The sequence below is a fragment of the Benincasa hispida genome, chromosome 6, assembly GCF_009727055.1.
Source record: "Benincasa hispida cultivar B227 chromosome 6, ASM972705v1, whole genome shotgun sequence".
Taxonomy (NCBI): domain Eukaryota; kingdom Viridiplantae; phylum Streptophyta; class Magnoliopsida; order Cucurbitales; family Cucurbitaceae; genus Benincasa; species Benincasa hispida.
The window spans coordinates 19078945-19151033 of NC_052354.1; the positions used below are offsets into that span (position 1 = coordinate 19078945).

A 72089-nucleotide genomic window follows, 5' to 3' on the forward strand; every position below is an offset into this window, starting at 1 on the left:
AAAAAAATTCTCCATTATATCTTTGAATATATGGAACCCTAGAGCACCTGAGCTCGGGTTATGTAGTATGATCTTGATTATATATATCTTGATTAGGCTCTATTACATTTCTATGACATTCTTTTTTATTCTCTTAAGAAACACAATATCATAATCTTGGCATCATTTTTCCTTTTTATATGACTCATTTTTGCTTTCAACGCATGATTCATTACAAAATATGTTTATTCATCAAAAATAGCATCCATTTTGTTTGTCATGATCATTTATTTTTCTCAATCTTTTGATTTTTATCAATGATTTTTTATGACACATTCTCTCAAACAATGATACAAATCAATTTTAAACTTCTTAATATTTTCTAACAAAATTTGAAACTCATTTTTCAAAAGAATCTTTCTTTTCCTTTTAACTTCATAAAAAAATCGAATACTTAGTCTTTAGATTTATTTAGAATCTCAAACTCTTAGAAACATCATATCTACTTAATTTTCTTTGTCACCCCGGTAGGACAAATTTTGATCTAAGAACAACTATCTTGTTTCAGAGGAAAGTCTAGACATAGAGGAATAAAAAGGGCCTAGTGTTTTAAGTAATAAAAAAATAAAAGAAAAATTGCTAGCACAAAAAAAAAAAAAAAAAAAAGAGCAAGCTTGCTTTTGCTTATTTATCTTAATCTTCACTAATGTATGTGTATATGCATGGATAGAGGTGAAAAGAGTTGCCTCCATCGTGTTAGTTAGGATCCGTGAGAAAAAAGCGATAGGTTCCCTATGGTGTAAGTGTGAAAGCTATCCCTCTAGGTAAAAGAAATGCTAACTACATTTTGTGTGCATGAGTCTAAAAGGCACCCTTGTTCTAGAATTGTCTCTTTTTTTTGCAAGATAGGTATACTTTAGACCGATAACCGAGCCAGTGTAGGACAAAGAGAACTTGAGAGTTTGATATAGCCTTTCTATTAGTTTTAGCCTTTAAATAAATTAAAACTGAATAGTTTTTTCTTTTATGGCTTCACAAGAAAAAGAATGTTTTCTTTAAAAAAAGGCTTCAATTCTTTATTAGAAAAAATTTGAAGTTTTAAATGCCCATTTGTATCATTCATTTGCTTGATTGTTGAAAAGAGAGATATGAATCAAATTTTTGAGTTAACCACGGGAACATATTAACATTTGGATGAGTTCTCTGAATGAATGCACATTTCATATTCATGTTTTTGCTTGAATGTATGCATATTTCTAGTTTAGACTTGCTCGGGACGACCTACAGTTAAGATGGGGGTGTTTTGTTAGGTTTTTAAAGGATGTATATTTTCTATGTTAATTTTCCCAAAATAGTGTTGATTATTTGCTTTAATTGCTAATTTTGTAGGTAAAACGGTCCCTGGGGCATTTAGGAGTCATTAAGAGAAAATTGGGCCAAAAGGATAAAAAAAATAACCAAGAAAATCAACTAAGTTGAAGAGAATCAGAAAATTACCAAAATACCATAGAGTAATTACCAAAAAGGCCATCGAGTAAATACCCAGAATGCCATCGAGTTAGGCTGTCGAGTAATCAAGTATAATCGATCATCGAGTACGATCAAGTTTCTTCTTATCCTTTTTTTCATCGAGTAAATGCTATCGAGTAAGGGCCATCGTGCATCAAGTATCAAGTTAAAGACAGAACACTCGCTTATTTTGCAAAACTTGAGGCATTGCAACGCTCTAGATTTTGACGAGATTCATCCTAGGTGCCTCATGCAATGCAGAGTGAAGCACCTATGTCACGTCTCAAGCACAATGCTTCTTAGCTTTTTCTATGATTTAGCATTGCAACACTGACCCAAAGGTTGCGACATTATGCCTGCAAGTATGAATAGTTTTCTTTCATTTTTGCTAAGAAGGGGAAGCACAATTTCGGTGGAGGCTGAAATTTCCCTCAGTATCAATTAGTCTCTATGGTAATTTTGTTTCCCACCTAGGTTAGATTTTGATTTCTTTTTGAATTGTAATCAATAACTTGTAATTCTTTATGAATTTGTCTATGGATTTGGGAAATAATTCAATCTTGTTTCTATTTCTAGAGTTCTTGCAAATTCTTTTGAGTTTTCTACTTTTCTTTATTATTAGCAATCTAAATTTGAGCATTCTTGAATATGATTTTAATTCTTGAAGCATGTTGAATGATCTATATCTTGAGCATGTTTAGCCTAGATGCTTGGTTTTTGTCATGTTAACTCATGATTGAATATGTTGCTTTTAATTTGTTCGATAGAATGTCTAGCCAAGATCTCCAAGAGACAATAGTAATTGTGTGTTGAATGGCCGACTATACTAGAGCGCACTAATTACTCGATTTGGAGAAAATTTGATTAATTGAGTAAGCTATCTTAACAATTAATCGACGCAATTGAATCCTAGAACTTAATGTGCGTGTTTTCTCTTCTATATGCCCGCTAAGGAACCCTATAGAGGTAGAAACATATAGATAGATTAGGGTTACGGCTATCCTACCACAACTGAAGAAACTCTTATCAAAGCAAACCCATGAGCGGAAGCACGATCGATCCAAATTCATTGTGACGGAATTACAAGCATTCACAAACATACAAACTAGTTATGCATTTTCTAACAAATTATGACTTGCTTTAGTAACTAATAACAAAAGGAACGAGAGACATAACTTTGAAGAACTTTTCTTGTACAAACCTCTCGCTCTCGTGAAGACTTGGACTAACAACCTCTCGCTATCTCTACGATAGTCTAGTCCATCGTCTGGTCAATCACGAACAATCTTCTCCACAAACAATTAACCACTCAGACAACATCACTCAGTAACCTTGGTATTCTCGGAGTGAGAATCCATGAGGTGTGGGCTCTGTTTGATTAGGTAGAAGGAAGGAGGAAACAATGATCGAACTATACGACCAAGAAATTGGGAAAAGAATATTGTCTATCGTATAAACTTTGTGCTTGAGTGTTTAGTAAAACTCAGCAGGTACACGATCATTTAGAAAAAACAGGCATAATCGTTTACACGATTGTTTAGAGAATCTAGCTTGCTACGCGATCGTTTAGTAAAACTTTACACGATCGTTTAGTGAAAGGCGCTTACACGATCGTCTAGGTTCTCGCTTAGAAGGCTATCGTATAGTCTCTGATTAATGATTAGTTATGCGACTTATGAAGCTATACCTTTATAAAATGAAAAAATTTTCCATTTTATCCTTTAGTTATGAAAACTGAACATAACCTCCTGATAACAGGCAGAAATGCACGTTATCATAGTACTAAGTTCTTAAACAATATTGGATTGCATTGACGAAATATGTTAAATTGCGTCCATTAAGTATAAATTCTATAATATTGCGGTCGCATGCGTCCAACGCATTAGAGCAATTGATCTTTACATTTTTGTGCATAATATGCATTAATGCAATGCAGAGATTACGATCATAGGAATACATTGGTCGAGCGCAACTTCAACGCAAGACTTTGCATTGATCGTACTAGCAAAAATTCGCCCAAGAAGAATCATCGCAACTTGGTCAGTGCAACATGGTGGGCGCATCTGGGTGAAAGGACAATTAAGAGCGATGGGACAAAAAGCTGACGGCAGTCGAATCCAAATTAAGTTGACAGCCGATAACGGTCACGAAGTACGTTCAGCTTTATCGGTGTCAATTATCTGGCGCATCAGTCAGGAATTAAAGCTGTCCCATCTGTAGAACCGGGAGAGAGAAGCCACCTTTCACCATGAATACTCTATAAATATCAAGTGAATTCTTCAGAGAAGGGGTTAAGCAGTCGATTAATTCACCACTTTACAAGTTCACGCCTCTATCTATAGTTTCTTTCATTTTAAGGTGGACGCGAGGAAGAAAGTGTGCCGATAGATCGTTTCTGTAAGCTTGAGAGAGCGTCGAAAGCTTCAAAGACAGGGAAAGGGTCGACGCCTTTGGAAGCGGGAATATCTTTAGATCAGAATAGAGATTCCAATGTAAAAGGCCTCGGTCAGCAAGGAACTGCTACTAGACTCTCTACCTTAAACTTCCATTGGCATTTTGTAAACTTATTTATAAGAATAGAATTTCTTTCTCTATATCTGTTCACTCTCTGTGATTCACGCATGAGTAGCTAAATTAGTTGAATGGGTTGAGAAGCATTTAGCTAGCACAACTAGGGAATCTTCATTCTTTGCGATTATCTTTTTTATGTATGCTTCATTCGTCCCTTAGGGATACTTGGGAGGGTAGTCTAAGGACAGGATCTAGACTTGGGAAGGTCAGGTCAGAATCTAGGTTTGGAAGAACCAGATTAGAATGCATAAACGAGAGATAGGCGCATAGGAATGAGCACTATTTGTTATTAATGCATCGCATGCATCTTAGCAATAAGATATGATTGTATGCAGTCACCTTGCCTTCATGCATTTGCATCAACGCATAGGACAAGAGTAGATACTTAGGGATAAGCTCTATGGACATTTTACATTCAACACATGCGTCCTAGACTTAGGAGCATCGCATTTACATTGGAAAATGACTTGCTGTGCATGGTAGTAATATGATAGCATGGTCTGATGCATTCCCAAGTAACGCTAGCTAAAGATCTTCTCAACCCGTTCATCACATACTCATTGCATCTATCAACGCAACTTTTGTTTCTCAAATCCGCCATATTTATTTATTTCTTTTTAATCAACGCAATCAACAACCAAACACTTTATTTATTTTCCCGGTTACCACAAAGTTTTCATAAAAAATTATCAACGCAATCTATTTTCACAAGTGCCTGTGTTCGACCCTGGACTTACCAGAAAACTCAGAGGAATTTACACTTGAATTCTGCTGGGGAAACTTGAGTGCACAACACAATCCATCAACGCATATCATCTGTATTTCCACTTAATAAAATAATGCATCAATTTTTTGGCGCCTTTGTCGAGGACTTGGCAACTATATGTTAGTTAAGTTTTGTGTCTCTGCGAGCAAACTTTTTATCTTGGGTGTATTGCAGTTTCTGCGACCAGGTTGCAGACAATATTGAAGTGTAAACGATGCGCTGAAAGTCAGTATTGACCCTAAGGTAGGAGAGCAATCAATCGCGAAAGAGTTGAAGGTAATTTTAAGCACATGATGGCAGTATGTGCCCAACAATTGCCGGAAGTTCTAATGGTTAGGGCAACTTGACCCAATCAGTTGAAAGCCATCTCCTACACGAAAAACTCCTTGCGGTGACAACACTCTTATTTTTCCACGGATGTCTTCTAATTTATCTTTACTTTTCTTTCTTAGTATAGGTTATTTTTATTTTATTGTTATTTTGGATATATGGCTGCTTCTTTGGTTTTGGGTATGTTTTCTCTTATGGTGCAACAATAAGTCTCCTCGGTTCGTAATTCAACGAAAGAATTCCTTTCATCCTTCAACGCAAGTCTTCAATCGCGTGGATTCCAACGCATGAGCGCATGCGTTGCGTTGTTCTGCCTAAGGTCTTTTCTTGTTACCTTGTATGTCTTATCCTTTTGAAATTCTCTTTTTTCCCGATTGCGTTGTTTTGCGATGTTTCTATGATGGTACGTATAATTCACCGCATTTTCTAACTAATCAATGCAAGGCATTCTTTACTTTTATTAGCTTCTTCAAAATTTTAAAGTTTTAAGTTTTATGTTACGCAAACCTGTGTTCAAACATCATTCAAGCCCCAAAATCAACCCTTAAGGGAACAATCTATCTACATACCTTTGCTTCGGGGAAAGAGTGAATTAAATCTTGTGTAGCTGAGTTCCTAGCTCCTCAATGAGACGAATCCCCAAAGTGGTAGGTTTGAGTCAACAATCTGGCCACTCGTACCCATGCAAATCAAAGGACCCCCCTTATAGGCAGGAGTTCCTAACTCACTCAGGATTAAGGTCATGTTACCTATGGTCATCCTAGTGAAATAAAGTCTCTATCATAAATAACGTTATATAATGAGACTAAACACTTTGTGGTACAGTCTTATACAAACTTCTTTATATAGGACACTTCTGCTCGCATGTCTCCACATGAATGATCAAGATCAGACCATCTGTTGTACGTCACAACAGTTGTAACTATCTACAAAGCGGGTCGTATCAGTAGTGTCACTAGGATAAGGTTTTCCTCCTATATCCATATACTACAGACCATTTAGGTTATCACTTAAGACATGATTCACTTGTATGTCTCCACATACCTGCTTAAGTTACAACGACAACCAGGGATCTTAATTTATTGGTTTGTGGTAAATGCAAATAAAATATCTCATATTTCATAGACAACAGTGAAGAAAATATCTCATATTATTACATCACAAGCGTTTGTTCATATAGGTGTTTACAAACTACAGGACCCTACGAGAGTTTAAAGCATCAGCCCCAACATTAACGATACCTACTTAGCTCTGGACACCCCACCTAAATTCTATCATTTTATTGACCCCTGCCACCCAAGTCTAGAATGCATGAAGCTTATACACACATATATCTAGATAACTACCTCAAAAGTTTTCTAATCCAACAATTTAATTTTAGTTTTAAATTAATTAACTACTAGACATCGTCGAAAAGCAGATAATCAATATAAAAACTAAATATTGGTAACGTTCGAAAGAATTTTGTGGAGATAAACAATAACAAGAAAAAATTAGGTAAACTTAAGTTTGTGAACTTAACAGAAATCAATAATAAGACCTAAATTTTTTTATATCAACATGAGACAAACACAAAAGAACACAAATAAAATATTTTCAAAACCAAAATATAATCTAAGAAACTATTCTATAGACACACTAACCACCAAACAAAAAAATGAAAGCAAGACCATCAAACACAAAAGGAAGGAAACCTTAGTTTTAATTTAGTTCAACCATTATCATCCTTAAGCTTACCAAGCATGTTTGTTATTGGCAAGAAAGTAACAAAAATCTTAAGTATCATGTCTGTTATTTTTGGTTAAAGACAACAAGAAAAATGGTGTGTTCTTTAAGGTAGATTGGAAAATAAAACCCTAGTAATTTTGCACATAAGAAGGAATAAGTACAAAACAAAGAAAGAGATTATAAACTACACACTTCAAATGAAGAATGAAAACACAGTTAAAGAATTCAAAATTAGGAACGAAATGTTTTATTTATCATGATGTCAAATGCACGGTCAATACTATAAAAGAGAAAACACAATCTTAATATGACAATTAGATTAAAATTCATAAAACAGAATTGTAAATGTGGAAGAGTTAAGGTGCTCATGATGCTTACAAAAATAATGTAAGTATAATAATGAAGTGCAAAACAACTAAAAGTAAAAATCAAAAGCCTACTAATATTAATTATTTCCTTATTATAGAAGTCAAAAGAATAACTTAGGGTCAGCATGGAGCAAGCAGTAGAAGATGCTTACAAATGTACAAACAAACAAATCATAGTATCGCACAATCATACCAAAGTAGGGATGAATTTGTTCTGCTATTTTCATAGTATGTTTATTCATTCATCCAACTATTTAACTAAGCTAACAAACACACAATTATACTTAAATTCATTACCTCCAATTACTTCATTTCATCTAACCTTCCAATCCACTACTCTCATTAAATTTTCTATATTAGTATCAAACAAGGGTTAAGTATTAGTTTCAAAAATGTGGTTAGCTGAACTTAGAAATTTGGGTGAAAGTGTTGCCATAATGAACTTGTTTTCTAGAACCTACTTGTTTCCTCCAATAATGAATGGTAAGTTTGATGAGATCGGATCCCATAGCGAAAGCGTTGTGAACGCTTTGCATCCCACAAATTAATTTTATTTACACAAACAAAACAGTAAACTAAAACACAATATGCATAGAACAAACATGTAAATAGCATGCTATAGGGAAAGGTTAGAACCATTCTCACCTTTGTAGATTCTCAAGTTCTAAGAACGATCCTTTCGAAGTTCGAACAACGATCTTGAACACGAACGTTTCCTCGAACAATCTTGAACATGACCATGCTAGTAACCTTGTTATTCTCAAGGATTCCAATAGAAGGATGGTGGTATCCAACTATTGGAAAAGGGTGAGAAGAAAAAATGGATCGACTCAGCTTGCAAACTTTTTGCTCCTGGCCTTAGGATATGAACCCCTCAGGCTGAGACATAAAGATGTTCTCTTCAAGATTTCCATTAAAAAAAAATAGTCTTGACATCCATTTTCCATATCTCATAGTCATAATATGTGCTGTGGACAAGAGAATTCTTATAGACTTTAGCATAGCAACAGGAGAAAAAGTTTCCTCATAGTCAACCCCTTCCCTCTGGACCCTTTGCTACAAGTCTAGCTTCAAAGGTTTTTACATTTCCAACTACGTCTCTCTTTCTTTTATAAATCCATTTACACTTTATGGGCTTGTCCGCTTCAACTGGATCTACAAGCTCCCATACTGAATTGGAGTACATAGACTCGATTTCAAGGTCCATGGTTTTAATCCATTGGTCCTTGTCTATATCATTCATTACTTATTTATAAGACAATGGATCCTCAACAACATCATCTGGTATGACAATTTGAGTTTCAGTTAAACTCAAGTAACGATCAGGTTGTATCACAACGTTCCCACTGTGTCAATGAATTCTCAACGATTGATAAGGACGAGGCTGACCTGAAGTGCTGACTTCTTCATTAGTTCTTGATGAAGGACTAACTACATCAACAACCCTTGTTGATTCTTTAGTAGCTTCACTTAATACTATTTTTCTTTGTAGTTTATGATCTCTCATGTGGTCTTCTTCTAAAAATGTAGCGTTTGTTGATACAAACACTTTATTTTCTTGAAGGTCATAGAACATACCACCTCTCATTTCCTTAGGGTAACCAACAAATTGGCACAATCTTGAACGAGGTTCCAACTTCTTAGGATTGATCACTAACACATGTGTAGGACAACCCCAGATTCTAAAGTATCGTAAACTCAGTGTACGCCTCCTCCATAACTTGAAAAGTGTTTCAGAAACACTCTTTTAGAGAACAGTGTTCAAGATGTAAAATGTAGTCTCTACTACATATCCCCAAAACAAGTTAGGCAATAGAGCATAAGTCATCATAGAACAAACCATATCTAATAATTATTTCTCCTCTCTGATACTTGTTCTGCTAAGGTGTACCAGATGCTGAAAGTTGGGATTGAATTCCATGTTCTATCATATAGTCTTAGAATTCTAAATCCATGTACTCCCCATCCCGATCAGATCAAAGTGTTTTAATTGTTTTACCTAATAGGTTTTCAACTTTAGCCTTATACTCTTTAAACTTTTCAAAGGCTTCATACTTATGTTCCATTTGGTATAAATAACCATAACTCGAATAATCATCTATGAAAGAAATGAAGTTTTCGTACTCTCCGCTAGCTTTTACATTCATTATACCACAAAGATCGGAATGTATGAGCTCTAAGGGCTCTTTGGCTCTATAACATTTTCCACTAAAAGGTCGTTTAGTTATTTTTCCTTCGAGACAGGATTCACATGGAGATAATGAATCATCTTTTAACTTGCTTAGAAGTTCATTCTTTACCAATCTCCCGATTCTATCGAGATTTATATGGCTAATCTCAAATGCCAAAGATACGTATCATTATTACTTGGAGAAATTCTTAGCCTTTTTGTTTGGCTATTTGCAGTTTTAAACATCTCATGATTTAAAAGTGCTTTTGATTCAGTTGTTCTTCACACATATGAGTTGTCTTCTAGTTTAGCTGAACAAATAGTCACACCATTTTTCATAATGAATGCTTTATTAGAAGAAAAAATATAGAGTACGATTGTTCGATTAAATAGAAGCATTAAGTATTCTAGTTCCTCAATTTTGACATCAAAATAAGTATGTTCATGGGGTATCAAGAAGGTTTCATTACATACCTTTGGTGATCCTTTTCAAACTCGAAATTCAGCTGCAATCTTCTCCAATTCTTGTTGTGGACTACCACTAGAGCTTCCCTACTATTCTCTAGAAGCCTTAAATTGAATTGTAAGACTCAAAACAAGCTTGAACATAGGGAATCGGAGGAGAAATTTTTCTGGTTTTCAGCTTGTTGAAGAACAACTTCTTCAACCTTCAAACATTTAGCAATTCAGCAATTGCCTCAGCTTTTCTACTCAATAAGAGGTTTATTACATAACTCTCATGCAAAAATCACTTCAAGTGTCCAGCTACCCCTTCAATTTGATGGTGGAATTATGTGTAAGAAGGTGATTAACCTTCTTGCTTGAAAGTGGGAAATCCCACATTTTGATTTTTCTCATTTTTCAAATTCCCTTTTTATTTTGAAAATTAATTTTCAATAGCAAAACTTTTTCCAATTTTAATTCTTTAATTAAAATTGAAATATTATTAATTTACAAAAGTAATTCAATAATCAAATTTTCTAATAAAATTAATAATTAATAATTAATTAAACAATCTAATTAATTCTGTTAATTTAATATCAAATATTAAATTAATTTGTCACAAAATCGATGTCCATGAATCCCTATTCATGAAAATAATATTTAAATAATATTTATATATTAGCCGATTCTCCAATTACGTTTAATTCTAAAATTAAACGTGTAATTCTATCACATATAATTCTTAATTCCCTTAATTCGAATTTGAATGTTTCAAAATAACTTATCATGTTATTCTAAGGCTAATCTATTTGTGAGCTAGTAGGGGGACCTAATGGACCTACAGATCATGTGTTCCAACGATGCGAGATTAATTGGCTAAACTCTTTATACCGAATTAGCTCCCATTCGTTAACTACCAGATCACTCTACTGAAGCCTAGTAGTTGCACTCCCCTCACTGTATACATATTGTGTCCACTCGATATAACCATAATTAATAAGTTAACCCTTCACAAGTTTTTCGAAAGAACGATTGGGTCAAAAGGTTGGTTTACCCCCGAGATTACGTCTTGTTCCTTGAGTCTCACTGATTCTATAATGAACAATTGGTTTGTGATCCGATCATCAAACCGAGTCCGTCTCGGGCAAATGAGAGGGTGGGGCCCCTTGTTCAAGACCTGGAGTCAGTACTTAAGGGAACACTTCTCTACTATCTCTAAAAGCGGGTAGGAGTAAATTCCATCTTGCACCCTATGTACCCAACTATCTACTCGATCTTACCCCTGAAATGGGAGGTTTATTAAGCCAGCATATTTGAGTCAACCCTCACCTATTAAAATCTAAAGATAATCCTAGCTCAACATTAAGGTTAAGTTACTTAGGTCATCATTTTGAAATGGTCAGTCTTAAACAGTAAACAACGTTATAAAATAAGAGTGACTTATTTCTTGCTCTGATCTTATGCAAACTCATTTCACAGGACGCCCCCACTCATCATGTCACCACATGAACGAATTAGGATCACTTCGTTTGTAGCACCGTACAGCTCCTTGTAAGAACTACAAAGTAGACTACATCCGGTAGTGTTACCAAAATAAGGCACCCAACCTTATTCGTATACTATAGATCATTTTGACTATTTACTTGAACGTGATTCACTCTTTTGTCTCCATATAAAGTTCAAGTACTCATATAATAGTCATAGATCTTTGTAACGACATGAAATTAAGATATACTGTGATTCATGTTCTATGCTCGAAATGATGCGATACTACCACTACATATGCGTTAATGATGGGTGTTCATGTAGTATGTCATGCGTTGTCACAAGTTTCCTTACAATAGAACCAAGTGTAATTCCATCGCAAGTTTCTCAGTGTGATCCGAGGTCGAACACGGGAGCTGGTTTAGGTTATTGTGGTATGCTCATGATAAATGCGACCAGGTTTTCAATATTTAAAAATGTGTTTGTACAGGTATATAAATTTCGATAAAATAAAGAAAAGCGGTAAAGATGCGATAATAAAATGAAATACAATAAACCTAAGCTAGATGATACAAGATACAAGCTTCATGGACAAGATGCTGGGGTCAAGGCTGGCTGTGAAAAGTGTGCAAAGACGTGGAATGCGATGGCAAGTCTTATGAACAGGATAGAAAGAGAAAGACAATAATATAAACAACGCAATTTCTCAATTGCGTTGAAGCTACAAATGTTGTTCTGCACTTCTCTTGGCGTACACCTTTCAGTGATCGGTCGCACTCCCACATTTCTGTGGTGAAACAGAGACTAACGTAATGAACACAAGGTTGCTTCCATTGCTGGAAGTACTATTCGCTTTAGTTAACGCATTCTTCTGACCTTCTCTCAATAGATCAGAATGGCATCTTCACTTCTGCTCTCAAAGGTGAAGATGTCGTCTAGCATGCCTTAGTTAAACGCATTTTATATCTTTAACACAGATTAAGTACTTAGTTAATTCATATTTCTTATCAGGGAATTAAGAATACATCATGAAGAAAGTGATTGATGGGTGAACAAAAATAGACAGAATATGGTAAATGAAAGCTATTGAAACATTTAATACGTCTATTAAGTGTTTGATACATGGTGTGTGAATGAAAAAGATAAAGGAAACATGAAATACAATGATGAAAGAGATAGAACAGATACAAACAAGTGTCAATGTCTTGGCACTGATTCGATGGAGATCTGCTTGCCGGATAGAATGGATTTGATGGTAGGAAGAGCTTCCCTCTCAGGCTTCTCTACCGGTAGCAGGGATCTTTGCACAGAGCTTTCAATCGGGTGTTTGGCAGGTTAGATCTGAGATTCACCTCTCAGCCTTATCTCATCTTCTTCCCAGATTTCTTCACTCAAGCACTTAGCTCAGCCTTTTCTCTCAACAAGTTTGCAGCATTTACCCCGTATCCCGTAGCATACTTTTTCTCTGAAATCAATGGGGTATTTATAGGTGCAGGTCTTTGACTCCGGCCTTGTGGTCCCCACTTGATTGTCATTGTAATTCCGAAGATAGAGGGATATTATTCCTTCTGTTATGCAATCAAATCGTCAATTCTGCACAACCGTTAGTTGTATACATGTCTCAATCCTCCACTTTTGCACTGCTCAGCTACATCTTTTGATCATTGGTTCGTATGCGGTGCTATTTTTATTACCGCATGCAGTTGAAACACAGCTCTGGATCGACTATCGCATTGCGCTGCCATTGTGGTAATCGTCTCTTCATTGTTGATTGATGGGCACAATGTGACAGAGATGCGTTGATCAGTTTCTCGTGAGCCTTGAACGTAAGCGATGACTTGGTCTCCTGCAAAACAGAGTAAAATCCGGCTTGTCTTCCATCTTTATGGTGGTAATGGGTGTAATTGCAAACATTTATAATTATTGTAATACTAGGCTAATTTTCATACAATCGGTGCATATTTACTAACTTTTGGCCACAATATCTAGATAAGGTGGCATAAATAACTTGTATTTCTACAAGTTATCAATCTTTTAGTTTATTGAATTTATTTCTAAAACAAAATAAGCAATTCATATATTCAATAACAACTTTATCGATTTACAGAATGAGTTTATTGTTTACAAACCACGAGTTTTAGGACATAAAAACCAGAAAACTCCTACTTTGACTAAAACTCCAATGGTAACATATATATGAATACATTGAGTTTTGAGTTTTACAGAGAAATATAATAAACTAGGGCATCACATGCCCATTGTTTACCTTTAGGTATCACATACCCATCCTCAGGTATCGCATACCCATGGGTTTTTCTCCTACTTACCCTAGGTTATACAATCCATAGTCCTAGTCTCACTAGGTGATCCTCAAACACTTTAGCTGAGAGGATCGTTGTAAACATATTATTATACAACGTACTTCGGTTTAAAACAATATAAAGAATGCATCTTATTTCCACAACTTGTTTCTCGATACTGTCACCAAGACCTGATGACTTGAGTTTCCACTAAACCCATATTATGGCTACTTGTTATACATTCCTCCCACTACATTGAGATACTCTTAACTCTTTGAGTAAGATGCATCTGACCTGTCCAAATAACTTTTGTTACAGTGTCAGCTTTAATCAACAACGCTTTATTGATATACACTTTGCTTTTTATGGAAACTAAATAATACATGGTGATCTTGTATACTTTTCTAGAAAAAAAAATTAGCATTTGTCAACACAAACACTTGATTTTCTCTTACTTGAAAAATATACTACTTTTGGGTAACCTACAGATAGGCATGCCATTTGAACGATATTCCAATACAAGGGTTTAACACTAACACATGTGTCTATCTATTCAAGATTTCTGAACTATATAATCATCTTTTACATATCATAAACAACTTTTATGAGCTCTCCATATCTCACATGGAGTTTCAGAAACACCTTAAAATGGAATGATGTTTAAAATGATTTAAGGCAACTAGATGTAGAGAATTTCACTAGATTTCATGTTCTATCAAAATAGCCCTAGAAATCTTTGATTCTCTGTACTCGCTACTTCGATCTAATCGAAGTTTTTTGCTTATTTTACCTAACAAGTTTTATACACCTTGAACCTTTCAAGTGTTCTAAACTTACAACTTAAGTAAATACAATTGTACTTTAGAATAACTACTAAAATATTCATACCCTTCCTTATACTTTAACATTCACTAGACCACAAAGATATGAATGTATAAGCTTTTAAGGGTTCTCTGGTTCTTTTGATCATCTTATCTTCAAGATAAGACACATATATAGTTAAAAGATTTGTCTTCTAACTTATTTAGACGACCACTTTTAACCTTCTTAACCTTATTAAGACATGATGTGACAATAATCTTAATTACCAAAGATAAGTACTGGAATACATCTTTTGCCTTATTATTTTTCAGCCGTTTTATATATCTAAATATTTGAAATGGCCTTGAACTTTGGTTCGTTTTAACAAAAGTTGCTTTATAGTAGAACAAATATAAAATGAAACTTTTGCTAATGAACATTTCATTTGAAACAAAATATTATATACAACATGTCCTTTACAAAAGATAAAACAACTTTTATTACATTAATAAAAGTAACCGAATTTATCTTTTGTCAGCAACTGCAAAATATCCCACTGGTCTTTTTGAGATATTCTCCCATGTTCACAACCCAGAGCATTATCTCATTATAAGAAATCCTTAGGAACTAGTTTCTTTGTTTTTCTTTCTCCGTTTTTTTCTTTGCAAGGTATTATGGGCAGTTTCTCTTCCAGTGCCTGTCGTCGCTTGTTATTCTTCAAGGGAATACTCTTATTCTTAGAAAAAGAAGCAACATCAAGCTTTTTAGAGGACGATCCTCTTTTCTCAGCAGCGATAACATTTACCTCCGCTTCTTGTCCTTTTGTTCCCAAAATGGACTGAAAAGCTTGTAGCTCATTGAGAAGTGTAGTCAAGTTGCATTTTATCTTGTTCATTAACGCATTTGTGTGAAATTGCAAGAAGCTCTTCGGAAGAGAATCTAGAATAAAAACAACTTGACTCCTTTCATCTATGACGACTTCATTTACCTCTGCCACATTGAAATGTACCATCATGTCCAGGACATGTTCTCTAACAGAGGGCCTTTTTTTCATTCGGTTGTAAACATATTTGATAGCATCATGTCTCAGGGAGAAGGACGGTTGTTCAAACATCTCATGTAGAGATTCCATAATCTCTTTGGCAGTATACATGTTTTCGTGTTTCTTAGCTAGAACATCAAATATACTAGCAAGAATATAGGCACGACCTTTCTCATTTGCCTTCGTCCATTTGTCGTATGCTTCTCAAACCATTCGGTTTGCATTTGAGCTGGGGATAGGAGGACATTCATCTGTCAAAACGAACCTTAAATCGTCTATCACCAGTATTGTATTCAAATTTGATTTCCGTGTAACATAATTGTCCCCAGTTAATTTATCCGAAACCAACAATTGTACAAATGAACTACTCATTTTAAAAATATAAACAAATTATTTGTTAGCGAATTTTTTTTAAACCAAATCATGTTTGAGCAAAGTAATAATGCACCCAAATTTAGCTATTGTTTTCAATCAAGAAGTAACTAGCATGGTCATGTTCAAGATAAGTGCTACCGAGGGGCAGTCAAATACTCCTTCACTAGAGCAAGACATTCTTAACTAAATACTATCTCCAGAATAACTCATATTCTGATAGTCATTTAGCTACTGTTTTCAGTCAAGAACTAACTAACACTTAATAATTCTGTAAGTGTAACCCTCCATTTCCAGTCCTCAGAGGTCGACTCCAACGATGCTACCGAATTGGAAAGTCAAGGTTGGAAAATGACCTAAGAAATCCTGTCCATTTCTAGAGTTTGAGTTGTTCTGAATCCCATGTAGCAACCCTCCAAGGGGATAGCCGTCGCTAAATGACTAACAAGGCCGACTTAAAGATGACAAACAGGCGTATCATAGGAATCTCACAATCCAAACCAACGGAAGAGACCACAGGACACATTGACACATATCCTTCACCCACTTACTATGAACTACTTCTCCCATTCACCTTGATCTTGACCCATACAAACACTTTACAAATGGAGTAGTCGAGGTATAATCAATAAGAAACGTTGTATGAACCTCACGGTATGAAATTTCTAGGGACGTGAGAGTTGAAATCAATATATCATATATTTGATTTTACATTGAACAACTTACCTTCATTCACGTTGATCTTGATCCCATGCCCTTTCCAAATGGAGCAGTCGAGGTATAATCGACATGAAGTGTTGCACAGATCTCACAGTGTAAACATCTTAGGATGTGAGATTTAAAATCAAAACATCACTTTTTATTTTACTGTTAACAACTTCCTCTATTCATCATAATCTTAATTCATGTAAACACTTTCCGAATGGAGCAGTCGGGGTACAATCGACACGAAGCGAAGCATGAATCTCGATGTGAACTCTTAGGGATGCGAGAGCTAAAAATAACATATCACATATGTTAATAATCTCCCACTGAGGCATTATTAAATTCCCACTAAAGTGTTCTAATAACATATCATATATGCTATTAAACTCCCACTGAAGTGTCCTAACATTTGTTTGGGTGTATATTTACTCAAGTTTGTTCCGGCTAATTAAACAACCTAAGTCTAGGTGTTTATCCAAGTATAACGTTTATATTTGGATTTAACATACGATGTCTAGGTGATAAACCAGTTTTAAAACCTCACACCACTCACGTATTACTCATAAAACTGGTTAACAATGCTCAATTATTTGGCCATAATCACCAGGTACGAGGTCTTTCGTAGACCGTTAACTTAAATACCTCCAATCTTAGATAGAATTATATACCGGTTGAGTTTGTAACCCAAGTTTTATAAGATAACGACCTATTTTAACTACTAAAATAAGTGGTTAACCTACGTGAGCATGCAACTTCTCTTTATTATGGATTTTAATGTCTAAACCAATTTTATAATAACTTATAAAACTTTAGACATGGTGTATATCTATAACATACATCAGATATCTCATGATTTAATATAATACTTATATTAAAATATCTGAAACCCTAAACATGCATACTATATATTATAACACCTTATAACATACTTTCAATGCATGTAACATGCTTCCTATGGTGGGATTTTAAATCTACATGGCATACTATATACACATACCAGATTTATTTAATTATAACATACATCACATGCATAAATAATTAAACACAAGCTGATATGGTTGTTAGTTTTGGCATTCTCAAGCAAAGATCTAGTTATTACAATAATAACCAAAGCTAGCTCCAAAACACTTCTAGACCACTCGAACTGCTCTGAACCAGACCCGAACCTCTCAAACCGGACCTTCAATGCTCAAAATTGGGTTTAATCGGGCTTAAAGCCATTGAGTACCATCGAGAAAATACCAACAAGCATCGAGTATGCCTTCGAGCATGAGCATCAAGTATGCCATTGAGCATCGAGCATCGAGTATGGCATCGAGCATTAAGCATGTCATCGAGCATCGGGTATGGCATCGAGCAACGAGTATGACATCGTGCATCAAGTATGGCATCGAGCATCGAGTATGGCATCGAGCATGAGCATCAAGTATGCCATTGAGCATCGAGTATGCCAACGAGTAGCGAGTATGCCATCGAGTATCATCGAGTATGGTATCGTGCATCGAGTATTTACCAAAATACCATCGAGTATCATCGAGTATGGCATCGTGCATCAAATATTTACCAAAATACCATCGAGTAAATGCCATCGAGTATGGTATCGTGCACCGAGTATTTACCAAAATATTATCGAGTAAATGCCATCAGTACCAACGAGTATGGTATCGTGCATCGAGTATAGGGTAGTGGTTGAAAAAACTAGTTTCTGCTGCTCGACCTTCTTCACTTCTTTCTTCAATGTCAACCTAATTGCAACTCTAATGACTCCAACCGAATTACAGACACTTAATCACACAGCAAGACCCATCAATCAATAGCCAATTACAAGAATTACAACATAATTGAAGAGAATTCAATGCCAAAACAAAGAAGAACCATATCAGTTCACCATTTTCATACAACTTATGAAAAATACCCACCAAGCCAAAATCAACTCGAATTGAATGCTTAAATGATGCAGTGATACCAATTGTTGGAATACAGAAATATGCAATGGAAGAAAATAGGATCATTAAGTATTCTAATTCCACAATTTTGACATCAAATTAAGCATGTTCATGGGGTATCAAGAGGGTTTCATTACATACCTTTGAAGATCCTCTTCAAACTCAAAATTCAGTTGTAATCTTCTCCAATTCTTGTTGTGGACCACTATTCTGTAGGAGCCTTAGATTGAGTTGTGGGGCTCAAAACAACCTTGAACATAGGGAATTGGAGGAGAAGTTTTTTTGGTTTTTCAGCTATGTGAAGAAGAACTTCTTCAACCTTCAAACACTCAACAATTCAGCAATTGCCTTGGCTTTTCCACTCAATCAAGAATGGTTTTATAACATGACTTTCATGAAAAACTGATCACTTTAAGTGATTCTAGCTACCCTTGATTTTGGTGGTGGAATTATGTGTAAGAAGGCGACTAACTTTTTTCCTTGAAAGTGGAAAATCCTACATTGGAATTTTTCTCATTTTTCAAATTCCCTTTTGATTTTGAAAATTAATTTTCAGTATCAAAACTTTTTCCAATTTTAATTCTTTAATTAAAATTAAAATTTTATTAATTTTACAAAATTAATTCAATAATCAATTTTTTAATAAAATTAATAATTAATATTTAATTAATTTTTTTTATTAATTTTATTAATTTAATATCAAATATTAAATTAATTTGTCACCAAATCCATCACCATGTATTTCTATTCATGAAATTATTATTTAAATCATATTTATATATTAATCGATTCTCATTAAGTTTAATTCCAAAATTAAACGTGTACTTATATCACATATAATTACTAATTTCCTTAATTCGGATTTGAACGTTTCAAATAAACTTATCATGCTATTCTAAAGCCAATCCGTTTGTGAGCTAGTAAGGGGACTTAATGGGCCTACAGATAATGGGCTCCAACAATCCGAGATTAATTGGCTAAATTCTTTACACCGAATTAACCCCCATTTGTTAACTACTGGGTCACTCCACTAAAGCCCAGTAGTTGCACTTCCCACACTATAGATATATTGTGTCCACTAGATATAACCATAATTAGTAAATTAACCCTTTACAAGTTGTTCGTAATAACTGTTGGGTCAAAAGGTTGTTTTCCCCCCAAATTAATTTTTGTTCGTTAAGTCCCACTGACCCTCTAATGAACAATTGGTTTATGAACCGATCATCAAACCGAGCCCCTCTTGAGCAAATGAGAGGGTGGGGCCCCTCGTTCAAGACCCGGAGTCAGCACTTATGGGAATAACCTCTCTACTATCCCTGAAAGTGGGTAGGAGTGAATTCCATCTTGTACCTTCTGTCCCCAACTATCTACCCGGTCTTACCCCTGAAATGGAATGCTTATTGAGCCAACGTTGTTAAGCCAACCCTCAACTATGTAAATCTAGGGATAATCCCAAATAAAAAGGAGTTCATAATTAGCTCTGGATTAAGGTTAATTTACATAGGTTATTGTTTTGAAATAGTCAATATTAAACAGCACAAAAAACATTATAAAGTAAGAGTGACTTATTTCTTGTTCTCGTCTTATGCAAACTCATTGCACAGGACGCTCCTACACCTCATATCACCACATGAACTCCTTGTAACAACTACAAAGTGGGCTGCAAATGATGCGTTATTGTTATGCGATGAAATAATGGTAAGAATGCATTGGTGGAAATGCGTTGTGCATGCAAGTTTTCTCAGCAAGGTCCAAGTATAAACCCTACTGAGTTGCTTGGTAAGCCAGGGTCAAACTCAGGGACTAAGGAAAACAGTATGCGATGGTAATTTTTTAGATCACTTTGCAATGACAAATAAAATAATGTGTTGGTTGGTTGGTTGTTTGAAATATAAAAGCTATGCGGTGGATTTGAGAAAATAGTTAATAATATGGAAGATGTGGTGAGTATGTGAGGGAACGGGTTGAGAAGGGATTCAGTAACACTTCCTAGGAATGCATTCATGTTATGCGATCATGCTACATACATACAACAACAAATCATCTCTCAATGCAAATGCTACTACTTCCAGTTTTAGAACGCAAGCGATGTATGCGATGGTGTCTATAGGACCTACGTTTAAGCCTCTATTCTTGTCTATGTGATGACGAATGACACACACATACACAAGGCGACCGCATACTATCATGACCTATTTCTAGGTTACTTGCGATGCATGTTGGAAAACAGAGCTTATCTCTAAGTCTCTATCTCTTGCTTATGCAGTTCTAATCTTGCTCTCTTGAGTCTAGATTCTAACCTAGCTCTCTGAAGTCTTAGGTTCCTTCTTTAGACTCTCTCTTGAGTAGCTCTAAAGGGTGATGAGCGCAACATAAGACAAGATGATCGCATGCAATGAAGATCTTAGGTCATGTTAGCTAAGTACTTCTCAACCCATTCGACAAATTTAACTACTCATGCATATTTTACATTGAATGAATAGATGTAGAAAAGCAAGTTATATTATATATATATATAATCGAAGTACAGAATGACAATGCAAAATAAGAATAAAGAGCCTGGTAGCAATCTCTTGCTTTCAAGCCTTTTACACTGTTCTTCTCTACTTTGCTCAAAAGATGTTCTTGCTCTCTCAAGAGTCAGCCCTCTCTCGAACTGACCAGGACGATCTTCCGACGTCTTTTCCCTTATCTCGCTTCTGCCTTCTAAGTATAAGAAAGCTAAGAACAAGGCTAACGATCCGAACTGTAAAACTGGGCTAACTAACTAACCGGTCCCACTTCTTCAGTGAAGGTGGCCTTCGGTATTTATAGAGCTTCAGGGTGAAAGCTTCTTCTCTCTTATGATTGAACTGATGGGATGGCATTAATTCTCTATTTGATGCATCGAATAATTGTCACCAAAAAGTTGAGTGTACTTGCTACAGGGTCGTTAATGCCTTGTCAACCTAATTCGGAGTCGACCGTCATCAGCTTTCTATCACATCGTAATTTATTAAGCTTTCACCCAGATGCACCGACCTTGATGCATCGGCTCTAATGCGGCCACCTTCTTGAGCAGATTTTCGCGAGTGCAAATGATCGCATAGCCTTACAGTCGCAATCTTTTAATGTGCTTGGACGTTAATTTCTTCAGATCGGATTCTCGCTTTGTGCTAATGCATTTTTTGCACAAAAATACATAAGTTAGTTGTTTTAATGTGATTGACGCATGCGATTGCAATGTTGTGAACTTAATGCTTTTGGATGCAATATTGTATATTTTTACCATCGTAATCCTGTATTGTTTTATAACTTTGCACTATAATAACGTGCATTTCCGCCCATTATCACACCATCTTCGTCGAAACATTCTTTTACTCTCTGGATCGTAATTCGCCAGAGATTGAAAGATGCAAAGGAAATCAGAAAAATTACCGTTAGCACAATGTATTGCCGAAGTCTCCGGCAATGGCGCCAAAAACTTGATACGTTATTGTTATGCGATGAAATAATGGTAAGAATGCGCTAATGGAAATGCATTGTGCATGCATGTTTTCTTAGCAAGGTCCAAGTATAAACCCTACTGAATTTCCTGGTAAGCCTAGGGTCGAACTCAAAGACTAAGAAAAATAGTATGCAATGATAATTTTTTAGATCACTTTGCGTGACAAATAAAATAATGCGTTGGTTGGTTGGTTGTTTGAAATATAAAAGCTATGTGGCGGATTTGAGAAAAGAGTTAATAATACGAAAGATGCAGTGAGTATGCGAGGGAACGGGTTGAGAAGGGATTCAGCTAACACTTCCTAGGAATGCGTTCATGTTATGCGATCATGCTACATACATAAAACAACAAATCATCTCTCAATGCAAATGCTACTGCTTCCAGTTTTAGAATGAAGGCGATGTATGCGATGGTGTCTATAGGACCTACGTTTAAGCCTCTATTCTTGTCTATGCAATGACTAATGACATACACTTACACAAGGCGACCGCATACTATCATGATCTATTTCTAGGGTACTTGCGATGCATTTTGTCAAACAGAGCTTATCTCTAAGTCTCTATCTCTTGTTTATCAGATCTAATCTTGCTCTCTCGAGTCTAGATTCTAACCTAGCTCTCTTAAGTCTTAGGTTCTTTCTTTAGACTCTCTCTCAAGTAGTCTAAAGGGTGATGGGCGCAACATAAGACAAGATGATCACATGCAATGAAGATCCTAGGTCATGTTAGCTAAGTACTTCTCAACCCATTCGAAAAATTTAGCTACTCATGCATATTTTACAAAGAGTGAACAGATGTAGAAAAGCAAGTTCAATTCTATATATATTATCGAAGTACAGAATGACAATGCAAAATAAGAATAAAGAGCCTGGTAGTAATCTCTTGCTTCCCAAACTTTTACACTTTTCTTCTCTACTCTACTCAAAAGATGTTCTTGCTCTCGCAAGAGTCAGCCTTCTCTCTGCTTTCCACACTCCCTAGCACTCTCTCGAGCTGACCAGGATGATCTTCTGACGTCTTTTCTCTTCTCTCGCTTCCGCCTTCTAAGTATAAGAAAGCTGAGAACAAGGCTAACGATCCGAACTGTAAACCTGAGCTAACTAACTAACTGGTCCCACTTCTTCAGTGAAGGTGGCCTTCGGTATTTATAGAGCTTTAGGGTGAAAAGCTTCTTCTCTCTTATGATTGCACTGATGGGATGACATTAATTCTCTGTCTGATGCGCCAAATTATTGTCAGCGAAAAGTTGAGTGTACTTGCTACAATATCGTTAACGGCTTGTCAACCTAATTCGGAGTCGACCGTCATCAGCTTTCTGTCACATCGTGATTTATTAAGCTTTCACCCAGATGTGCCGACCTTGATGTGCCGACTCTATGCGGCCACCTTCTTGAGCAGATTTTCGCAAGTGCAAATGATCGCATAGCCTTACAGTCGCAATCTCTTAATGCGCTCGTAGGTTAATTTCTTCGGATCGCATTTTCGCTTTGCGCCAACACATTTTCATCACAAAAATACATAATTTAGCTGTTTTAATGTGATGGACGCATGCAATTGAAATTTTGTGAAATTAATGCTTTTGGATGCAATATTGTATATTTTTACCATCGCAATCCTACATTGTTTTATAACTTTGCACTGTAATAACGTGCATTCCTGCCCGTTATCACACCATCTTCGTCGAAACGTTCTTTCAATCTCTGGGTCGTAATTCGCCAGAGATTGAAAGATGCATAGAAAATAAAAAATATCACCGTTAGCACATGTATTGTTGAAGTCCCCGGCAACGGTGCCAAAAACTTGATGCGTTATTGTTATGCGATGAAATAAGGGTAAGAATGCACTGGTGGAAATGCATTGTGTATACAAGTTTTCTCAGCAAGGTCCAAGTATAAACCCTACTGAGTTGCCTGGTAAGCCCAGGGTCGAACTCAAGGACTAAGGAAAATAGTATGCGATGGTAATTTTTTAGATCACTTTGCGGTGATAAATAAAATAATGCGTTGGTTGGTTAGTTGTTTGAAATATAAAAGCTATGCGGCGGATTTGAGAAAAGAGTTAATAATACGGAAGATGCGGTGAGTATGCGAGGGAATGGGTTGAGAAGGGATTCAGCTAACACTTCCTAGGAATGCGTTCATATTATGCGATATTGCTACATACATACAACAACAAATCATCTCTCAATGCAAATGCTACTACTTCCAGTTTTAGAACGCAAGCGATGTATGCGATGGTGTCTATAGGACTTACGTTTAAGCCTCTATTCTTGTCTATGCGATGATGAATGACATACACATACACAAGGCGACCACATACTTTCATGTCTATTTCTAGGGTACTTGCGATGCATGTTGTCAAACAGAGCTTATCTCTAAGTCTCTATCTCTTGCTTATGCAGATCTAATCTTGCTCTCTTGAGTCTAGATTCCAACCTAGCTCTCTCAAGTCTTAGGTTCTTTCTTTAGACTCTTTCTCGAGTAGCTCTAAAGGGTGATGGGCACAACATAAGACAAGATGATCGCATGCAATGAAGATCCTAAGTCATGTTAGCTAAGTACTTCTCAACCTATTCGACAAATTTAGCTACTCATGCGTATTTTACAGAGAGTGAACAGATGTAGAAAATCATGTTCAATCAAGTTCAATTCTATATATATATAATTGAAGTACAGAATGACAATGCAGAATAAGAATAAAGAGCCTGGTAGCAATCTCTTGCTTCCCAAGCCTTTTACACTGTTCTTTTCTAATCTGCTCAAAAGATGTTCTTACTCTCGCAAGAGTCGGCCCTCTCTCTACTTTCCACACTCCTTGGCACTCTCTTGAGCTGACTAGGACGATCTTCCAGCGTCTTTTCCCTTCTCTCGCTTCCGCTTTCTAAGTATAAGAAAGCTAAAAACAAGGCTAACGATCCGAACTATAAAACTTTGCCAACTATCTGAACTGTAAAACTGGGCTAACTAACTAACTGGTCCCACTCCTTCAGTGAAGGTAGCCTTCGGTATTTATAGAGCTTTAGGGTGAAAAGCTTCTTCTTTCTTATGATTGCACTGATGGGATTGCATTAATTCTCTATCTGATGCGCCCAATAATTGTCACCGAAAAGTTGAGTGTACTTGCTACAGTGTCGTTAACCGCTTGTCAACTTAATTCAGAGTCGATCGTCATTAGCTTTCTGTCCCATCGTGATTTATTAAGCTTTCACCCAGATGTGCCGGCTCTATGCGGCCACCTTCTTGAACAGATTTTCGTGAGCACAAATGATTGCATAGCCTTGCAGTCGCAATCCCTTAATGCGCTCGGACGTTAATTTCTTCGGATCACATTTTTACTTTGCGTCAACGCATTTTCTGCACAAAAATACATAAGTTAGCTGTTTTAATGTGATGGACGCATGCGATCGCAATGTTGTGAACTTAATGCTTTTGGACGCAAAATTGTATATTTTAACCATTGCAATCCTGGATTGTTTTATAACTTTGCGCTGTAATAACATGCATTTCTACCCGTTATCACACCATCTTCATCAGAACGTTCTTTCAATCTCTTGGTCGTAATTTCGCTAGAGATTTAAAGTTGCAAAGAAAATTAGAAAAATTACCGTTAGCATAATGTATTGCCGAAGTCTCCGGCAACGGCGTCAAAAACTTGATGCGTTATTGTTATGCAATGAAATAATGGTAAGAATGCGCTTATGGAAATGCGTTGTGCATGCAAGTTTTCTCAGCAAGGTCTATATATAAACCCTACTGAGTTACCTAGTAAGCCCAGGGTCAAACTTAGGGGAAGAAAGAGAGAAAAGAGGAAGAAGAGCTCAGACATCTTTTATAGCTCTTCTTCCTCTTTTCTCTTTTTCTTCTTCGAGCTCTTAAACTTTCAGCCGATCAAGCTCTTCACCGTCCATTCAAGCTTTTTCAAGCTCTTTTAATGTCAGCTAACATGAAGTGGACAAAGCTAACATGTGTCAGCTGAGGGTGACATTCTGGCTGCTCATTTAATGCAATCAGGAAGAGACGCTTCTCACGCCACCAAAACACTTGATTGGTTCATCTCCCCAGAGAATGACCCTTCATCTTCCAACGCATGGGCATGCAGGCTTAGTTCTAATGTCACTAACTAAGCACCCTTTCCTAAATTTTGAACATTCACAAGGTTGTTTTCTAACAAGCATTTCAAAAACATGTAAGGTAAATAATCAGTCGCATGAAAGAAGAAGAAAATACAAACAAGAACCAAAGCAAGGATCAAAACAAATGCATGATATAAGAAAAAAAAAACAATAAAGCAGTAGAGAAGAAGCGTCCATAGAGTGTATTTCTTGATTCAAACACAGGGGCACTTCAACGCGAGCCTCAGATAGCTTCGCGTAGCTCGGCGGATGATTTCTAACGATCCAAGTTTTCTTCAAAGTAGGGCTTTACCCGCTTCCCATTTACTTTGATTTCGTTTGTACCATCCTCTCGTATAAGTTCCACAACTCCATAAGGAAAGATTGCTTTAATGATGAACGGTCCTGACCATCTGGATTTTAACTTTCCTAGAAACAGTCGCAAACGCGAGTTAAATAGTAGAACTTTTTGACCAATAACGAAATCTTTCTTACTGAAACATTGGTCATGCTAATGCTTGGTCTTCTCTTTGTAGTTTTCCGCATTATCATAGGCTTTGAGCCACTACTCATCAAGTTCATTGAGTTGTAGCTTACGATTTTCTCCCGCGACTTCTAAGTCCAGGTTCAGTTTCTTTACTGCATAAAACGCTCTGTGCTCCAATTCCAAAGGTAAATGACAGGCCTTTCCAAATACCAAAGAGTAAGGAGACATACCTATAGGTGTCTTATAAGAAATCTTGTATGCCCAAAAAGCCTCTTAAAGCTTCTGTGTCCAATCTTTCCTGGATGCGTCGATAATTTTTTCTAGTATCGACTTGATTTCTCTGTTAGGTATTTCAGCTTGCCCATTGGTTTGTGTATGGTATGCAATAGTTATCTTGCGCTTGACATTATATTTAGCAAGTAACTTAGAAATGATACGGTTAAGAAAATGCTTACTTCATCACTTATTAGTGCCTTTGGCGTCCCAATGCATGTGAAAATGTTTCTAGTTAGATTCTTTGAAACGACCGCCGCATCAATTTTTGCAGATGCTACTGCTTCAACCCATTGGATACATAATCCACTACTACTAAGATGTATTGTTTTCCACAAGACTGGGGAAAAGGCCTCATGAAATCAGTGCCCCAAACATCAAATAGTTCATTTTCTAGTATGTTGTTAAGCGGCATTGCGTCCCTTGAAGAGATATTACCTGTTTGTTGGCATGGATCGCACTTCAGTACATATTTCCTTGCGTTTTTTGAAAAACGTGGGCTAGAAATACCCTCACTGAAGAACTTTAGCAGCAGTCCTTTGTCCTTCGAACTGACCCCCGTAAGGAGAGTCATGACATTCAGCTACGATGCATTGCATTTAAACTTCAGCAACACATCGACGCATGATGGAATCTGAGCCTTGTTGTATAAAAATGGTTTGTCAGAAAAATAGAATTTTCCGTCATGTGCAAGTCGTTCCTTTTGTTAGGCGTTGAAGTCTTTAGGGAATTGGTTTGTGGTTGAGTAATTGACTATGTTTGTGTACCATGGCTCCTTGTCCTCAACTCTAAGTATGCGTTCATCAAGGAACGCATCTCGAATCTCAACTTATCCCAGTTGTATCTTTTTATTCTCCAGTCTTGATAGGTGATCAGCCACTTGGTCTCAGTACCTTTTGTATCTTTAATTTCTACACCAAACTCTTGTAGCAGCAGCATCTAGTGAATCAATCTGGGCTTCATGTCCATCTTACCCATTAGGGTTAATAGCGGAGTGATTTGTATAGATTGTTGTTGATGCACCAACCAGATACACTCTGATTTTTTCAATGGCAAACACTACCACTAACATTTCTTTTTTCGTAATGGTGTATTTAAAAGTGCTTATGAATGAAGACAAAATATGATAACTTAGGTGAATGGTGATGACTGGTGAATTGCTTCTCTATGTGAGAATAGGCGATGCGGTGAGGTGGTTATAATTAAAATATAATGCATACAAGCTTTCCTGAATCAAACCCAATTATAAATCTGACTCGGGCTTCTTAGTAAGTCCAGGGTCAAACACAGTAATTTTTTACAATCTAACACAGTTCTTTCGTTGTTTCAATTGTAGATGGTTCCCAGATTAATGAGGGTGAAGATTATTTATACTATCCTTAATGCACGCATGCAAGAAAACATAGGAGTTCAAGGGAAAAATGGAATATATGGGTGAATGGTGTTGAGTGTTTGGGGTTATGCATCAATTCCAAACTAGATGAACAAGTGCATGAAGGAAGAGACTGGAATGAAGATGATATGGATGCTTGTTTACAAACAAAGTGTATGTGTATGTGTTAGGTCTCTATTCTTTAAGTCCTGTTGCTCAACATTTCTCAATGTGAAAATCACATGCACTTCTATCTCTAGGGTGCATGCGTTGGAGACAGAGAATGGTAAAAGAAATCATAAGTACTTTTATCTCTAAACCTACTATGCGTTCTGACTCAATGTGCTCTTTAGTTAACCTACTCTCTCAAAAAGTTTAACTAAGTAGTAACTTCAATCAAGTGATCAAGATGATTAAATCATGAAACTCAAGTATGCAATGACTCAGAAAAATGGCAGCCACACACAAAGTTGAATATAAACAGAGGAACAAGAGTGGATGGATCAAATGTAAGATTAAATTTAAAGATAGCAAACATGTTTACAACAATCTTAACTTAATTGAATGGGCTAGTAAATGAAAGTGAGAAGTAAAAAAGGAGAAAGAAGTCAAGCTGCAGAGTTCAATCTCTTGTTCTCTTTGGCTTGATTTAAGTGCTTGTAGTAACCAACTTCGTGAAGAGGTGATGAAGAATTCTCTCACGAGCTTAGTCTCCAACAACTCTTCTTGATCAACAATGGCAATGAACCTTTTCCCCCTATCTTCTTCTTTCAACGGCAGAGTTCCTAGCTATCTGAATTCTTTAAAATTTCTAATATCTCTAACTCTTTTCTCTTGGCAGCAAGTTTTCCTATTTATAGGCATTTTCTTCAGCCACTTGTGACAAGGCTCTTAAATTCCATGCCTGTGATGCGTTTGTAACATGCGATGAAATGAGTAAGATCTATGAGGTTATAACGCTTTGTTTTATCTGGTGGAACCCAAGTGCAAATTCAACCAGAGTCCTGGTAAATCTAGGATCAAACTTAAGGATTGCTTGTAAATGTGCGATAAAACTAAAAAGTATGATATCAATGCAAATTGAAATGTTCAAACAAAGGGTTGATTGGAGGTGTTATTCTAATTTTAAGATATATGCGATAAAAATTATGCCCAAGTGAAACAGTGTGGAATATGGTTGTTGGTGATAGATATGCGATGATAAGGTTGAGAAGAATGTTCACTAGCACTCTAAGCAACTAAATGGATTAGGCGTTCAAGCGATGCACTCAATGTTACGATTATCACTTCTCAGTGTATCCGACAACATTATCTTATCTCTAAGATGCATGAGAGTGCAATGTGCAGAAGATATGCTTATTTCTAAGGAACATCTTCTCTTATTTTATGAGTTCCAAATCTAAACTCTTTCAAACTCATATTGAATTTACGTAGAACAATCTTTCAATTTATTCAAGTAACAAACATAAAGATACATAAAACAAGTTGATCGCATATTTCTCTTGTTTCTTAGTAGTGTTAGCTACATACTTCTCAACCCATTAGACAATTTAGCTACACATGATGGTGGTGGATAAGATAAACAAAGGATAGAATGAATATGTATTCATATTGTAACGTTTGAATTTGTCAAAGTCAGAATTACAATGCAAATACACTTTAAGAGAAAGAAAGGGATAGAATCAAGTTGTGGTGTGCAATGTCTTGTTCCCTTCGGCTCTACTGGCTACTGCTTCACTCAGATTATCGAACAATGATATCCCTCTTTTTCTTCCACAGGAATCCTGAGTTCTCGCTAAGGTATTTCTATGGCTTAATGAGAAGGTGTTTTTAGCAAAGTTTGTTCCTCAGAATTTCTCTCGTCTCTCCATATTCTGCATAGCGATTACATGAGTATTTATAGACGTCCAAGGATGCTTTTCTTTTCTCTTAGTCATGATTGTGCTAATGGGACGCATTAAATTCCATACCCTAACATGCCATCAACATGTCAGAACTTCATTGAATCTTCAACGAAGTTCTCTTGTCAGCCACCAACTTAATCTATGATTTGACTCCTACCGTCCATGTCATGCTTCATCGCCATAGCTAGTTATGCCATTGTATGTTTGTATCTGATAGGTTTTGCTTGATCATGTCAGTGAGTGCTTGGTTTATGCGATCATGTGTTCACTTGGTTGCGATAGTGAGTTTTCTGCATAAACATAGCAATATCAGCCCGTAATTCAAATATATCAGATGTTGAAGTTGTATGATCACATACTTTTATTTTTATATGAATTCTTTAGTACAAGTGTCATAATTTCATACCTTTTTCCTATTCTTTTAAATAAAAGAGGTACAATAACTTGTAGTTCTACAAGTTATCACCCTGGTCAGCCACCTTCCATTTCAGAGCTTTTCAGACGCTGCCAGTCAGATGCTCATACCTGCAAATAGTGATTTGACATAAAAATTACAAGCCAATGTATCTCTTATACGTCAGACATATTTGGATGCATGCCCTCGCGTTAGCTTGGTATGCAAGACTTGATAAAATTTCTTGACTTCCTACAATCAGATGCGTTAGTGAATCAGATCTAACAAGAATGCTACTTTTGTATGCGTTAGCGATGTGTTAAGGAATTTCATGCATTTTTTCTTGAGATAAATGCATTTTTATCACTAAGAATCCTAATTGTTCCAATCTTTAAAAGACACTTGTATTTCTATAAGTTATCAATGTCAATCGTGAAGATCACATGAACAGAAAAGAACAAACAATATTCGACGATGGTACATGATCGAATATGTCAAGATGGGTTTAAGACTCCCAAGGCAAAAGGGTTAATATCAACACCGTCCATATGCTTGGCTTACCTTTTCACATTGGCTTGATAGGAATCACTTTGGAAAGAAGAGACTTTGTAACTTAACTCTTGGTCGATGGTTGATTAAGTCGAGTCTTTCATCTATGTACCAGTGGATTTGATCGATAAAGGCAAGCCTCCAAAGTAGACTTGTTATCGATTGAGAACAAAAAGTAAAATCAATAAAAAAGATGAAAATTGAAAAATATGTGTTCAAAGCAACAGAAACGTCGATAAGTCGGAAGTCCTGATATTGGTTATTTTCATCCCACTTACCATTGAACAAAACTCTTAATCGTTGAACAACTATTACAAGAAAACATTCAGTACAGAGGATGAAGAAAGCTAGACTGCATATTGTATTCTAATATTTTATGTTTGAAATAAAAGAATAATAAATGTAAAGTTCAAAATAATTTAAAACCCATGAATCTTGATTAAGATTAATAGAAAGTATAATAAAAGTAACAAATCCCAGTTAGGATAATTAATATAATATGATATTTTAAATTTCAAAACAAGATTTGAAAATTAGTTGATATACACAATTCCAAAATTCACAACTATTAAATTTGATTCAAAATTTCAAAACAATTATTATATCGCGAGATTTATGGCAAATTATCTGCTTGAAATGATAATCTTAGTTGATGTTGAAAGTCTATTGCGATATTTAGTTGAACAATTAATTACAGTCTCATTAATAAAGATCTCGAATTAATTACATTAAAAAGGACAATGAGGACATTTTAGAATTTCCAAAAGTTGGACTCACTTGACATTAATGCGTTTTGCTATAATTCGAAAGGATATTGCCTTTTGCTATTTTTCCAAATGATAGTATAATTATTACTATACATAACTAATTATTCCTTCTCCAATATCTCTCCATAATCTCTTTTACCTATCCCCAAAATCTTATGAACAATTAATAGACGTGCTAAAATTTATATTTGCAATGTCTATACCTTTTTTGACCCATGAACAAAATAGTTTAATCATAGATACTACTCCAACAACTACCCTATTTTATTTAGTTAGTTTATTATCTTATATCATGTCATACTAAAACAGAACTACCCCTATTTTAGTTGGTTTATTTTATTTAACTGTCTGTTGCGTTAATATTAGCCAAAACTTCAAAAAATAAAAAATAAAAAATTATTGCCAAAGTTAGATAGTGATAAAATAGACATTCATCATTAATAAAATACAAAAGGTCATATAAATATGACAGTATTCGATTAATTAAGTCAAACGGTATTTTGATTACTATGATTTAAATATTGAATTGAAAATTTTTTTAAAAAAAATAGGTAACCAAAATAATATGGCCAAATCGAGCATAACTCAGTTGATACACGAATTATGCTTGTATCCATCAAATTTGTGGTTTGAATTTTCCTAATTTGAATTGTATTTTTTTTTTTTAAGGAAAAAAATTTGAAACTATGTTGAGATTTGGGGACTAGGAAAAGCAAAATAATATAGATGTAGTCAAAGTCAAAGAATATATGAGGTGTTCAATATAGGCAACCAATGAATTGAAGGTTAAGTAAAGGGAGACGTTAGTTGGGTTGGGTGATAAATAAACAATTATTTAAAAAAGAAAACTAATTTAAAATAATTAAATTGGCTTTGAATTTTGAATTGTCTTTCTTCCATATTTTCTAGTACCGTCTAGAGAGCGTTAGGACACCATACCCATCCACGTGTCCTTTTCTTACAGGTAGTGTAATTTTCATATTTGGATGGTCTTCGGTTCAACTTACATATGCCATGTGCACATGAGTCAAGTTAAAATTACGATGAATAGATGAAAATGTGAGGGAAATTTGTACTGATGATCCAAAAATTAGGCCCCAAATGTCAAATGACCATTTTTTAAAAAATAATGTCAATTGACCCTCTGCTGACGTCATCGCCCACTTAATTTGCCCTTACTTCGTCTTCTTATCTTTTTACTGAGAAAACCCACCAAAACTAAAATATTATTCATTCAAATTTTCCAAGGCTAATGGCTATATTGCTCATAAACGCAAAAAAACTATTTCCGGCTTGCAAACGATTCTACTTCCGGCTTTCAATCGAATCTTATTGGTAAATCTTTCTTTCAATATGGTTTTTTTTTTTTTTTTTTTTGGTTTTGGATGTGTTCTGTGGTTGAAGACGAGTAGAAAGAGTTTGTGAGCAAGATAAGTGAGAGTGAAATCGGTAGAGCGACGCACCGGAGATCGAATTTCAACAAGATAAGTGAACCTATGGTTTTTTTGTTTGTTTTTTTGGTTTTCGATGTGTTATGTGGTTGAAGACGAGTAAAAAGAGAGAATGTGAGGGAGATAAGGGAGAGCGATACCGGAGAGAGCAAGATTGTGAGAGAGAGCAACACCAAAGAGAGCGAGATTGTGAGAGAGAGCGACACCGGAGAGAGCAACACCAGCGAGAGCAATTCTAGTGAGAGCGATGCCAGCAAGAGCCATTCTAGCGAGAGCGATGCCAGCGAGATCCATTCTAGCGAGATTTAAATAGAATGTTTTTTTACATTTTTTTTTTGGAGTTTTCTGATTGCATTTTTTAATAAATGCAGGAGTGATTTAAGATAGCACGTCTCAGAATAACTGAAGGTGACAGATTTTCCGGTCAAGTAACTAGCTTGGCCCACATTGCCAATGCAAACAAGATTGTCAAAGAGAAGCTCACGCCAACGCAGTTAGCCATGTTCAAGAGAAAAGTTTTTGGGCGATTTGTTGACGTTGATATGGTGTTCAACAGTCCAATTGTCCATCACATGTTGCTCAGAGAAGTGAAGAGGACAATTGTATTTTTTATTCTTTGTAAAAACATTCATTTATTTTTTATGTATGTAAAAACATTCATTGTATAATTGAACATGTATTTTTTATGAAAATTCAAAGTTCAAAGTTCAAAGTTCAGTATCAGAATTTTATCAGAACACCTGGCTACTGCTCTTTTCGTTGTATAATTAAATTTTATCAGTATCAGAACAGAGTACATCCAAAACCAATTATACAACACATCCAATTGAAAGAACATTCATTGTATAATCTTTGTTTGTTATCCATTTTGTTTCAAGTATGTGTTCTGTAAAAACATTCGTTGTATAATTGGTTTTGGATGTGTTCTGCTACTGCTCTTATCAGTATCAGAATTTTAAGAGAGAGCGAGATGTTCAGAGAGAACGAGATTGTGAGAGAGAGCGAGATTCAAGTGAATACCCTTAGACTTTCTATTTTCTATCAGAATCAATATTCAAGGTGAAGGGAGGGTGGATAATTTTGAAATAGGAAAAGAAGAGATTGGCATTGCTCCTTCAATATTGTTCTTGTTCTACCATAAAAAATTACATGGACTGACAGTGCAATATATAAAGTTTTTAGGCATATTTTCTGTTCTTCTATACATTCAAAGCAGAAACTAAAAGCATCAAACAAGAATTTTCACGTTGTTATGAAATCTAACTCGAAAAGAGAAAAGACGAAGAATTTGTGGTTATCTATTCATAGGGAGCCTAGATGGATATCCCTTCAATGTTTTTTACACTAACAATTCAACAAAAAGAGGAACTCTAATACAAATCTGTTCAAAATTAAACCAAAATGATGGGACAACCAGCATTCCTAAACAAAGCTCACAACTTTGCCTCAGGCATTACTGCTACAATTATGATGAACTTAAAAAATTAAAAGGGTGACCTTAAAAAAAACAAGGCATAGTCTATAACTTTGTGGATCCCCACCTCACTAAAGATGCATGATGATACGTATTTTGCTATACTACCACAATCTGATTTTACATCTCACTCAAATATAAAAAGAAGAAAAAAAAAACCAAAAGATAAAATTCTAATCAAAACTCAAACTTGAACACAAAATCCCAAGTGGCTAAATACCTCTAAATATGAACATCTTGCTCTCTCTTACAGTCTCGCTCTCTCTCACAATCTCGCTCTCTCTGAACATCTCGCTCTCTTTGAACATCTCACTCTCTCAATCTCGCTCTCTCTTACAATCTCACTCTCAATCTCGCTCTCTCTCAACATCTCGCTCTCTCAATCTTTGAACTTTGAACCTTGAACCATATAATGTTCTAAGCTCAATTATGCATGTTCTGATAAAATTCTGATGTTGAACTTGGAACTTTGAACTTACATGTTCTGATAAAATTCTGATACTGATAAGAGGAGTAGCAAAACACATCCAAAACCAATTATATAATGAATTTTTTTACAGAACATATACTTGAAACAAAATGGATAACAAAAAAAGATTATACAATGAATGTTCTTTCAATTGGATGTGTTGTATAATTGGTTTTATATGTGCTCTATTCTGATACTGATAAAATTCAATTATACAATGAAAAGAGCAGTGGCCAGGTGTTCTGATAAAATTCTGATACTGAAGTATGAACTTTGAACTTTGAACTTTCATAAAAAAATATATGTTCAATTATACAATGAAAGTTTTTACATACATAAAAAATAAATGCCCATAGCTGACACGCTAATTGCATCCTATATTCACTCATCTTCTCCTGAGTGATTACGAATGGATCAGCACCAGTCACCAGGTGTAAGTTTTATTGGCGTGAGCTTCTCTTTGACAATCTTGTTTGCATTGGCAATGTGGGCCAAGCTGGTTACTTGACCGGGAAATCTGTCACCTTCAGCTATTCTGAGACGTGTAGCCATCTTAAATCACTCCTGTATTTATTAAAAAATTCAATCAGTAAACTCCTTCAGAAAAAAAATGGTAAAAAAACATTCTGTTTAAATCTCGCTAGAATGGATCTCGCTGGCATCGCTCTCGCTAGTGTCGCTCTCTCTCACAATCTCGCTCTCTCCGGTGTCACTCTCTCCGATGTCGCTCTCCCTTATCTCCCTCACGTTCTCTCTTTTTACTCGTCTTCAACCACATAAGACATCAAAAACCAGAAAAACAAACAAAAAAACCATGGGTTCACTTATCTCTCCGGTGTCGCTCTCTCTGGCGTCGCTCTACCGATTTCACTCTCACTTATCTCACTCACAAACTCTTTCTACTCGTCTTCAACCACAGAACACATCCAAAACCAAAAAAAAAAAACAAACAAAAAAAAAAACAATATTGAAAGAAAGATTTACCATTAAGATTCGATTGAAAGCCGGAAGTAGAATCGTTTGCAAGCCGGAAATAGTTTTTTTCGTTTATGAGAAATATAGCCATTAGCCTTGAAAAATTTGAATGAATAATAATTTAGTTTTAGTGGATTTTCTCAGTAAAAAGGTAAGAAGACGAAGTAAGGGCAAATTAAGTAATTTGGTAGGGCGATGACGTCAGCAGAGGGTCAATTGACATTATTTTTTAAAAAATGGTCATTTGACATTTTCGGTCCAATTTTTGGGTCATCCGTACAAATTTCCCAAATCTCGAGAGTATTAACTATTAAGGATCCAATTAGTGTTTATTTTAGGTATTAATTAGTGCTCTTTTAAAAAAATGGTAAAAATATGCACATTATTAAAATTACTGTTATGAAAATGGAGAAGCATAATAGAAATACGAATATAAAAAATATAATATAATAATATTTTTATATAATAATAAAAATAATAAAAACTAAAATTATAAAATAAAATAACCATAACATAAAATAACCAAAATCATGAAATTAGATAATATGGAAATTGGTGGAAGTGGAATTCTCACCAATATAGGTGTATACTTAAGATCCACCAAATGCCACTATTTATAGGCAAAGTGGCAAGTAAGATGTGGACATCAAGCATTAATAACTACATGGCATATGGACAACATGAACGGTGACACATGACCTTTGAGACACTAAGCAATGGGCATCTATTTTCTATTATATATTCATAATATTCCCCTTTAAATGCTCATATATATATAAAATATGCCTCGTTAAAACCTTACTAGGAAAAACCCTAGTAAAGGAAAAAGAATACATATTTCATATAATACATACTCCTAGAAAAAAATACAATATATTTACTCCATCTCATGAAAACATCACTTAAGATCTCTAAGTCTAATGCATTCCAATATTGTGCACCAATGTTTCAAAAGTTGCAGTTGGTAATGCCTTTGTAAATAAGTCTGTCAGGTTATCCTTCGAACAAATTTGCTGTAATGATGTCACCATTTTCTTCAAGATCATGAGTGTAGAAAATCTTCGGTGAAATATGTTTTGTTCTATCTCCTTTACTATATCCTACTTTGATTCTATCTCCTTTAATATTCCTACTTTGATTTGGGTTATGCAAGTTGTGTTTTCTTCGTATAATATTGTTGGAAGATTTTTATTAGGAGACAAGTCACACGTTTCACGAATGTGCTGAGTCATTGACCTTAGCCATGTACATTCTCGACTAGCCTCATGAATTTGTGGATTTTATGTCCTAAAACTCGTAGTTTGTAAATTAATAAACATATTCTGTTTTGTTTTTTGATAAAATTGTTATTGAAATTGTAATCTTGAATCCAATAAACTAAGGTTGTGAGGCTATTTAATGTAGTTTGAACTTTATGTAGTGACATAAATGTGGATCAAGTTCAAATATATAGCTAAAATGGTCTATAGTATATGAATAAGGTTGAGCGCCTTAATTTGGGGACACTATGGATGCGGACCACTTTGTAGTTAGTACAAACGATGTGATCCTGAATCATTCATATAGAGATATGTGAGTGGAGGAATCCTATGCGATGAGTTTGCATAAGACTGAACCATGAAATATTCACTTTTTACATTCTAAATGTCGTTTTATGTATAAAACTGACTATTTCGTTAATTGATGACCTAGGTAACTTAATCTTAATCCTGAACTAACTACGAACTCCTGTTTACTCGGAATTATCTTTAGATCTGCATAGGTGAGGGCAGCTCATCATCGTTGGCCCAATAAGCCTCCCATTTCAGGAGTAAGATCGGGTGGATAGCTGGGAACATAGGGTGTAAGACGGAATTCACTCCTACCCGTTATAGGGATAGTAGATAGGTTGTTCCCTTTAGTACTGAATCTAGGTCTTGAACAAGGGGCCCCATCCTCTCCTTGGCCCGAGAGGGTTTGGTTTATAGGTTGGACCTTAAACCAATTGTTCATTAGAGGATCAGTGGAACTTAAGGAACAAGATGTCGTCTTGGGGGTAAAACGGTTTTTATGATCCAGCCAAGATTACGAACAACATGTGAAGGATAGCTTACTAATCATGGTTATATCAAATGGACACAAATATATCTATAGTGAAGGGAGTGCAACTACGGGACTATAGTGGAATGACCCATTAGTTAACGAATGTTGATTAGCTCCGTCTAAAGAGTTTAGCCGGGTAATCTCAGATTTTTGGAGCCCATGATCTATAGGTCCATTAGGTTCTCCTACTAGCTCATATGGAATAAACTTAGAACAGTATGATAGAGTGATTTGAATTGTTCGAATTAGGTGAAGAGAAAGAAACCGACAAGTAAATGTGATATAGTGGTCGGGTTTTTCAGTTTAGAGATACAACTTTAATATTTAAATGGGATTTAAATATCAAGAATATGAATACGTTCATATTCAGAAGCTCGGAAATAATGGAAATGGTCAAAGATGTAAAAAGTCAAAGAGTTGACTTTTGACTTTGAAAAGTGAAACTTTGACCAACCTTATATTCAAATGTGATTTGAATTTCGAGAAAATGAATGCGGATTCAATGCTTTGGAGGTCAAATTAGTCAACACGGAAAAAAATCATAAAAAGTCAAAATGTTGACTTTTTGGTCAAAGTTTGACTTTGGCCAATGACTATTTTGCCCTCTGACTAAAGTTAGTGGGAAAATCCAAAACTTTTGTTGGATAATTCTACTAACAAAATAGTGGGATAGGTGTTGGCTTATAGTGGAGACATTAAGCCCACTAAGATAGTGGATTATAGGTGTTGGATTTTTATGGATTTGGTTCATGCAATTGTTGCATGGCTTTTTTTTATAAATTGGGCTTTTCAATTTGGTTGAAAGACTTTTGCCCAGTTTTGCCAAAATTGTTTTTCAAATTTGGGCTGAAAAAAAAACTATTTTCTTTCAGGAAAATTCATAACCCAACCCAAAGATCCATCTTATTTTCCATCTCTTTTCTCTCTCTCGTTTTCTTCATCCACCGGGTCCCAAAATCTGGTTCTGAGTCCAGAGGATAGTAGGTCAACTTTAGTAGTGGTCCGAAAGAGTTTGGATCGAGGTTTAGTGAGGAAAAGCGGTTTTCGGGAGCTACAAAGGTTGTATCCTATCCTATTAATTTACTGTTTTTCCACTTCAATTTGCATGCTTATTTCCATTTGTTTAGAAGCAATTAGAGTGTAATTAGGTCCTAATTCCACTGCATATGTCTCATGTTTCATCAGAATTGCATGAATTTCAGCATGATTTGAGGAAGTGGTCGTTATAGTCTGTTTCACCGATCGCCATGATATAGTAGTTCCTCCACATGTGAACAGATAACTCGCTTGAGATCTAGCTTTGTGTGGATCAGATAAATATCTAGAATCTGCATAATAAACTAGACCAAAATTTGATTTATTTGAGTAAAACAAACTCATATCAATTGTTCCTCAAAGATAGCGAAATATATGCTTAATTCTGTTCCAAGTCTTTTTGTAGGAGAAAAACTATATCTAGCTAATAAGTTTACTGAAAATGCAACATTTGGTTTTGTATTATTAGCAAGATACATAAATGCACCAATTGCACTAACATATGGTACTTCAAGACTGAGAAGTTCTTTATTATCTTCTCGAGGTCGAAATATATGTTTCTTTATATCCAACGAACGGACTTCCATTGGAATATTTAATGGATGTGTTTTGTCTATATAAAATCTTTTCAAAACTTTTCCTGTATAAGTTGATTGATGAATAAATATTCCATCTGCTAAATGCTCAATTTGCAAACCAAGGCAAAATTTTGTTTTTCCGAGATCTTTCATCTCAAATTCTTTCTTAAAATATTCTATTGTCTTTGAAAGTTTTTCAGGAGTTCCAATTATATTCAAGTCGTCAACATATACGGTTATAATAGAAAATCCTAATTGAGATTTCTTTATAAAAACATATGGACATATTGGATTATTTTGATATCCTTCTTTCAATAAATATCCACTCAGGTGATTTTATCATATCTGTCCTGATTTTTTCAATCCATATAGTGATCTCTGTAACTTTATTGAATACCATTTCCAAGAATTTGATGTATATGTTTTAGGCCTTAAATCCTTCTAGGATTTTCATATAAATATTATTATCAAAAGATCCATATAAATATGTTGTGACTATATCCATAAGATGCATATCAAGACTTTTATACACAGTCAAACCAATTAAATATCTTAATGTAATTGCATCCACCACCGGAAAATACGTCTCCTCAAAATCAATACCAGTTCTTTGTGAAAAACCTTGTGCAACTAGTCTTGCTTTATATCTTGTGACCTCATTATTTTCAATTCTTTTCCTCACAAATACTCATTTGTATCCCACGGGTTTAACATCTTCTGGTGTTCGAATTATAGGTCCAAAAACCTGACGTTTTGAAAGTGAGTTTAATTTTTCCTCGATTGCTTCTTTCCACTAAAGTCAATCTTTTCTATGTCGACATTTTTCAATAGATTTTGGTTCAAGATCCTCATTTTTAGATAAAATATCAAGAGCAACATTATACGTAAAAATGTTGTCAATAATTACATTAGTTCGATTTTATCTTTTTCCTGTGATGACATAGTTTATTGAAATTTCATTATTATCTTTAGGTATTTCATATTCCTCACTAGCCATATCGAGGATTTATTTATGGGTATTTACATCCTCAACCAAGTATTTTTCACTATTAATTATTTTTTGTTTTCGAGGATTTTTATCTTTTGAACCCACTGGTCAACCACACTTCTGGTGTGTTCCAGACTCATTAGTGACAACTTTTTGTGTTGGGATATCAACTTTTGATGGAATATTTGCAGGTGGTGTATGTGACTTAGTTACTTTATTTGCATCTATAAATAAATTTGGTAATTGATTTTCTATATTTTGCAAATGAATTATTTTCTGAACTTCAAGTTCACATTGATCTGTACGGGGATCTAAATGAGACAATAACAATGCATTTCATGTAATTTCTTTATCCAACTTCTTAATTCCGCCCCCTAATGTTGGAAAATTTGTCTCATTAAAATGACAACCAACAAATCGTGCAGTAAATACATCACTTATCAGGAGCTCAAGAATTTAATAATTGATGGGGAATCATATCCAACATATATTCCCAATCTTTTTTTAGGACCTATCTTAGTGTGTTGTGGTGGAGCAATTGGAACATATACTGCACATCCAAAAATTCTCAAATGGGAAATATTTGGCTCATGACCATGAAGCTAATTGTAATGTCGAATACTTATGATAAGCTACTGGCCTAATGCGTATAAGTGGCACTGCATGCAAAATAGCATGTCCCCATACAGATGAAGGAAACTTAACTCTCATAAGTAATGGTCTTGCAATCAATTGCAAATATTTTATAAATGATTATGCTAAACTATTTTGTGTATGAACATGAGCTACAGAATGTTCAACACTTATCCCAATTGACATACAATAATTATTAAAAGCTTGGGATGTAAATTCACCAACATTATCAAGATGACTGCTCTTAATTGTATAATCAGGAAATTGTGCTCTTAACTAAATTATTTGAGCAAGTAATGTTGCAAATGCAAGATTTAGACTTGATAATAAGCACACGTGTGACCATCTGTTGGATGCATCTATTAATACCATAAAATATATAAATGCTCCACTTGGATGGTTAATGGGTCCACATATATTACCATGAATTCGTTCTAAAAATGTAGGTGATTCAGTCCCCACTTTAACTGGTAATGGTCTAATTATCAATTTTTCTTGAGAGCAAGCATCACATGATAAGTCATTAGATTGAAGAATCTTCTAGTTCTTCAACAGGTGTCCATTCAAATTCTCAATAATTGTCCTCATCATTATAGATCCTGGATGACCCAACGGTCATGCCAAATTGTAAATATGTCTGGATTCATGAACTTCAGGTTCATTGTTGCATATGTTTCAGTTACTCAAATATGAGTATAATACAATCCAGAAGATAAAGCAGGCAACTCTTCCAATATACGTTTTTTATTTGAGACAGTGGATATGATATATAGATACTCCACATTATTCTTACTATCAGTCTCAATATGATAATCATTGTACCGTATATCTTTAAAACTTAGAAGATTTCTCTTTGATTGACTAGAGAACAATGCATTGTCAATTGTAAATTTTGTTCCTCTAGGCAAAATAATATTTTTTTTTCCAAAACCTTCGATTAAGTTTGCAGAACCTGATATTGTATTTACTTTTGCTTTCAGCATTGTCAATTTGGAAAAGTATTTTTTATTTGTAAGTATTGTATGTGTAGTTGCAATGTCTACCAGACATAGATCTTCTTTGCTCATTTTTGAAACATCCAACATATAAAAATGATCCATTTTTCTTCATTAAAAGAAAATAATTACAATAAGTAAAACAACACTTAAAATATACAAAAATTATTAAAAAAAATGACGATATAAAAGAAAAAAACAACATTAAGTCTAGATATTCTCAAAGTCAAAAGAAGCACTTGATGTGACACCAACTGTGTCGATCTTCTCTTCAAAAGATTCAAAGAAGTTTGCCACATCCAAATTTGTCATATGGGATGAGTCAAATATGTCATTATCCCGGTATGCAAAATTTGCTTCCACATTTTTTTCTTTTTCCTTCAGGGAGGCTTGATAGAGGTCAACTAAGTGTTTTGACGTATAACAGGTACGTGACCAATGTTCAGTCTTTCCGCATCATAAGCATTTATTTTCAATACTCTTTGAACTTTTATTTTGTGGAGCTTTTCCTTTGTGATCATCATCTTGTGTGGTTCTTTTGAAATTTAAATTATTAGAATGACCACCACGAAAATAATAATTATTTCTTCCTCTGCCACAATCACGACCTTGACTGCGACCACGACCTCAACCACGATTATTATTAAAATTTAAAGCATTCACTTCAGGGAATGGTGTTGTTCTAGTTGGTCAAGATCCATGATTTTTCATCAATAACTCGTTATTTTGTTCAGCCACGAGAAGACATGAAATTAATTCTGAATACTATTTAAAACTTTTCTCTCGATATTCTTGCTACAGGAGCATATTCGGGACATGAAATGTAGAAATCATCTTCTCTAACATATCAACATCAGTAATTTCCTCTCCGCATAACAACAGTTTTGAACTTATTTTAAATAATGCAGAGTTGTAGTCACTTACTTATTTGAAATCTTGTAGCCTCAAGTACATCCACTCATAACAAGTTTTAGGAAGAATAACTGTTTTTTATGATCATGCCTCTCTTTTAAATTTTTCCACAAGATACGAGGATCTTTTAAAAGATACTCCATTTTCAATTCCTCGTGGAGATGATGACGAAGGAAAATCATAGCTTTTGCTTTGTCCTGACTGAATGTCGTATTTTCTTCTTTAATTGTTTCTCCCAAGTTCATAGTATTCAGGTAAATTTCGGTACCGAGCACCCATGAAAAATAATTATTGTCATTAATGTCAAGAGCTGCGAATTCTAATTTTGTAAGTTTTTCATGACAATACTATCACAAAATATTATATTTATATTAGAAATTTAATATATACTAAATATACAAAACAACATTTAATTTATTAATTATAACGAAGAGGAAAAAACCAACATACCTTTAGGTTCTACTTTAGTGGAAAAAACGACAGAAGCTCGTGCTGATAACGTGTTATGAAAATTGAGGAGTATAATGAAAATACGGATATGAAAAATATATATAATAATATTTTTATATAATAATAATAAATAAATAAAAACTAAAATTATAAAATAAAATATCTAAAACATAAAATGACCAAAATCATGAAATTGGATAATATGAAAGTTGATGAAAGTGGAATTCTCCCCAATATAGATGTGTACTTAAGATCCACCAAATGCCACTATTTATAGGCAAAGTGACAAGAAGGGTGTGGACTTACATAGACATCAAGCATGAATAACTACATGGCATATGGACAACATGAATGTTAGTTAACACATGGTCTTTAAGACACTAAGCAATGGACATCTATTTTCTATTATAATATTCATAATAATTACTATATTATTACTTTTAATTTTTATTTTTATAGATGGTGATATGATATTTTATTTAGGTCTTTAATCAAGGTTGTTAACAAGGCAAACATAGCGTATTCTAAAGAACCCTCAGTCATTGGTTGGAAAAGTTGTGAAAGGTAGGTACTTCCCGTCCTCTTTAGTGTTGGAAGCCCAATGGTTGCCTTCATAATTAAATTTTTGGAAAAGTATGTAGTGGGATGGTAATTTTAAAAAGGGACTTTGGAAATCTATTGGTGATGGAAGGAATACAAGAGCTTTTGAAGATCAATGGCTGCCTAGACCTTTGACATTTAAAGTGCTCCCTTACCCCAGGTCAGGCAGACAAGGTTGGGTGTCGAACTTCATTTCGTCTCAAGGGCAATGAGATATGCAAAAATTAAGAAAGTCTTTTCTCTCTGAGGATGCTGATTTGGTTATGAAAATCTCTATTAGTCATTCGGGTATAGAAGACCGTTGGATTTGGCACTATGACAAACATGGTGATTATAATGTTAAAAAGGGATATAAATGTGTGCTATGTTTGACCGTGACTTGACAGGTGGTTTGAATTCTAGTCTCAAAGTGCCTGGTGGAGTAAGTTGTGGAAGTTACATCTTCCAAGTGAAGTTGCAATATTTGTTTGGCGGGCTTGCCATGACTGCCTGTCTACCATATGAATGATCTGAAAGGAAGGATTATTGAGGTCTTTCCATGGTGCCGGATTTCGCAAATGTAAGGTCGAGACAGTTGGGCATGCGTTGTTCACATGTCATCAAGGCGTGGATATCAGGTCGGACTTTTTTGGTCGATTGAAGGAGGACCAGTTGGGCGACTTTGTTTGGTGGCATGGGCAATTTGGAACAATTGTAATTCAGTTAATAAGCAACATTCAATTCCCTCGATTGAAAGTCAGTGTAACTGGACCATTGAGTACAAGGTTGAGATCGCATCTAAAAGGTTATATCTCGGAGTAAATAATTAGGCGACTCATTATCCTGGGCATGTCTTGGACAGAATTCCCATATTGTTCACGTGGATGCTGCTTATAAAGCTTGTTACTGTAATGCAGGATACAACGACACTGTTACCTCATATGTAGGTACTATGTGTCACGGTTATACTTGTCTAGGACGTGTTGCTCATGACCATTCTATGTAAATTTCCTTTTGCTAGGTAGTTAGTTTTATATGTGTTGGGATTGGTGTCCTAATTCTCCTAGTAGTCTCGTAGTTTGTAAATATTTTATGAACATATTGTTATTAATAAAATTATTATTTTATAACTATTTACTAAATCCAATAAACTAAGATCCGTGATTATTTCATGTAACTTAAGCATGTGTGTGGAGACATACAAGTGGATCATGCCTTAAGTAATAACCTAAATGGTCTATAGTATAAGGATAAAGGAGGGATACCTTATTCTGGTGACACTACGGATACAACCCGCTTTGTAGATGTTACAACTGTTGTAAAGTGCTACAAATGGTATGATCTTGACCATTCATGTGGAGACATGTGAGCGGGGTATCCTATACAAAGAGTTTGTATAAGACCGGACCACGAAATGATTAGTCTCTTTATATATCGTTATTGATAATTGAGACTTACATTTCACTAGAATGACCATAGGTGACATGACATTAATCCTGATGAGTTAGGAACTCCTGCCTATGAAGGTGGTCCTTTGATTTGTATGAGTGAGTGTGGCTAGATTGTCAACTCAACAAGCCTACCATTTTGGAGATTCATCTGATTGGGGAGCTGGAAACTCAGCTACACAAGAGGGATTTCATTCCTTCCCCGAAGCAGAAGTAAGTAGATAAATTGCTCCCTTAAGGGCTGATTTCGAGTCTTGAACATAGTGGTCACACCCTCTCCTGGCCCGAGAGGACTTAGTCATAGTAGGACTATGACTTATTTTTCATTAGGGGAATCAGTGGTACTTAAGAAGTTAGATGTAACTCTACGGGGAAAAACAGTGAATTGGCCTAGTTGTACTTACGAGCGATTTATGAACGATCATCGCACTGTTGATTAGTCATATGGACATAGAAATATATCTATAGTGCAAAGAGTGCAGCTGTCAGTCTTTAGTGGAGTGACCAACAGTTAATGGATTGTGGATCTCGTGATTAAAGAGTTTAATCAGTTATTCATGTACCGTTGGAGCTTCAAGCTACAGGTCCATGAGGTCCCCTTGGTAGCTCAATGGGTTCAAGTTGAGAATCAGATTTTGGGTTAACTTGAAGTGTTCAAATTAACAAGAGAAAATTCAGTTATATGTGATATAATTGATATGATGTATTAGATACATTAATTGGAGGAATTAATATAAATATGATTTATGTTAAATACCATAAAATAGAAAAAGAACTATGGTTTATATGTTTCACATAATAAAATATTAAAACTATAGGTTATAAATATAATATGATAAGTTGGTTATTATATTTATTTATAACATATTAATTATATGATAATTAGTTATTCTTTTTCTCTAATAACCGAATTGAGTGGGAGGTTATTGGAAGTTTTATGGTAACTGTGAGATAAAAGGAAAATTGTTTTCCAAATAAGTTAGTTGATTTTTCACTCGAATTAATCTCACAAAAAGCTATCGTGTAAGAGGGTTTTTCTAAACGATATCATAAAGAGCATACACGATCGAGTTATGAGTTTACTATGCGATAATTACTCATATACTCATTGCTACACGATCAAGTAGTAAAGCCTATATGATAGGCTTCATCTTTCTAAACGACCGAGTATCTAATCTATACGATAGGCTTCATCTCCCACTTACTCAATCGTCTATCTCCTGCTTTCCTCAATCCAAAATCACACAGAGCCCACAACTTCTGGATTCTCACACCAAGAATACCAAGGTAACCATTGTGGTAGTGTTCTAGTTCCGTTCGAGGATCAAGTTGAACTCAAGTGGGATCAAGGTTCATTCAGACGTTCGTGGAGATCGAGTTATGATTGTTGTGTTCGAGTTCGTGTTGTTGAACAAGTTGCTAAACGATCGAGGGATACTTGAAGAAAGGTTCTTCAAAGGTTTGCATACTCTATCACTTGTTTGTTCTTTGATAAGTAGATGCTTGTAATTTACTTGATTATACATAATCGTTTCTTGTAGACTGTAATTGTTTGTGTTCTTTCTCAATGGGATTTGGAATGATTCGCTTTTACCCATAGGATCTCTATGTTTAGATTTCCTTCAATTGGTATCAGAGCCAGGTTGTTATGATATTCCAAATTTCATTGTTGTATTGAACTTCTTTTACATCATGGTGGGTTTTAAGTGTTCAACAATGTGTTTAAGAGTTAAATATGTTTGTGGATGTGTCGATGGATGTTTACGGGATGATTGCCTCTGTTTAAAGCTTTCTTTAAGTTTAAAAGTGTTAATTTGTAAGGGCCCTTACGTTTTTTGGCATAATTAACAAACAATCGAGTTTGTATTCAAATTGTTTCAAGTGTTTTGTGTCGTTTGTGATGAAGTTTCGAAGCATGGAGATGCTATTCTCATCGAGGAAGAATTCCAAAGGTTGTGTGTAGCCCAGGTTAAACGATCGTTAAGATTTGGCTAAACAATCGTGTAGAAAAGTTCTACCCAATCGTATAGTATTTACTAAACGATCGCATGGCTGATGCAAAACGATTGAGTAAAGAGTTTACTCTATCGTGTTTCATTGGTTGTTCGATCATGTAGACGCTTGTGGTAAACGATCGCATAGAGTTTATAATACTCGTCGCATGGTAGGCACGCGCACTAAACGATCGTGCAGTCCAAAATCTTCATCGCATAGTCATTGGCTACTCAATCACTTGGTTTACGATACTTGATGCTTGCATCACGATCGTTTAGACGATCATGCTTCACCGCATAATTGTCGTCTACTTTATCGTTTAGGCATGCGTATACGATGTGCGCTGCACGATCGAGTGACCTTCATGCTTCATCGCAAAGTCATAGGCACTTGATCTATGCTAAATGATCATTTATGCTCATACAGTGTTGCTAGATGATCACAAGGAGCTGTTACACGATCAAGGAGACGCGGCTTCATCTGGACAGCTCAAGACCTGGTTTGCCTGTTTGAATCGATGGACCTAATGCTCTACATAGTTAGCTTTATTCTTCCGATTTGAAGGCTAATTATCCCGGTCCATCAACTTTTATCTAATGTACATGAGATATATGTTGGTTTATATGCCATAATGTATGACATATAGATTTAAAACCCACTTTAGGTTATGCATTTGTTCATGCATCATCTTTATATTATAAGTGTTATAATATAGTAGATTGCATGATTAAATTACATGAAAGCATGAACATACATCATATAATATAAAAGTTATATTTATGCATCATCTTTATATTGTAAGTATTATAGTATAAGGGTGTATGAGAGCATGTATGCTTGGTTCATTACTTTGTTATATAAGAGTTATATAAAAGTAATAATGAATGAACAATGCATGGAGCATAAAAATTAGGTTTATTTATAAGTGTTATAAATGCCTTGAGAATGTGTTGCTTCGCATTATGGATGATTTTAGTTGTTTCCATTTATAAGAGTTATAATGGAAATTAGAACTAAAATCAATAAGAGTTGCATGTGACCTTAGGTAAAATCATGTTTTAAAAGGGTTTTAAAATTTGATTGAGATAGACCTAAGTTCATGGTTGTAATGAAATTAGAAACCTAAGTTTAATCTTTCAAATCGGTTTAATAGGGTTAAATTGATTTCCATAAAAGATTAAATTTGTAATAAATCTATCTATAAAGGACCTTTTGTCTAAGGTGGCTTCTGGCTGAGTTGGGGTATTTAAGCTGACGGAAACGGAACACCCCTACCTAGAAACCTACCTGAAAAGGTAAATTAGATAGATTTACTACAAGCATGCAACAGTTGATCAAAGAGTTCATTAAAGTGTTTAATGAATGATGATCAAAAGTTGTTTAACTTTCCAAAGTAAGAGTTAATTTTGGTTAAACCTAAATAGTCACTTAGTAAAATAATTAGCCATGTTTTTCTAAGTAAACTAAACCCTAGGTTTTAAAATACTCAGTGGGAGGAAAAGATATATATGATATGTAAATTCCACTCACGTTTCTCCCTGAATATTCACACCGTGAGATTCATNTGAATTAGATAGATTTGTTACATGCATGCAAGTTTGATGAAAGTCTGTTAAAGAGTTTAATAAGACTTGAATCAAAGTTGTTTAATCATCAAAAGTAGTAGGAAGAGGCATATCAGATATGTCTATCATTCCACTCACGTTTCTCCCTGAATATTCACACCGTGAGATTCATGCTTGGCCTCGTGGTGCCTGGGAGCATCCCCCTTTGGATGGTGTTTGCATGGGTCAATATCAAGGTCAATGGAGAAAGTATTTATAGTAAGTAGGAGAAGAATGTATGTCAACATGTCCTGCGGTCTTCTTCATTGGTTTCACCATGACATATTCTTGCACGACCTTGTGGCGCCCTGGGAGCGTCCCCCTTCGGATGGTTTGTGCGATTGATCAATATCAAGGTGAACTCCATAAATGGATAGGGTCGCTTTAGTTTTTTCTCTAGTCGGATTTTTTCCCTTTAAATTGGCTGCTTGGGGTAGAACTCTAGGATCTAAAATGAAGGGTCACACTTACAAGAAATTTTTAAGCAAGTTAATAATTTCTTGACCAAATCAATGATGGCTAGTCGTTATAGGAACAAGAGTTGTTCTTGTGTAATGATTGGTTGAGAGTGTCTCAATTCAGAGGAGAGATAAATTGACTACCCTTCAGTGGCTTTTGTCTTAAACCATTGAAGCGTCATTGCAAAACTAGATGTCATATAAGGTTCATTTAGATTTTTCTAAACCAGACTGGATTTGTTTTTCAAAGAGTATTTGCTAAAATCTAACATAGATCAATATGTTTGTTTTTTCAGCTACATGTCATTGTATGATTTTTCATTAGTTGCCTTTTCTAATTTGACCGATTACATACATTGGAAAGAGTCTCTTAAAACATATTTCATGGTAAACGACCTCGAGTTTGTCATAGTTGAGGAGTGTCCTCAAGTCCCAAACCCTGATGCACCGCGAAATGTTCGTAATGCATATGAGGTATGGATGAAGGCTAATTCGATGTTCCGACTTCACATTTTGGCTAGCATACCTGATGCATTGGCCAAAAGGGTTAAGAACATGGTCATTGCATGTAAGATCATGGACTCATTGCAAGAAATGTTTGAACGTAAGTTCTCATTTTTTGAGCAAAAAGGGATGAATGACAAATAAACCAATAGTATCAGTTCCCAAGATAACCTCTAGTCTTTCTTGAATGTCAAGGGACTAAAAGAGAAAGAAATTGTTATTGACCCTAATGAAGTTCATTGACAAGAATTGTTCTCTAAAATGGAACTTGGAGCTTATATAGGTTCTGATACTGATCCCACTACTCTCCAAAAGAGGAAGAAGTCTAAAGACGATAAATGTGATTTATTTGTCTTGAAGGCGTGTTTGGTAGAGAATGATGATTCTACCTAGATACTTGATTCAGGAGCTACTAATTATGTATGTTCTTTGATGCATTGTGAATATGATGAAATAATGGTGTATATTGTGATGGTGGTGTATGCGTTGTACATGCAAGTTTTCCTAGCAAAATCCAAGTATAAATCCTACTAGGTTGCTTGGTAAGCCCAGGGTCGAACACAGGGACTATGGAGATAGTATGTGATGGTAAATTCTGATTCCTTTACGGTGACAAACAAAACAATAAGTTGGTCTGTATGTTTGTTTAAAATATAAATCCTATGCGATAGAATTGAGAAAAGAGTCAATAACAGCAAAAGTTAAAATGAGTATGTAGGGAACGAGTTGAGAAGGGATTTAGCTAACACTTCCTAAGATTGTGTTCAAGTTATGTGATCATGCTACACACATACAACAGCAGGTCATCTTTCAATGAAAATGCTATAGCTCCTAATTTTAGGACGCATGCGATGTATACGATGATGTCTATAGGACTTATGTCTAAGCTTCTATTCTTGTCTATGCGATGATGAATGACACACACATACACAAGGCGACCACATACTATCATATCCTATTTCTAGGGTGCATGCGATGCATGTTAGCAAACAGAATTTATCTTTAAGTTTCTATCTGTTGCTTATGCAGTTCTAATCTGACTTTCTCAAGCCTAGATTCTAACCTAGCTCTCTCAAGTCTAGGTTCTTTCTTTAGACTCTCTCTCAAGTATCTCTAAAGGGGTGATGGACGCATACATAAGACAAGATGATCGCATAAAATGAAGATTTTAGGTATGCTAGCTATGTGTTTCTTAACCCATTCGGAAGTTTAGTTACTCATGTGTAATGTAAAGAGAGTGAACAGATGTAGAGATGCAAATTCCATTTTATAAATAAAATTAGAATATAGATAGTGAGCCTGGTAGTAATGTCTTGCTTCCCGAGGCTTTTACACTGCGTTTTTCTCTACTCTGCCCAAAAGAATGTTCTTGTTTTCGCAAGAGTCGACCCTCTCTCTGTTCTCAACGCTTCTCGGCACTCTCTCGAGCTAACCAGGAATGATCTTTTGGCATCTTCTCTCTTCACTCGCCTCCGCCTTCTAAGTATAAAAATTATAGACTACGGCTATCTATGTATATGGCGAAAGAGAACTCTAAAATCCTGAACTGTTGAACTCCTCTAACGAAGGTGGCCTTCGGTATTTATAGAGCTTCAGGGTGAAGAGCTTTTCTCTCAAATGATTGCACTGATGTAATGTCATTAAATCTTTATCTGATGCGCCAATTTATTGTCACCAAAAAGTTGAGTGTACTAGCTAAAGTGTGTCGTTAACGGCTTGTCAACTAAATTTGAATTCGACCGTCATTAGCTTTCTGTCCCATCATGATTTATTAAGCTTTCGCCTTGATGCACCGTCTCAATGTGGCCACCTTCTTGAGAAGATCTTCGCAAATGCATACGAACGTATAGCTTTGCGGTTGCAATCTTCTAATGCGCTTGGACGCTGAATTCCTTGGATCGCTATTCTTACTTGCGCCAATGCATTTTCCTGCATAAAATACGTAAATTAGTTGCTTTAATGCGATGGGCGCCTGCGATTGCAATGTTCTCAACTTAATGCTTTTGGACACGATTTTACATATTTTTACCGTCGCAATCTTACATTGTTTTATATCTTTGCGTTGTAATAGCATGCATTTCTGCCCATTATCACACCCCCAAATTTAAAATAATGCTTATCCTCAAGCATAAACTAAAGATTTTCTCTAGAGAGTCAGCTACCTTTTTCTTTCCTATATTTCTCGAGGTGCCTTATTCAAATCCTATGAACCAAAATCTCCTTAATTCCTATCCTGGTCTTTTCTTAAAATATTTCTAAAATTTAGGGACCACAAGTTTAACCTTCAAGAAGACTTTACTTGTTTCCAGGGCATCGCATGATTTATTTCAACAAAACTTTTTTTTTTCAACTGGGGTGTTTTCAAATGAATTTTATTTTATCCTTGCATAATTTAGATGTTCTTTCTATGACCTTGCACAGATCTGAGTGCCTAGCCTTCGTTTTGGCTTGCCACCATGGGTGTCATGCGGACATCTAACTACGAGCAAGGCGCTCTTTCTCAGTCTAAACTCAAGCCCATTTGGCAGCAGAGTTGCGATCATTTTATTTATGTGTGGATCACGATTCCTACCTTCGTTTTGCTTGCCCCCACAGGTGTCATGCGGACATCCAAGTACGAGTAGGATCCGATCGCAACGTTATGATATATTTTTTTATTATTATATTTTTTTTGTAGAGATGTCTAAAAGTAGAAAGTTGAAAATAAATACCGCACCCCCAAATTTAAACGCAGCAATGTCCTCATTGCTGAAAGATTGAAAGAATTCATGTGATGCTCTTAGGAGGTTTCGTAAAATTTAGTTTGAAAGAAAACTGGTGGACCACTAACTTCTAGAAATATTTCATGAATTGACTGTCCTAAAATTAAGTTGCTTTTAGTACATGCGATGAGAAATACAGGCATGTGTTTCATTATTGAAATCATAATTGGCATAGAAAAACAATGCGATGACTTACTAAAGTAATTAATATTTATGAATATGTCAACTAAAGAGGATGCGATGATGAAATTATCAACGTTAAAGACGAGATGCGAGAGTGCAAAATTTGGAATAAACGAAGTCAAGGAAAGATACAACCCTCAAATTTGCTCTGTTGCGTGCATCATTTGTGATCGCATCCTTCTTTGCGGAAAGTCGATTTCTTCGATTGTGATGGTTGAACGACTTAGCCGCGTCTTTCAGTTATCGTGTAGCTCCACTGCAATCGTTCACCACGATCGTTGCAAAAAAAAACATCGAGAGGGTAAAAATATAAAAGACAAAGTTAATGAAAGTTTTCTCCCTTTTTTTTAGATAAGAAATAAGGAGTAAATAGGATATAGAAATGATAACGGATATAAAAAGGTAGAATTGAGTTCATGAAATGAAGATTTCAAAGGATACTTAAAAAAAAGATTGCATCCCTGATGAATTTAAATCACATGATTGTGTAGGGACTGCCCACTTCTTCTTTAGTCGGAATTCCTCAGGTACACGGAGGTGTTCTCGCAATGCCAATCTTCTCTGTGATATATTTTGACTCTCTACCCATTGACTTTGAATGCGTTGGTTCCATCCTCATTGGATAACTCAACCGCTCCATGCGGAAATACCTCTTTGATTATAAAAGGACCTAACCATCGTGATTTCAACTTGCAAGGAAAAAGTCGTAGCCGAGAATTGTACAACAAGACTTTCTGTCCGACTTGGAGATTCTTCTTTCATAGTTGTTTGTCATGCCAACGTTTTGCGCGCTCCTTGTAGATTTTGGCATTCTCATATGCGTGAGTTCTACATTCATCAAGCTCGACCAACTGAAGTTTCCTTGCTTCCCCTACGGCCTTTAAGACAAAATTGAGCTTTTTCACAGCCCACATTGCTTTATGCTCCAACTCAAGTGGTAAATGTCATGCCTTTCCAAACACCAGCGCATATGAGGACATGTCTATAGGTGTCTTATAAGCGGTCCTATATGCCCACAAGGCATCGTCCAGCTTCATTGCCCAATATTTGCGTGGCTTTACCATCTTCTCTAATATTAGCTTGATTTCCCTGTTGGACACTTCAGCTTGACCATTTGTTTGTGGATGGTATGCAGCGGCTACCTTATGGAGGATATTATACTTGAGCAGCAATTTTTTGATGATGTTATTAACAAAGTGAGAACCTTCATCACTTATTATGGCACGTGGAGTGCCAAAATGAGTGAAAATATTTTTCCTCAAGAAATTGGAGACTACCGCCGCATCGCTTGCGACGTACGATAACGCTTCTATCCATTTGAAAACGTAGTTGACGGCCAATAGAATGTATTTGTGACCATTTGATAGTGGAAATGGTCCCATAAAGTCTATGCCCCAGATGTCAAATAGTTCCAATTCTAAGATGATATTCATGGGCATCGCATTCTTCCATGACATGTTTCTCGTGTGTTGGCACCGGTCGCATTTCATTGCATAGTCTCTTGCGTCCTTGAATAAAGTTGGCCAAAAATATCCACTTTGTAACACCTTTGCTGTTGTGTGTTGGCCTCCAAAGTGTCCACCATATGGTGAGTCATGGTATTGCGATAGTATGCCCTGGTGAGTAGCATCTGGTACGCATAGGCGCAAAATCTGGTCTGATCCCCTCTTATAAAGATCTGGCTCGTCCCAATAATATGATTTACATTCATGTTTGAGCCATCTTTTTTGGTCGGCTGTGTAGTTCTCAAGAAATTGTTTACAAACAAGAAAATTGACCACGTCCGTATACCATGATAACTCTTCAATTTTAAACAACTGCTCATCTGGGAAAGTTGCGTTCATCTCCGACTGGTTGCGGTCGACTTCTGGATTTCTAATCTTGTAGGTGGTTCGCAACCTGGTTCTCCGTCCCTTTGCAATCAATGATTTCCATGTTGAATTCTTGAAGGAGGAGAACCCATCGAATCAATCTCGGCTTTGCATCTCTCTTTGTCATCAAATATTTGACTGTCAAGTGGTCGGTGTGAACGATCACTTTAGATCCCAGCAAGTAAGATCTGAATTTCTCCAGCGCAAAGATCACCGCAAGCAGTTCTTTTTCTGTGGTAGTGTAATTTGTTTGGGCAGGGTTTAAGGTTCTACTCGCATATGTGATGGGGTGTAGCATTGTTTTCTTCTTTTGTGTCAGTACCGCCCCCATCGCATAACTGCTTACGTCGCACATTAATTCAAATGGCTTCGTCTGGTTTAGTGCGACTAACACAGGTGCGGTTATTAATGCATCCTTTAGCATCTTGAATGAGTTGAGGCATTGGTCATCAAAGTCAAACGTTCTTTCTGCCTCTAGCAATGCACTCATTGGTCGCGCAATCTTCGAAAAGTCCTTCACAAAACGTCGATAAAAGCTTGCATGCCCCAAGAAGCTCCTGACAGTCTTCACATTTCTTGGAGGTGGGAGCTTTTCAATCGACTCAATCTTCACCTTATCCACCTCCAGCCCGTCCTTGGAGACTTTATGCCCGAGCACAATACCTTTCTTCACCATGAAGTGGCACTTCTCCCAGTTCAGCACAAGGTTTGTCCCTTCACATCTCCTTAGTATCTTCTCTAGATTATTGAGACAGATTTCATATGTTTGCCCGTACACCGAGAAGTTGTCCATGAAAATTTCTACTGAATCTTTAAGATACTCAGAAAATATGGCCATTATACACCTCTGGAAACTACTTGGCGCATTGCATAAGCCGAACGGCATGCGTCGAAATGAAAATGTTCCATAGGGGAACATGAATGTGGTTTTCTCTTGATCTTCAGGAGCAATCATGATTTAGTTGTATCCTGCATATCCATCCAAAAAGCAAAAGTAATCATTTCCTGCTAGGTGGTCTAGCATCTGGTCAATAAAAGGTAAGGGGAAATGATCCTTCTTCGTTACCGCATTCAGTTTGTGGTAGTCTATGCAAATCCGCCAGCCAGTGACGGTCCTTATCGGAATTAATTCATTATTTGCATTTGGAACTACCGTAATCTCTTCTATCTTTGGCACACATTGCAAGGGGTTGACCCACGTGCTGTCGACGGTTGGATAAATAATGCTTGAGTTCAGCCATTTGATTATCTCCTTCTTCATGACCTTCTTCATCGCAGGGTTTAATCTGCGTTGATGTTCGATCGATCCTTTTTTATTGTCCTCGAGACGTATCCTGTGCATGCAATATGCGGGGCTGATTCCTCTAATGTCTGCTAGCATTCATCCTATCGCTTTTATGTACTTTTTCAGGATGCTCAGCAGTGTATTCTCTTGATCTTCTTGAAGCGTAGAGGAAATTATTACTGGTAGAGTTTCATTTTGCCCCAAATAAGCATACTTCAGGTGGCTTGGCAAGGTTTTCAGTTCTACTGTGGGTGGTTGTTCCAAGGATGGTTTTTGTGTTTTTCTCTCTTCATTCATCGTCAGTTTTTCTTCTTTGGTTATTGTTTCTATGATCGCATTGCAGGTTACTATGGATGCCATTGCATCCTCTCTTTCTTCTTCATTTTAGACTTTTCTTCTTCATACAAACTGTGTTCATTGTCAGAATCTGTGAGGTCTTCTTCTTCCGGATACTTCATGGCTCTAATAATATTAAACATGATCTTCTTTCCATTCACGCTCAGTGTGATCTCTCCCTTGTACACATCAATCTGAGCGCGACCAGCGGATAAAAATGGTCGTCCCAGGACTATGGGTACATTCTTGTTCGCTTCATAATCAAGGATGATGAAGTCTACCGGTAAGATAAATTTGTCAATCAAGACGAGGACATCTTTCACCTTCCCTCCTAGATGAACAAGGGACCTGTCAGCTAGCTGGAGAGTTATCATCATGGGCGCCAGCTGGCCCACATTCAGCTGCTTAAAAATTGAAAGGGGCATTAAGTTGATACTGGCCCCGAGATCGCAAAACGCTTGACCAATGTATAACCTGCCGATTGAGCAGGGTATTGTGAAACTTCCAGGGTCGCGCATTTTTGGTGGAATAATGGTTTTTTCCTTTTGTGTTAATGCCACCGTTGCGAACTTACCTGTACTCCTTTTCTTTGTCACCATATCCTTCAGAAAATTCGCATACTTTGGCATTTGTTCAATCGCTTCAATGAAAGGGATGTTGATATGTAATTGTTTCAGCATGTCCATGAAGCGATAATTTACACTTCATCATTTTTCTTCTTCTTAAGTCTCTGGGGGAATGGTGGCAGCTGTATTTCACGGTTTTCTACTCTATCGACTTAGATGTGGACGCAATATCCAGTTCCATCGTCTCCTGTTCTTCTGGTTCTTCTTAAGTCAACGGGGTCTGTGGCTCCATTGCAACTAGAATAGTCCGACTTGGCTCCTTTTTCTCTCCCACCACTGTCTTTCCACTTTGCAAAGTCACAACTTGACATTGCTCATTTCCCGTACTCTCTGGATTGTGCAGGAGTTCAGTAGAACTCGACAATGCCCGACATTTTGAATCATCTGTAGCATCACGGGCTTTATCTCGAACCTCGAACCATCCAAGAATGGCCTCATGATTCCTAGTGAGAAATCATAAAGGTTGGGCGACGCATAGTCCCGGATGGGCCTTGCAGTCGTTCGCCAAGAGAATGGGATTCGCCATGTTATTATTTGCGTTCGGTGCTTTGTCTTCCGGTTTCTCCGCCATGTTGGGATTTCTCTCTTGTTGTTGATATAGGCTGTTGTCTCTTCTTCTTCTTCGAAAAGTCCTCTCAATCTCTGCGTCGTAATCGGGCTTAGGAACTTATCCTTCATTCATGCGGCGCCCGCTTCTTCCCTTACCAAAGGAGAGGCAATGCACAAAGATGAAATGCTACAAAGAAAATCAAAAAGTTATCGTTAGCACAATATGTACTGCCCTAGTCCCCGGCAACAGTGCCAAAAACTTGATCTGTTGTGAATATGACGAAATAATGGTGTATATTGTGATGGTAGTGTATGCGTTGTACATGCATGTTTTTCTAGCAAAATCCAAGTATAAATCCTACTAGGTTGCCTGGTAAGCCCAGGGTCGAACACAGGGACTATGGAGATAGTATGTGACGGTAAATTCTGATTCCTTTGCGGTGACAAACAAAACAATAAGTTGGTCTGTATGTTTGTTTAAAATATAAATCCTATGTGGCAGAATTGAGAAAAGATTCAATAACAACAAAAGTTACAATGAGTATGTGAGGAACGAGTTAAGAAGGGATTTAGCTAACACTTCCTAAGATTGCATTCAAGTTATGTGATCATGCTATACATATACAACAGCATGTCATCTCTCAATGAAAATGCTATAGCTACTAATTCTAGGACGTATGTGATGTATACGATGATGTCTATAGGACTTATGTCTAAGCCTCTATTCGTGTCTATGCGATGATGAATGACACACACATACACAAGGCGACCGCATACTATCATATCCTATTTCTAGGGTGCATGCGATGCATGTTAGCAAACAGAACTTATCTTTAAGTTTTTATCTCTTGCTTATGCAGTTCTAATCTGACTTTCTCAAGCCTAGATTCTAACCTAGCTCTCTCAAGTCTAGTTCTTTCTTTAGACTCTCTCTCAAGTATCTCTAAAGGGGTGATGAACGCATACATAAGACAAGATGATCGCATACAATGAAGATCTTAGGTCACGCTAGCTAAGTGCTTCTCAACCCATTCGGAAGTTTAGTTACTCATGCGTAATGTAAAGAGAGTGAACAGATGTAGAGATGCAAATTTCATTTTATAAATAAAATTAGAATACAGAATGACAATGGAAAGTAGGGATAGTGAGCCTGGTAACAATGTCTTGCTTCCCGAGGCTTTTACACTGTGTTTTTCTCTACTCTGCCCAAAAGAATGTTCTTTCTTTCACAAGAGTCGGCCCTCTCTCCGTTCTCAATGCTTCCTGGCACTCTCTCGAGCTAACCATGAATGATCTTTTGGAATCTTTGTGAATGTATACGATCACATAGCTTTGCGGTTGCAATCTTCTAATGCGCTTGGACGCTGAATTCTTTGGATCGCAATTCTGCCTTGCGCCAACGTATTTTCCTGCACAAAATACGTAAATTAGCTGCTTTAATGCGATGGGTGCATGCGATCGCAATGTTCTCAACTTAATGCTTTTGGACACAATTTTACATATTTTTACTGTTGTAATCCTACATTGTTTTATATCTTTGCGTTGTAATAACGTGCATTTTTGCCCGTTATCATTCTTCCCATCAGGGATTTAGTTCTTGTAAAAGTTAGAAGTTGGAGAGTAGACTCTTCGAGTCGGTACTGTTGAGGTTGTTTTAGTTGTTGCTGTAGGCAAGCTAAAGTTATTTTTTGGACAAGAAATGTTACGTGTTACTAGATAATGTTTATATAGTTCCTCAGATCAAGAGGAACTTAATTTCAGTTTCTTGTCTGATTGATCAACGTTATTCCACCTCCTTTTCTGAGAATAAAGTGTTTATTTTTAAGAATGGTATGGAGATTGGTTTTGGTTCAATGGAAAATAACTTATATGTACTAAGGTCGTTAGTCATAAAAGCCTTACTTAATACTGAATTGTTCAAAATTGCAACAACTGTAAAAAGACCAAGGGTTTCTCCTAAGGAAAATGCCCATCTTTGGCATCTAAGGTTAGGTCACATCAATCTCAATAGGATTGAGAAGTTGGTGAAATGTGGACTTCTAAATGGTTTAGAAGAAAACTCTTTGTCGATATGTGAATCATGCTTTGAAGGAAAAATGACCAAAGGACATTTTACTGGAAAAGGTTATAGAGCCAAGGAAACCTTGGAGCTTATACATTCAAACCTCTGTGGTCCGATGAGTGTTAGAGCACGAGGTGGGTATAAATATTTCATCTCTTTCATAGATGATTATTCAAGATATGGGTATCTATACCTAATGCAACATAAGTCTAACGCTCTTGAAAAGTTCAAAGAGTATAAGGCTGAAGTTGAAAACTTGTTAGGTAAAAAGATAAAATCACTACGATATGATCGTGTTTGAGAGTATATAGACTTAGAATTTAGAACTATATGATAAAACATAGAATCATGTCCCAACTCCCAGTCTCAGGTACACCTCAGCACAATGGTGTATCATAAAGGAGAAATAAAACCTTATTGGACATAGTTCGGTCTATAATGAGTTATGCTCATCTTTCAAACTCGTTTTGGGGATTTGCAGTGGAGACTACAGTTAACATTTTGAACAATGTTCCTTCAAAGAGTGTTTCTAAAACACCTTTTGAGTTATGGAGATGCCGTAAAGGTAGTTTACGCCACTTCAAGATGGGGATGTCCAGCCCACGTGTTTGTGACTAACCCTAAAAAGTTGGAACCTCATTCGAAAGTTTGGCTATTTATAGGCTACCCCAAAGAAACGAGGGGTGGATACTTCAATGATCTAAGTGAGAACAAGGTATTTGTGTCGATAAATGCTATCTTCTTGGAAGAAGACCACATACGGGATCATAAACCCCGAAGTAAGCTTGTTCTAAATGAGATTTCTAATGAGACTACTAAGAGTTCAACAAGAGTTATTGAATAGACTGATAGATCAACAAGAGTTGTTGATGTCGGTTCATCTAGTCAACCATCTCAAAAGTTGAGATAGCCTCGACATAATGGGATGGTTGTAAACCCACCGGAACGCTACATGGGTTTAACTGAAGCCCAAAATATCATATCTAATGATGAGGTTAAGGATTATAGTCTTACAAGCAAGCAATGGAAGATGTTGACAAAGATGAGTGGATTAAAGCCATGAATCAGGAAATGGAGTCTATGTACTTCAATTCCATCTGGGAACTTGTGGATCAGCTTGATGGGGTAAAACCTATAGCTGCAAGTGGATCTACAAGAGGAAAATAGGTGTAGATGGAAAGGTGCAGACCTTTAAGGCTAGACTTGTGGCAAAGGGTTATACCCAGGTCGAGGGAGTGGACTATGAGGAAACTTTCTCACCTATTTGAAGGAACTCTTATACGAGAGTACCTTTGAGTGGAAGCGGATCTTTCTAATTCATTTTGACAGAATTTTCACATATACATTCTAACATATAGATATGCATTGATAACTCTAAATTACTGGCATGCTTAAAGGATAAAAATAAGAGACTGGGAGAACATACCAGTTGAAGACTTTTCTTCACAAAATTCGCTCTCTCTCTGTAAATGAACTCCTCTCACTCTTGCTAGTATAACAAGTAATCATCCAGCAACACTCCATCATCTAGTTGAATAGCTTCGCACGAGCAACAGGCAACGGGGATGACGCCACCACTTGGAGCCCTCAGTATTTTCGGAGTGAGAATCCAAAGGGTGGGCTTTGAAGGGATTGGTAGAGGGGAGGGGGAAAGGCTATCGTGTACAAAGGATCAAGCAAGTGGGAGAATGGAAAGACTATCGTATAGTCGGGTGCTTAATCGTTTAGTACGAGGTACATGATCATGTAGTAAAGGCTAATCGATCATCTATACGATCGTTTATTTACGCTTAAGTGCTAAGTGATCGTCTATGAAAAGGTAAGCGGTCGTTTAGGAAAACGCGGGCGTGAGTGTGCGATCGTTTAGTGAACGGTAGGCTATTGTATAGGCTCTCAAACACTAAGCGATAGAAGGCTTATCATACCGTGAGCAATTATGCATGTCTTCTGCAAAATGAAAACCATTTTCATTTTATTCTTCAGTTACTAGAACTGAATTCAACTTCCCACTAACGCACGAATTCGAAGAAAATGCCGGCCAATTATCTCATAACCGCCCAATTAATAAATATATTCATAACCTATAGTTTGATATCATATATCAACTATGGTGTTTTCTCCTCTACTTGATATAAATCATATTTATATCCAATTTCCTCCAAAATAATGTATCTCATACATTAGTTAATCATATCATATATAACTAATCATTTCAATTATATCATATATAATCAAACTCCCTATTATCAATTTGAACATTTTAAACTGACCCAAAAACTTATTCTCAACTTGTATCCAAGCTACCAAGGGGACCTTATGAACCTATGGCTCGAAGCTCCAACGGTACGTAAATATCTGACTAAACTCTTTAGCCACGAGATCCACCATCTGTTAACTGTCAGGCATTCCACTAAAGACCGACAGTTGAACTCTTCTTACTACAGATATATTTCTGTATCCATCGGATATAACCAATCATGAGTACAATAACCCTTCACATATGCTTGTAAGTACAGTTGGGCCAATTTACCATTTTGTCCCTGTAGTTACATCTCACTCCTTAAGTACCACTCATCCCTCTAATGAACAATACAACATAGTCCTACTATGTGTGAATACCTCTCGGGCCATGAGAAGGTTTGTGGCACCAAATTGTTCAAGCCCTGGAATCAACCCTTAAGGGAGCTATCTATCTACTTGCCCCTGCTTTAGGGAAGGAGTGAATCCATCTTGTGTAGCTGAGTTCCCAGCTCCCAAATCAGACGAATCCCCACAGTGGTAGGTTTGAGTCGGCAGCTTGGGCACTCGCACCCTTGCAAATCAAAGGACCGCTCTCAATGGCAGGAGTTCCTAACTCACTTAGGATTGAGGTCATGTTACCTATGGTCATTCTAGTGAAGTGAAGTCTCTGTCATGAACGGTGTTATATAACGAGACATTAACACTTCGTGGTTAGGTCTTATACAAACTCTTTGTATAGGATGCCCTCGCTTGCATGTCCCTTACACGAATGATCAGGATCAAACTATCGGTGAGAACTCACAACACTTGTAACTATTCCACAAAGCGGGCCGCATTCATAGCGTTACCAGGATAAGGTTTCCCTCCTATATCCATATACTACATACCATTTTGGTTATCACTTAAGACATGATCAACTTGTATGTCACAATTTAAGTTACATAAAGATAACCAAGGATTTTAGTTTATTGATTTGTGGTAAAGCAAATAAAACATCCAAATGAGCAAAATCAAGAAGTGAAGTAAATATCATATATTATACATCACAAGCGTTCGTACAAACTGTTTACAAACTACAGGACATGAGACTTTAGGGCATTAGCCCCAACACTATTGTCACGTTGAAGTCTATCAGGATTCTCCTGTCCATAGTCACATTTTATGATTATGAAATATGGAATTCTAAAGATTTTATAATCGCATCCTCTTTAATCGGCGCACTGATTTAATATTGATTAATTTAGTAAGTCACCGCATTATTTCTCCTTGCCAATTATGATTTCAAGGATGAAACACATGCCTCTATTTTTTCATATATGCTAGGGTCAACTTAATTTTAGGACAGTCACCTCATGAAATATTTCTAGAAGTTAGTGGTCTGCTAGCTTTCTGTCAAACTGACCCTTTACGAAAATTCTTAAGAGCATCGCATGACTTCTTTCAACCTTTTAATAATGAGGACATTGCCGCATTTTAAATTTGGGGGTGCGGTATTCATTTTTTGACCTTGCTATTTTTAGCCTTAGAAAAAAAAATCATTGCATACGCTGTGTAATAGCAAACGGAATTTATCTCTAAGTTCCCCATTCTTGCTTATGCAATCCAATCCACTCTCCCGAGACTTAGATTTGGTTTTTAGAATACTCTTCCAAATATGCCTAAATGATGAATGATGCGCTCGTAAGACAAGGCAATCCCATAAACCTGGCTGACATAAGATTATTCCTATCTCTAGTGAACACTTGCTTACATTGCTTAATGCGATCAACCACTTACCTTCCCATGCAGTTAGTTGTTTCTGACTTTACTCATAGACAAGCATTGTGTCTGCTTATAGACAAGTGTTGCTACAGCTTCACACTAAGCAAATAAGGTTTTCTCACAACACTCACGAGACGTACACCTCCCGGTAGTTTGCTACACGCTTCATATTCCTATGCTGCATGATTAAATATGCGATACTCTAACAGTCCCACTAAATGTTGCAATGAAAGTTAAGGATACTAAGTAATGAAGATGGAGACGGAATTGAAGGAAAAATAGAAATGCATTGATCACAAAATGTATTAATTCCTTAAGTCAAAATGTAATACAATACAATATAAGAAAAGAAGAGAAATGGAAAAGGCTAGCTGGAGGTAATGTTTTGCTTCTAGCAGATGTGTGTCAAGGCTGCCAGTGGTGCCACGGAAGGGCAGTGGAGCTGACTCTCTCGAGATCTAACTCTGGCGAAGGCTCCGGTCGTCACTCGGAATGGGTGAAGGAGATGAAGAACTCTCAAGCTTTCCTCTCACGCTTTCGTCTGGATCACAAGAATCCACCCGAAGGTAGAAACTTGGATTATTTGAAATTCTGCTCATCAGCTTTTATTTATAGAGCTTGATCGTCGACAACATTAATGGACCTTCTCTGATTCTGACATTTGCGGTGTGATGGTCCTTTTCTGAATCTCTGCTGCTAACGGCATGGTAGGTGAAATGTCAACATCATCTTTTGATTCTCCCAAGGTATGCGTTAGTGTTTCCATCCCACAAACTTTGCGTTCATCCCTCTATTATGGTTATCATCAAGTAGCCGCAATCTTGCGATGACTGCATTCACTTGATGACCGCAACCCTACGCGATGACTGCAATCGCTTGACGATCGCAACTCCTATGCAGTGGATGCATGCGGTCGATTACCGCAACACCCATGCATTGAACGTATGCATTCGCCTTTGCAATGGAGAAATTCTCCTCATGCGGTCGTCTTTGTGATAGCCCAGCTTCCGCATATGCATCTGCATCCTGCATTAGCTACAAAGATAAACAATTGAATGCATAATAACGCATAATAGTGGGTTAGCCGAGATTCGTAATGCTAAACGACGCAAATCATTTTCTCATGAATTCCTAACATATTCGCCGCATATTTCACTTAACAATCCTCATAATTCTAAATAAAAGGCCTAAGATGACATGCATTTCTGCCCGTCATCACTAGACTATTCTATTTTGCAGAAATTTATCGGAAGAAGCAAAGAATCAGAAGAGATAGAAGACAACAAGCTACGCTTGAAAGAAATATTTGTGTTGAAGGCATGCCAAAAGAAGAGTCTGAAGAAGAAGGTGTTCCTGAAAATGCACCACTAATCATGGTTGAACGTGAAAAGACACTTAGGGAGTTTGTAACACCTGATTTCACTCAACAACCCCTTTTTATTGCCTATCCAGAAGCAACAGGTAATTTTAAACTAAAATCTGGGTTATTCACTTACTCCCTTCATTTTCTGGTCTACCAGGTAAAGACCCGCACAAGCACCTGAAGGAATTCTATGTCATGGGTGATCGCATAAAGCCGAACAGGGTTACATAAGAGCATATCAACATGAGGGCATTCCCCTTCTCCTTGAAGTAAGATGTCAATGAATGACTTTAAATCCTTCCACCAGGGAGTATTACATCCTAGGAGGAGTTGCAAAGGCAGTTCTTGGAGAAGTTTTTTCCCGCATCTCAAGTTGGCAGCATCAGAAAGAAGATCTATAATTTAATGCAGTTCGATGAGAAGACACTTCACGAGTACTGGGAACGTTTCAAAAAGACCTGTGCAAAATTCGCCCACCTATAGATTCCAGACCAACTGTTGATTCAATATTTCTATAAAGGGCTGACGCAGACTAACAAGAGCAGCATTGATGCAATTGTAGAAGGAGCCTTAGTGAACAAAACCCCACTGAGGCGATGAAACGGATAGCAACCATGGCTGCCAACTCTCAACACTTTGGCACAAGAGCTTCAATCAATGTAAAATCAGCCAATGAGGTAAGTGAACTTTGCAAGGAAATATTTGATTAAGTTTCTATGGTGAAACAGTTAGCAAAGACGGAGAAGGACAACCTACTGTCGTTTACCAAATATGTTATTGTGCAGGACACACAACTGATGTTTGCTCAAGCACTCAACAGGGAATGATATCTGAGGTAAATGTTGTTGGAGGGTATAATTTCAATGGGAAAAACAGACGACAAGACCCATTTAGTCACACATACAATCCTGGGAGGCGAGATCACCCAAATTTCAAATGGGGTGGATAGAACGAGCAAGCTCAGCCTAGTCATGGAGCTTCATCTAGTTAGGTATTGTTGGGAATGTCCTATAACTCGCAGTTCATGTTAAACATTCTATTTGTCGATAAAACATTATTGAGTAATTTATTCAATAAAGTTGTTGATTTTGCATTCTATCCATGGCTATAGTGTGAATACTTTAACTTTATGTGGTGACATAAACAGGATCAAGTTAATAGTATATAGCCTAAATGGTCTAATAAGTATATGGATGAAATTAGGTATCTCATCTTAGTAACACTATTGGATGCGGCCCATTTTGTAGGTAATACAAATGATGTGATCCATAGATCATTCATGTAGAGACATGTGAGTGGGAGCATCCTATGCAATGAGTTTGCATATAGACTGGACCATAAAATAGTTACTTTTCTTTATAACGACTGTTTACTATTAAAACTGACTATTTCATTTTAAGTAACCTAAGATAACTCGATCTTAATCTTGAGCTAGCTATGAACTCCTATTTGTTCGGGATTATCTTTTGATCTGCATGGGTGAGAGTAGTCTAACAACACTGCTTAATAAGCCTTCCATTTTGGGGATAAGACTGGATGAATAGCTGGAGCCATAACCCTACAAGATGGAATTCACTCCTACCCGAGGGTTAGCAGATAGGTTGTTCTTTTAAGTCCTAATTCTGGATCTTGAACAATCAAGGCACCGCCTTCTCATGATAGAGAAAGGACTTGATTCATAAGTATTATAAATCAAATTGTTCATTAGAGGGTCAGTGGGAACTTAAGGAATGAGATGTATTCACATGGGTAAAACGGTGATCTTGACCCAACTGTGATTATGAACGGCCTATGAAGGATCAACCTACTGATCATGGTTATATAAAGTGGACATAATATATCTATAGTAAGGGAAGTTCAACTATGGGCTTTAGTGGAGTGACCCATTAGTTAACGAATGGAGGTTAATTCGATATAATGAGTTTAGCCAATTAATCTCTTATCATTAGAGCCCATGATCTGTAGGTTCGCGAGGTCCCCCTACTAGCTCGTAAATGGATTAGCTTTAGAGTAGCATGATAAGTTAATTTGAAACGTTCAAATTAGAATTAAACGGGATAGGAGAATTTATATTTAAATATGATTTAAATATATGAAGGTGGATTTATGTAAAATTAATTTAATATTTGATATTAAATTAATTAGAATTAATTGAATTATTTATTAATTTTATTAGAAAATTAATTTATGAAATTAATTTTAAAAAATTAATAATTTTCAATTTTTAAAACCAAATTGATTTTTGAAATCATTTGATGAAAAATTGAAAAATTGGGAAATTAACACAAAATGGAAAGATGGATTTTTCCATTAAACCGTCAACTAGCTCACACAAAACCTAGTTTCATTTGGCTTCAATAACTCCAAGCATGAGTTGCATCTCATGCAGCCATCTTCTTTGCATGAAAGACTTGCAATAAATAAAGAAGATTGGAGTGGAATTGGGGCATGCATCTAAAGAGTTTTTATAGAAAAATTCAGGTTGAAGAAATTGTTCTTCAAGTGGGTTGTAGCATTGAGCTTCTCTCCGACAACTTATTCTAAAGCTCCAAAAGGATAGTGGGGAAGATCTTGAGGTAGTTCATAGCAAGTTTCGGAGAAGATTAAAACTGAGAATCAAGATCTCAAGGAATTCTACAAAGGTATGACTTCAAGCCCTCTTGTGATTAATGAGCATGCTTTAGTTAATGCCAAAATTATTGAATTAGAGTGCTTATTGATCCTTGTTGCTTCCGCTGCATGCTAATATACTCTTAAAATTGGTATCAGAGCATCATTTAAGTACTTAATTTGGTGTAATTTTTGGTGTGGTGAGTGTTTTTCATGAGTTATATGAACATGGTGCACTAATATGGTTTTCTCAGTTTTGGAATTTCTTCTATTTATTTCTTGATTAAATTTGTAGTTGGCTCTTGATTCATGAGCTTATATGTGTTCTCAAGAGTCTATAATTTATTTGGAGTCATTAAAGTTGAAATTAAGATGTAATTGAACAAACAAGTGAAGAAGGTCGAGCTGCAAATTCCAGTTTTTTTCAGCTTCTGCTCAAATATCGTCGTTGAGGTATAAACACTAAACAATCGTCGCTATACGATAGCACTACACGATCGTCTAGCTTTGTGTGGGCATTGAACGATGTGTAGAAGCGTTATACGATAACACTACACGATCATGTAACTTTGTCCGACGCTATACGATAGCACTACACGATCATGTAGCTTTGTCCGGCGCTAGACGATGATGATACACGATAATTGGCAGATGCTAGGCAATCGTGTAGCTTTGTCCGGCTCTATACAATAGCACTACACAATCGTGTAGCTTTGTTCGATGCTAGACGATGACGATACACGATAATTGGCAGATGTTATGCTATTGTGTAGCTTTGTCCGGCACTAGACAATGGCGATACACAATAGTTGGAAGACGTAAGGCGATGGCGCTACATGATCAGGTAGACACTAGATGATGGACATCAGTGCTACACGATGAGCCTTAGCGAGATTTCGAGCATGGAGCGAGAGCAGCCAATTCGACCGATTTTTCTCGAGGTCCTGTCCGGTTCAGCCTCGAAAGGTTTTTGGTTGGTTCGGTTCAGACTTTTTTGGTTTGGTTCAAGTAGTTTGGGTTTGGTTTGGAGCGGTTTTGAAGCTGTTTTGTAATAATTCGGTTTTTCTTTGCTTGTTTATGCCAAATCTAAAACCATATTAATTTGTGTTTAATTGTTTATGCATGTGATGTATGTAATAATTAAATAAATCTTGTATTTGCATACAGTATGGCATGTAGATTTAAAATCCCACCATAGGAAGCATGTTACATACATTGAAAGTATGTTATAAAATGTTATAATATATAGTATGCATGTTTAAGGTTTCTTTTATTTAATATAATTACTATATTAAATATTGAATGCCTTTGATGTATGTTGTGGATTTTTAGCATGTCTAAAGTTTTGTAAGCTATTATAAATTTGAATTAGACTTTAAAATCCATAACGAAGATACACAACATGCTCACATAGGTTAACAACTAGTTTTAACCGTTAAAATAAATTGTTGCCTTATAAAATTTGGTTACAAACTCAAATCGGTTCATAAACCTGTCTAAGGCTAGGGGTACTTAAGTTGACAGTTTACAGAACACCTCATACCTGGTGATTATGACCGAAAGATTGAACATTGTTAACTATTTTATGAGCTTGCGTGAGCGATGTGAGGTTTAAAACTGGTTTAAACATTTAGACATCATAGGGTTATATCCAAATATAATTGTTATACTTGGATAAAATGATATAGACTTACGTTGTTTAAATTTAGCCATTTTGTACCTAAGTAACTACATAACCAAACATATAGAACACTTTAGTGAAAGATTAACAATATATTAGATATATAGTTATTAGCTCTCACGTCCTCAAGAGTTCACACCGTGAGATCCATGCTCGACTTCGTGTCACTTTTACCATGACTACTCCATCTGGAAAGTTTTTGCATGGGTCAATAACAAGGTGAATGAGGGAAGTAGTTCATAGAAAGTGGGTGAAGGAAATGTGTCAACATTGTCCTATGGTCTCCTCCATTAGTTTGAACCGTGAGATTCCTATGTTGCATTTGCTATCATTTTTAGGCGGCACTAGCTAATTGTTAACCATGATGATCCCCTCGGAGGGTTGTAACATAGGATACGGAATAACCCAGGCTTCAGTAAAATGAATAGGGTCTTATAGTTTCGTCGTGGGTATTGTCTTCTATTTTGGGGGCATATTCATATCGTTCTATAAAATCTAAAAATGATGGGTCACACTTACAAGAATTACTAATTGTTAGTAAAGATCTTGACTGAAAACGATAACCAAAATAACTATAGGAATGAAGAGTTATTCTGATATAGTATTTGGTCAAGAATTGTCTTGCTTCGAAATTCTTGATTGCCCCTCGGTAGCAAGTATTCTAAATCACTAAAGTATCCTTGCAAATAAATAAAGATTTATTGGATTATTTTGCTAAAAATGGATTTAGATGCATAATTATTTAATATAATTTGTTTAAATTGTTTCAGCAATGTCGAATTCAATCATACAATTGCTAGCTTCCGATAAATTTAAAGGTGAAGGATATTCAAACTGGAAATCCAACATCAATACAATATTAGTTGTGGATGATCTGAGGTTTGTATTGATGGAGGAATGTCCTCCAGTTCCCAGTACAACAGCAAATCAAAATGTTCAGGACATCTATCATTGATGGGTAAGAGCTAATGAGAAAGCTCGGGCCTACATCTTAGCAAGTATATTTGATGTACTTAATAAGAAACTCAAGGTAATGCCCACTGCCCGTTAGATAATGGCATCGCATCAGGAGATGCTCGGGCAACTGTCATCCTCTATTCGAAATGAAGCCATTAAGTATGTCTATGTTACTCGCATGAAAGATGAAACCAACATTAGAGAACATGTTCTCGATATGATGGTCCATTTTAATGTTGCTGAGGCTCATGGGACGATGATAGATGAAATAAGTCAAGTAAGTATGATATTGGAATCTCTCCTGGAGAATTATTTGCCATTCAGAACCAATGCTGTTATGAACAAAATTACTTATAATCTGACCACGTTGTTGAACGAGTTACAGACATATCAATCTATGATGAAACTGAAGGAGAAAGAAATAAATGTTATAGACATATCAATCTAGGAAAATGTTTCCATTGCGGAGAAGATAGGCACTAGAAGCGTAACTACACAAAGTATTTGGCTGAAAAGAAAGCGGAAAAGGTGAAACAAGGTAAATCCAATTTACTAGTAGTTGAAAAATGTCTAGTAGAGAATACTCGCCTTACTTGGATATTGGATTCAGACGTCGTTATCATGTTTGCACTTTTCTACAGGAAACTAGTTCTTGGAGAGAACTTTCTGAACAAGAAATGACGTTCAAGGTGGGAACGGGTGAATTCATTTCAGCTCATGCAGTGGGAGATATCAAGCTATTTTTTGGAGAGTCTTTTATCTTACTTAGGAATGTATATTATGTACCTAAGACGAAAAGACTCTTAATCTTCATTTCCTGTCTGCCAGAAAATATGTACAGAATATCTTTTGAATCTAATGAAGTGTTTGTTTTTTCAAGAGGTGTTCATATTTGTTCTGCAAGACTCGAAAATAACTTGTACAAATTAAAACCAACTGAAGCGAAGGCCATTCTAAATATAGAGATGTTTAAAACAGTTGAGACTCAAAATAAGAAACGGAAAATTTCTCCAAACGCCTATCTTTGGCACCTCAGACTTGGTCACGTTAATCTCAAAGGGATTGAGAGATTAGTAAAAAACGGTCATCTAAATCAGTTAGAAGATAGTTCTTTACCTTCAAGTGAATCATGTCGTCAAGGAAAAATGACTAAAAGATCTTTTTTTGACAAAGGTCTTCGTGCCAAAGAGCCTCTCGAACTTATACATTCAGACCTATGTGGTCTGATGAATATAAAAGCACGACGAGGCTATCAGTATATTGTTAGTTTTATTGATGATTACTCTAGATATGGCTACATTTACTTAATCAGT

At 36.1% G+C, this 72089-nt stretch overlaps 1 protein-coding gene across 1 annotated transcript; it reads right to left on the minus strand.

Annotated features, from left to right (window-relative positions):
* Positions 1-52286: 52286 nt before the first annotated feature.
* Positions 52287-56143, minus strand: LOC120079145 (uncharacterized mitochondrial protein AtMg00860-like). The gene is made up of 2 exons (XM_039033322.1): positions 55628-56143; positions 52287-52418 (listed from the first exon to the last, which is right to left on the minus strand). Exons 1-2 carry the CDS (start codon positions 56141-56143, stop codon positions 52287-52289), a joined length of 648 nt encoding a protein of 215 aa, XP_038889250.1.
* Between the last annotated feature and the right edge of the window lie 15946 nt (positions 56144-72089).

Excerpts from the sequence above, each read along its gene's own strand:
- LOC120079145 (XM_039033322.1), bottom strand. The coding sequence starts at position 56,143 with ATGGCCATATTTTCTGAGTATCTTAAAGATTCAGTAGAAATTTTCATG. Across the intron at positions 52,419-55,627 it reads GCAGTTATGCGATGGGGGCG|GAAAATGCATTGGCGCAAGT; the intron begins GTACTGACACAA and ends TATTTTATGCAG.